Genomic DNA, 72089 nt, shown 5'->3' with positions numbered 1-72089 from the left:
TTGTCTATTTCTTCCTGAATCTACCTCAGCTTCTCCTGTAAGAATTTGGATGCTATATCACTTGGTGCACAGGATATAGTTTCCTTCCTTATCTTTTTTAATAAGATCTATTTTTGCTTTTGCTTTGTGATCAGAATCACCATCCCTGCTTTTTTTTTTTTTTACTTCAGCTGAAGCATAATATATTCTACTCTGGCTTTTTACCTTTATTCTCTGTGTATCTCTATGCTTCAAATGTATTTCTTGTACAGAACATATTGTAGGATTATGTTTTTGTTTTTAATCCACTCTGTTTTATAGGAGAGTTCATCCCATTCAAGTTCACAGCTATTGTTACTATCCCCCCCCATTTATACTTATCTCTGTTCTTTCACCCTTTTCCTCCTTACTAATGTTTTCTGCTCACCACCACCTCCTTCAATGTGATTTCCCTTCTATCAGCCCTGCTCCCTTTTTTTTTTCCTTTTCTACTCTACTTCGCTCTCCCTTCTATCCATTCCCTCTCTTTTCTTTCCTTTTCTTTTCCTACTTCCCTGTAGGGTAAGAAATTTCTATACCCAACTCAATGTATAAATTACTTCCTCTTTGAGACAAATCCAAAGAGAATCAGGTTCAAAAAATGCTCACTCCCCTCCCTTCTTTCCATCTACTGTAATAGGTCTTTTTGACCTCTTCATGTGATGTAACTTACCCTATTCTGCCTTCCCCTTTTGTCTTCTTTTTTCACCCCTTAATTTTTTTCTATTATTTTATATCATCACATTAAAGTCAACATGTACCCACACCCTCTGTCTATGTATACCTCTTCTAAATGTCATAATAAAGAAGCAGTTCTCAAGAGTTACAGGTATCATCTTCCATGTAGGGATGTAAACAGTTTAAATTTATTATTTTTTTCTTTCCTGTTTACTTTTTTATCCTTCTCTTGAGTCTTCTATTTGAAGATGAATTTCTGTTCAGTTTTGGTCTTTTTATCAGGAATGGTTGAAAGTCCCCTATTTCGTTGAATGTCCATCTTTTCCCCTGAAAGATTAAGCTCAATTTTTCTGGGTAATTGATTCTTGGTTGTAATTCAAGCTCCTTTGCCTTCCAGAATATCAGATTCCAAGTTCTCCAGTCCTTTGTGTAATCTTAACTGTCATTTCACAACATTTAAATTCTTTCTTTCTGGATGCTTATGATATTTCCTGCTTGACCTGATAGTTCTGGAATTTGGTTACAATATTCCTTGAAGTTTTCATTTTGGGATCTCTTTCAGAATGTGATTGGTGGATTCTTTCAATGACTACATTACTCTCTGATTCTGGGATACCAGATCAGTTTTCCTGGATAATTTCATGAAAGTTGCTATCTAGGCTAATTTTTTTTTCAATTGTGACTTTTAGGTTGTTCAATAATTCTTAAATTATCTCTCCTGGATCTGTTTTTCAGGTCAGTTGTTTTTCCAATGAGGTATTTTACATTTTCTTCTATTTTTCATTCTTTTGATCATGTTTGATTGATTTTTGATGTCTCATAGAGTTATTAGCTTCCACTTGCCCAATTCTATTTTTTTAAGTATTTTTTTTTCAGTTAGTTGTTGTACCTTCTTTTCCATTTAGTCAATTCTACTTTTTAAGGAATTGTTTCCTCAGTGGATTTTTTTTCCATTTGGCAAATTATATATATATATATGTATATAATTTAATATTTATAAATTTTTATTTTATTTAATATTTATAAAATATATTTTATTTAATATTTATAAAATTTTATTTAATTTTTATAAAATTTATTTAATGTATTTTGTTTATTACATTACATATAAAGTAATTACTTTCTTCAGTAAATTTTTGTCCTTCCTTTTCCAAGCTGTTTACTCTCTCTTGCAGGTTCTTCATTTATTTTCCCAATTTTCTTCTACCTCTCTTATTTGACTTTTAAAATCCTTTTTGTGTCATTCCAAGAAGGCTTTTTGGGCTTGAGACCAATTAAGATTCCCTTTTGAAATTTCAGATAAAGGTATATCGACAATGTTGTCCTCTTCTGATTTTGTGTTTTGATCTTCCCTTTCACTGTAGTAACTTCCTATGGTCAGAGTTCTTTTCCACTTATTGTCATTTTTTTACCTCTTTTATGGGATTTCAAGTTGAACTCTCCTCCTGGGGTGCAGGGAGCACTGTCTCAAACTTCTTGTGCTGGGGGGCCAAGGGCTTGGTTACTGGCTTTGTGCACCAGGGCCTCTGGTGCTGGTGGCTTGCTCACTTCACTGGTGTGGCCTGGCCTAGTCATCCCTGTTGCCAGGTTTCTGAGAATGGCAACTTGCCTTCTGGGCTGGGGCTGGGGGCCTCAGAGCTGGCCACTGTGCTGTGCCACTGATCTTCTAAGCCAAGACAGAGGGGCCTCAATTGCTGATCTGTGCTGTGGGTAAGAGTCTCCTGCTGGCTTGTTCATACACTGTTGGCACTGGGCTGTGCTCCCCTTTTACCCAACAGAGACATACCTTTCCTGAAGTCATTCTAAATTATCTTAAACTGGAAAATTGTCTCACTCCATCTTTATGTAGGTTCTGTCACTCCAGAATCCCCTTAGAGGTTTGATTTAACTTTGTTTCTGAGGGAAACTAGGGAGGCAACTTTCTGGCTTCTCTCTGCCATCTTGGCTCAGGCTCCAATCTTTGTTTCCTCATCTAAAAATGGGGATGATAGTAACACTTTCCTGAAAGATTGTTATTAGGCTTAAATGAGATAACAACTATAAAGCACTTTGTATATCTTAAAGTTCTATGTAAATGTCAGGCATTGGTAATAACAGCATTATTATTAATATTATTTTAAAATTATACTTTAAACACTTAAAGTTCTTTCTAATTTATCCCAATAATTATGTTCTAAGTTTATTATATTTCCCTTACCTCTATAGATCTATAATCAAAATACAATAATCATGATTCTGTATTTTTCGTATTTTTTTATTTTAAACTTAAATACAAAATGGGAAAAGAAAAAAACAAAACAAAACAAAACATTGCTTAGTGTACAGCAGACCATAAGAGAGGATTCAATATAAAACAATAAATTTTCACTTCAAGAAAACCTATATAACAAATACTACATGTTGTTTTCAAAGCTGCCCACCTTTTCTTTGCCTGATTGTTGGTTTTCATTTGTTCTCTGCTGTACGCTTTTTACTTCCTTTTTTTTCCTCTCCCTCCCCCCTCACATCCTAAAGAAGGGTACAATTAAGGGTGGTGAAAGATAGATACATAGATAGATAGATAGATAGATAGATAGATAGATAGATAGATAGATAGATAGATAGATAGATGATAGATAAACACACATATGTACACATATATGTAAGACTGTACTATGTTTATTTCTACCTGTCATCTATTTCTCTGAAAGTGGATAACATCTTCCTTCATAGGTCCAATTCTCTCCATCTTTTTTTCCCTCTAAATCAACCAACTTATTATTTCCCACACCACCACAGTATTTCAATAAATCATATCCTGAGTGATTATCTATGAAAGTTTTTTCCCCAATTGTCTGCATGCCTTCTATTCTCAGTTGCATAAGTTTTATTTACACAAGAAATTTTTACCTTAAAATAATTGAAATTATCTTTTTTACACTTCAATGATGTAGTTTAAAGTTTGATATTGCTGAAGCTACTTCCTTTACATCTTTTTTTTATTTTTCCTGGTTTTTTTGAAGTTCCTGACCTTTTTCTCTTCCAAATGAACTTTGTTATTATTTTCTGTAACTTAACAATACATGTATATATATGTGTGTGTGTGTGTGTGTGTGAGTGTGTGTGTGTGTGTGTGTGTATACATACATATATACATGGCAATCATTATTTAATTGCAATTGGATTACAGCTAAGGATCAACTACCCAGCGAAAATGAGCATAATCATTCAGGGGAGGAGATGGACATCCAATAAAATAGGGGACTTCCAAGACTTTTTGATAAAAAGAACAGGGCTCAACAGAAAATTTGATCTTCAAATACAAGACTCAAGAGAGACATAGAAAAGTAAACAGGACAGAAAAAACAGCAACAACATGTTATTATTAGTGATTGTTATATTTCAAAATAAATTAAAAAAAAAACAAAATTAAAGCAAACTGTTTACATCCCTACAAGGGAAGATGACACTTTAACTCTTGAGAACTGTTTTGTTATTACATCATTTAAAAAGGGTATACATAGACAGAAGGCATGGGTGTAAGTTGACTTACAAATAAAAAATGTAATTAAGTGGGTTAAATGCCCTGAAGTAATTGGATTAAGTGGATCTAATTAAGGGATTGTACTAGGAGAAAAGGAAAGGAGAAGGCAAACAAGGGTAAAATACATTACAGGAAAAGGCACAAAAATGTGTTGCACTAGAGGGAAAGAAGAGAGGGAGATGAGCATTGGTTGTACCTCACTTTCATCACATTTGACTCGAGGAGGGAATAACATAATCAGTTAGGTATAGAAATCTAACTTGCCCTATAAGCAGCAGGAGGTAAAAGGGGAAATAAAAGGGAGGAGAGATAAAAGGCAGGAAAGAAGTAGTAAGGGTAAAGGGGAAGAAAAGGGAGGAGGCAATTAGAAGGGAGGGCAGACTGAGGGAGGCAGTGGTCAAAAGCAAAATACTAGTGAGGAAGGAAAGGGAAAAAGGAGAAAGAAAAGCATAAACTGGGAGAGGGATAGGATGAAGAGAAAGACATTGATAGTAATCATAACTGTGAATGTGTATGGGATGAACTCTCCCATAAAACAAAAGCAGATAACTGAATGGATTAAAAATCATAATCCTACAATATGTTTATTTACAGGAAACACATTTGGAACAGAGGGATACACACAGGGTAAAGATAAAAGGCTGGAGTAGAATATATTATGCTTCAGCTGAAGTTAAAAATAAAACAAGGGTAGCAAATCTGATCTCAGACAAAGCAAAAACAAAAATAGATCTTATCAAAAGAGATAAAGAAGGAAACTACATCCTTCTAAAAGTCTCCATAGACAATGAAGTAATATCATTACTAAACATATATGTACCAAATTGGATAGCATCCAGATTCTTAGAGGAGAAGTTCAGGGAGTTAAAGGAAGAAATAGCAAAACTATATTAGTGGGGAACCTCAACCTTCCCCTCTGAACTAGATAAATCTAACCACAAAATAAACAAGAAAGAAGTTAAGGAGGTGAATAGAATTTTAGAAAAATTAGATATGGTAGATGGCTGGAGAAAATTGAATGAGGATAGAAAGGAATATACTTTTTTTTTCTCAGTGGTACATGGTACAAAAATTGTCCATGTACTAGGGTATAAAATCCTCACAATCCAATGCATAAAGGCAGAAATATTAAATGCATCCTTTTCATATCATGATGCAATAAAATTATATGTAATAAAGGGCCATGGAAAATAGACTAAATATTAATTGGCAACTAAATAATCTAATACTAAAGAATGAGTGGTTCAAACAACAAATCATAGAAACAATCAATAACTTCATTCAAGAGAAAGACAATAATGAGACAACACACCAAAACTTATGGGATGTAGGGAAAGTAGTTCTTAGGAGAAGTTTTATATCTCTAAATGCTTACATGAATAGAAGAGAGATAGAGGAGGTCAATGAATTGGGCATGCAACTAAAGAAAAAAAAAACAAAAAAAAGCTAGAAAAAGTACAAATTAAAAATCCCCAATTAAATACCAAATGAGAAATACTGAAAATGAAAGGAGAGATTAATAAAATTGAAATTAAGAAAACTCCTGATTGAAATAAAACTAAGAGCTGGTTTTATGGAAAACATAGATAAAACTTTGGTTAATTTAATTTAAAAAAAGAAAAAAGAAAATCAAATTACCAATATCAAAAATGAAAAGGGTGAATTCATCACCAATGAAGAAGAAATTAAAACAACATTTGGGAACTATTCTGCCCAACTGTATGCTGAAAAAATTGACAATCTTAATGAAATCGATGAATGTTTACAAAAATATGAATTGCCCAGATTAACAGAAGAGGAAGTAAAATAGTTAAATAACCCCATCTGAGAAAAAGAAATTGAACAAACCATCAATGAACTCCTTAGGAAAAAATCTCCAGAGCCCGATGGATTTACAAGTGAATTTTATCAAACATTTAAAGAACAATTAATTCCAATACTGCATAGACTATTTGGGAAAACAGGCAAAGAAGGAATCTTACCAAATTATTTTTATGATACCAATATGGTGCTGATATTTAAACTGTGAAAAGTCAAAACAGAGAAAGAAAATTATAGATCAATTTTCCTAATGATATAGATGCAACAATTTTAAATAAAATATTAGCAAATAGTTTACAGCTGCTTATCATGAGAATAATACACTATGACCAGGTAGGATTGATACCAAGAATGCAAGGCTGGTTCAATATTAGGAAAACTATCAGCATAATAGATCATATCAATGACAAAACTAACAGAAACCATATGATTATCTTACTAGATGCAGAAAAAAAAAACTTTTGACAAAATATAACACCCATTCCTATTAAAACACTAGAGAGTTTAAGAATAAATAGAGTCTTCCTTAAAATGAGAAGTAACATCTACCTAAAACATTCAGTAAGCATCATATGTAATGAGGATAACTCATTACAAAAAACATCATATGTAAGCATAATATGTAATGAGAATTCTTGGGGGAGAAACAAGGATGTCATCACCACTATTGTTCAATGTGGTACTAGAATCATTATCTTTAGCAATAAGAGAAGAAAGAGGAATTGAAGGTTTTAGAATAGGCAAAGAAGAAACAAAACTATCATTCTTTGCAGATAATATGATTATATACTTACAGAACCCTGGAGAATCAAGTAAAAAAAAAACCTACTTAAAATAATAAACAACTTTAGCAAAATTGCAGGCTATAAAATAAACCCACATAAATCATTGACATTTCTATATATTACCAACAAAGCCCAACAGCAAGAGATAGAAAGAAAAATTCCATTTAAAGTTACTGTAGACATTATAAAATATTTAGGAGTCTACCTATAAAAGCAAACCCTGGAACTATATGAATACAATTACAAAACACTTTTCACACAAATAAAGTGAGATCTAAATAATTGGAAAAATATCAGTTGCTCATCGGTAGGCTGAGCTAATATAATAAAAATGACGATTCTACCTAAGTTAATTTATTTATTCAATGTCATACCAACCAAACTACAAAAAAAACTTTATAGAGCTAGAAAATAGGATAAAATTCATTTGGAAGAACAAAAGGGTTATGTCAAGGGAACTAAAGAAAAGAAATGTAGGGGAAGGTAGCCTAGCTGTTCCAGATCTTAAATTTTACTATAAAACAGCAATCATCAAAACTACTTGGTACTGGCTAAGAAATAGAGTAGTGGATCAGTGGAATAGGTTAGGTATGCAAGACACAGCAGTCAATGACTATAGTAATCTACTGTTTGATAAACTCAAAGACCTCAGCTTCTGGGACAGGAATTCATTATTTGACAATAATTGCTGGGAAAACTGGAAAACAGTATGGCAGAAACTAGGCATAGATCAAAATCTCACACCATATACCAAAATAAAGTCAAAATGGGTTCACAATTTATATATAAAGGCTGATACTATAAGCAAATTGGGACAGCAAGAAATAGTTTACCTGCCAGATTTATGGAGAACAGAAAAAAAGAATTATGACCAAACAAGAAATAGAGAATATTATGAAATGCAAAATGGATAATTTTGATTACATTAAATTGAAAAGTATTTGCACAAACAAAGCCAATGCAACCATGATCATGAGGGAAGCAGAAAACTGGGGAAGAATTTTTACAATCATGTCTCTGATTAAGGGTCTCATTTCTAAAATATATAGATAACTAAGTCAAATTTGTAAGAATACAAGCCATTCCCAATTGATAAATGGTCAAAAGATTTGAACAGGCAGTTTTCAGAGAAAGAAATTAAAGCTATCTATAGTCATATGAAAATATGCTCTAAATCACTATTGATTAGAGAAATGCAAATCAAAACAACTATGAGGTACCACATCACACCTATCAGACTGGCCAACATGACAAAACAGAAAAATGATGAACATTGGAGAAGATGTGGGGATATTGGAACATTAATGCATTGTTAATAGAGTTGTGAATTTATCAACTATTTTGGAGAGCAATTTAGGGCTATGCCCAAAGGGCTATAAAAATGTGCATGCTCTTTGACCCAACAATAGCAACTCTAGGACTATATCTCAAAGCGATCATAAAAATGGGGAAAGGACCCAAATGTGTAAAAATATTTATAGCAACTCTTTCTGTGGTGGCAAAGAATTAGAAATTAAGGGTATGTCCATCAATTAGGGAATGACTGAACAAGTTGTGGTATATGAATGTAATGAAATGCTATCGTGCTATAAGAAATAATGAGTAGATGGACTTCAGAAAAACCTGGAAAGATTTGTATGAACTGATGCTAAGCGAAGTAGGCAGAATCAGGAAAATGTTGGACACAGTAACAGCCATGTTGTGTGATGACTGGCTTTGATAGACTTAACTATTCTCAGCAATACAAAGATCTAAGACATCTCCAAAAGTTTCATGATGGAAAATGTTATCCAAATCCAGAGAAAGAACTATGGAGTTTGAATTCAGATTGAAGAATGCTATTTGCTCTTTTTTTTTCCCTTTAGTTTTGTTTTGTTTCCTCTTTCTTGTGGTTCCTCCTATTGGTTCTAATTCTTCTTTACAACATGATTAATGTGAAAATATGTTTAATAAGAATGTATATGTAGAGCCTATATCAGATTGCATGCTGTCACTTGGGGAGGGAGGATGGGAGGGAGGTGGAGAAATTTTAAAACACAAAAGCATAATTATGGAAGTGATTGTTGAAAACTAAAAATGAATTAATTACTTAATAAAATAAAATGGTGAGAAAAATGGCATTTTAAAACATTCCTCCTTTTTCTTTTCTTTTTGACTAGGCAATGGGTTTAAGCGACTTGGCTAGTAAGTGTCATGCGTCTGAGACTGATATTTGAACTCAGATCCTCCTGACTCCAAGGCCAGAGCTCTATCCACTGTGCCACCTATCTGCACCATCCTTTTTCCATCGATGTATCTTGATGAGGCCAGGTTTTCTTCAGATATTTCAACCAAAACAACATACAACATATAAAATGCTCAAATGAAGAAGCAGATAGGAGAATCCAATTGCCTTCCATTAAGGCAGATATCCAAGAGATTTCCAAAAACATATAAAACAATGCCATTCTTCTCATTTTCTTTTGTTTTGAAAAACATAGTTGTTTTTCTTAATTAAAATGTTATTTGTAATAAAAATGCATATTTAATAAAACCACACATCAATTTTTGCAAAGCACTGTACTTATCCATAATAGGGATAACTAGGGAATACTAGCACCTCTAACGTGATAATGATAATTATAATAACATAATTATTTGTGTTTATAGCATTATACATTTTGCATAATACTTTACTTACAGTAACAGATTTCTTTTTAAAATTTATTTTTAATTTATGGAACAAAACAAACATTTTATAACACAACCCAATAAAAAGATGGTTTGCAGAATAATTTTCTTCAAAATTTCTACAAAGATACTGTTAGCTTCGTGGCACAGTAGATACATTACTAGACTCAGAATCAGGAAAATATGAGTTCAAATATGGCCTCAGACACTTACTAGCTATTTAATCTTGGGCAAGTCAATTAATTTCTCTCTGCTTAAAGTTTTTTTTTCCTCTTCTGTAAAAACATAATGACACTTCCATGCTCTTGGCTGCTATTGTCTTGTCCTCTTATCTTTGTATGTAGCCTGAACATACTCATATAGTCACACATGGTCTCCCTTGTCAGATGGTGAGCCCTTTCATGGCATGACCAGATTTCACGTTTCTTTATATCCCCAGGGCTTCATTAAAAGAATGACCTCACAAAGTAATTACTTAATAAATGCTTATTGATTAATTGAATTTTTACTTAATGCAACCTGCACTCAAATCTAACTAGCTGTGTATAAAAGGGAAAGTGTTTTAAACTCTCTCTTTTTGTGAGGATCAAATAAAATATATGTGAAGCTCTTTAGAAACCTTAAACAACAGTATAAATGCTTACTACATAGTCAGAGGAGTCAGAGCTATCACGGAGTCCTAGTAACTAAGTAGTATATGTTAGATTTGCAGTCAGTAAGACTTGTGTTTAAGTTTTGAATTGGGAGACTTCTGAGTTGGGAGACCATAGACGATTTGCTCAATTTCTTCAGAGAAATCAAGATTTAGACTAGATGACCATAATGGTACCTTCCAAATAAAACCTATAATCCTATTATTAGTTTTTGTTTTCCTTTTACTTTGGGCATTTCTTCAGTTTCTTTTCTGCCTACCTCTTCCCTTGAATTTAATCCCAGGAATTCCACCAATAACATGGGAAACACCAAAAAGAGACACTACGAGCAATGACTGGGGAAGTTCTTTGGTGAATTGCTCACCATATGTGCAGTTATTTTAAAGCAATTATCTTGTGATGTCAGTGCTCAAACTGAGGAGCCTGGGAGTGTGCAAGATAACTTGCTAAGCCAGCTATGCAACCACAGATACTTTTTTTTTTGTTTTTGTTTTTGTTTTTTTTTTTTTACTTTTCAATAGCCACAACCTTGCCAGATTTTTTGTTTTATACTCTTACTTTTTAATTGTAATTCTTTTACTTCCTTTGGCCATTCATTGCTGTTTTTAATATGGTGATAGCCTTCCATTCTGCCATTTAGGAAATTCCACACCCCCAAAATCAGTCTCCTTAAAGAGAAAATAGCATCAAAATGACTTGAATTATTTAGCTATCTTATTATTGTTCTTTAACCTTTTTCCTTGTCCTATCCACCATTTGTGACACTCCTATCCCTATTATGGTCTTCTGATCACCCTCAATAAAGCAAATAAATAAATAAATAGATAAATAAATAAATAAGCCTGCCAGTGTTCTTCAGCTATTTCATTTTCCAGAGTTGGTATTTCTTGACATTTGCATTGAATAACCTTCGTGCTGAGCCAGACTTTGGAGGGGGTAAAGTTTAATTCAGGTTGGGAAATTATTTTGAAGTTTAAAATGATTATTTTGAACAGAACAATTTTCATAAATATGAAAACTAATATTTACTGGCTTGGGTTAAATCTCTCCTAAGACACTGCCAATTTAAAACACTAATTCTGGCAAGCAATGAGTTCACAACATTGCTTAATTATCATTTGGCATTTCTGAGCAACTGAAATATGGAAGTTTTTTCTTTCCCTTCATTTTTCTTTCCTGATGGAGAACAAGAAATGCCTGCAGCAGATACAGAGTAACTAAGACTGGAAAATGTTTCAGATGGATTCAAATTAATGAGGAGGTACATGGAACATGTATGGTAGCCTAGATGCCTTTTCCCCCCAATTCCTAACTGTCTGATTTCTACCTATTCTTTGAGTCCGAGGTCAAATATTGTGCCTTATAGGAACCTATTCTGAATACACTTCCCAAAGTCACCACAAACTCTTGGCTTTCCCCCAGGACTTTCCATACCCATTATATCCTATCTCCACATTCTTCTTTGCTTCATAATGATCCATATGTTGCTTATCTTTGTCTTTAGACAAAATCACAGAACCTTATAATAGAAAAAGAACATGAAAGCTATTATAATTTGCCCTGTGTGCCATCAGGAATCCTTTCTAAATCATTCTCACCAAATAGTCATCATCAATCTTATACTTGAAGATGTCTAGTGAGGGAGAATCCCTCATTCTGACCCTGACCACTCATAATTTGTTTAAGTCTAATTGAGAGGAAGGGTTTTCATTCACTTATTCTTTCATTTTTTTTCCTGACATCAAACTTAAATCTGTCTCTTTCATGTTGACACATTACTCCTAGGTGAGGCCTTTTGGGTCCCGCTAAGCAAATCTATTTCCTTTTTCTTCCCCCTCCTGCCCCCAGCAAACCTAACCATGATCACTTCAGGATCTTTCCCCAGTAGTTCTATCCATAACCTTCCAACCCAGTTCTACCAAGGTTTCCCTTTCCCAAGACTGTAGGCCTCCTGTTACTTGCCATGGGGCTGATGTTATTATAGATAAAGGAACACCAGTCCATTCCCTCTGGTTCATAGCTAAACCTTTCTAATGCGTGTTGCCCCTAATTAAAATGTAAGCTCCTTGAGAAAAGGTACTGCCTTAGTATTCTTTTGGATTTACAACACTTAGCAAACTTCTTGGCATACAGTAAGCCCTTAAAAATGCTTTTCCATTCCATTCTACCCACATTACTGTACTTAAAAGTAGTTGAACAAATAGGTGTCCCTCTAAGTCTTTTTTCCCTCAATATTAAGTCTCACCAGTTCCAATACCTAATTCCACCTTTGGCCTCTCATGCTATTTCTTTCCCTCTATTGAAAATCCACAAGCTTCAGGCTCTCTAAATCTTTTTTTTGTCTTTTTTGTTTTGTTTTGTTTTGTTGCTTTTGTTGTTGTTGTTGTTGTTTTGTTTTCTTTTTATCCTTACTCTTTCCAAGGTCACAGGACTCCCTCTCTGCCTTAAGAGGAATTGAATATCTATCACCAAGGGTCTGCAAAGGGGCTCAAAACAAGAACCCTTTTGGTAGTTGTAAAGCAGCATCCTCTTCAGAAAGAATGGAATCAGGCAAAAGAGATAGCAAATGACATCTCAATACAAATTCTGGTCCTATGACTATCTGCTTATATAACCTTTTTTGGGTTTCATCTATAAAGTGAGGGAAAAGGAAAAATGTTGACTTGGTAAGATTTATTATTCAATTTAGTCAATAAACATTTTTAAACATCTACTATGTGTCAGGAAGACATTGTGCTAAGCACTAGGGATAAAGAAAAGGGAGTCCTTGCTCTCAAGGAACTCACAGTATATAATGAAGGTTACAACATGCAAAGAAGCAGATAGATAAATAGACAGATGGATGGATGGATGGATGGATAAATGGAGGGAGAGAGGAAGGAAAGGAAATTTCCATCATTTATCTATGATAAATTTGAGGTAATCAACAGAGAAGTGGCACTAGAATGGAGGGCTTGAATAAGGCATCCTATAAAAAGTGGGGTTTTATCTGGGATATGAAAGAAGCTAGGGAAGCCAGGAAGTAGAAATGAAGAGGGAGAATATTCTTCTACTATTGCAAATTTGTAGTACATTGGTAATTTAGAGGATCAGAGAGCTTCCTAAGATACTGAGAGTTTGACTTAAAGTCACAGAGACAAATTTCTTCAGACTTGAAGCTTGAACCCATTTTTTTTCTGAATCCATAGTCGTCTCTAGTAAAAGGAGGTTGACACATAGCTGATCCTTCAACAGTGATTATTGAGTTGAATTTTATTAAATCAAAATAATCCTACAATGTGGCACTCTGGGGGGAGGGAGCAAAAAATCTGACTCTGCAGTCAGTCAGAAGACCTGGGTTAAAATTCTTCCTCAGATGATCACTACCCATATGATCTTGAGAAAGTCATTTCACTTATCTAGGTAAAATGTTCCTCATGTAGAAAAATATGGATCTGGACCTGATGACCTCTTAGACCCCTTTAAGATTAGTGGTCCTAATAGCTCTCTACCATGAGGGACAGGCTTTAGAGATGGCATACGCATCACACAAAGCACATTGTTTTGTTTTGTTGTTTGTTTTGTTTTGTTTTGTTTTTGTGACAGAGTTCTCATTTTTAAATAATTGTTCTGCTATCTAGTATTTGCACAACTTTGGGCAATCTCCATCATTGCCTTCAGAGCACAGTTATCTCCCTGTTATATTTGGCATGCAGTGGCCTTGGTGACCTGTAAATTCCTGTCTAGGTCTAGATGCTATGAACTGATTTAAAATCAACTCTCCCTCTCCCCCAACATGCACATTGACATAAAAACTTTCCATCTGTCTAACTGGTCAGAGGAAGATTAAAGTGATAATAGTTCACATTCAAACAATCCTTAATATTTGCATTGGGCTTTGCATGCATTATCTAATGTAAATTTCAAAATAGCTCAGTGAAATAGGAGCTGTACTCTTTACAGATGGACATCTTTACAGATGTCCCACCTTATCGATATGGAAAATCAGACTCCAAAACATTTAGGGACACTTCAAGCATGTCACACCTAGTAAATGTTAGGGGCTGACCTAGAACTAAGGTCCTTCTGACTCTAGATTCTATTTTCTCTCTATTATGCTAGACTCCCCATTTGGAATAACCTTTGAAAAAGAAAATGTTTTATCATTCCTTATAGTTCTAGAGCACTTGCAGAATAGGCAGTTGTTAAAAAAACAAAAAAAAACTGCAACAACACACTGCCTCCAGGGCCCCATTACTGCCTTGGAAATATTTGCAAAGTTGTCTTGCAAGATCTCGTCTCTGTTCCCCAACAATGTACCAGGTGTGGTAGCAAGCATATGGGGCTCTTTCTTCTGAATTCTCACTCTCTAAATTGCTGAAAGAACAATGCAAGGTAATTACTCTGTCTTTTTCTTTCATTCTAATTGTCTTTTTTCTCTGCAAATGTGTATTTCTCAGCTGCAATTTGGTACCCTTATTGTGTAAAAAGAGGCAGCTTTCCTTCCTTGCCCATAAAAATTTGGTTGTTTCAGAGGGAAGATTTACCAAGACTGTACATCAAACATCAGACTCCCCAAATGTTGTTTTTAAGGAATTAGAATAGGGGATATTTATAGCCTTCATATGCAAAAAGGGTGGAGGGAGATTGCATGATATGGTAGGGCAGCGAGTGCTGCCTTCCTGCAGTAAAGACTTAGGTACAATCAGTTGGCCAGAATTACACTGATTTCTTTGTATTTCAACCAAATGACTTCTTTTCCTTTCTTTTTCTTTCCTTTTCTTTTCCTTTTTAATTGGTCAGTGCTGGAAGCATCGCAAATAATTTACCAACCCAAATTCTTTGAAGTTTATGGTTTCTTAGGATATAGGAGATGATAATCTATTCCTTATGCCTAGTATGCCCTCTCTCCTCATATCCATTTCTTAGTTTTGCTAAATTCCTTCCAGGAAGGCATAGCTCAAGGATACCTCCCATACCAAGACTTTCCTGATCCCCCCATTTTCTAGTGCTTTCTCTAATCCTACATATAAATAATTGATATTTAGCATCAACAATCTACAATGAAAGAAAACTTCAAAGTTCTCTAGTCTAGCCACATGATTTTACAGATGAAGAAATTTATTCCAACTGAGTTTATATGATTTACCCAAGATTACATAGGTCATTAGTCATGACTCTGGGCCAGAATCTGAATGCCTTATGACAGAAGCAACTTGCCCTTTCACCCTTGGTTTGTGGCTTTTTCTTTCTGTCATGAATTATTTGGGAGCCAGTCCATTTACTCTATCCTACCCTTATTTCGATGCAGCCTCTGAATCTGAGATGCAAGAAAGAATGGACTGTTTCTCTGCTGCTTGTGCTAATTTTGGCCTAACAATTAACACCGAGGAAACACAGGTGCTCCACCAGCCAGTACACCATCCATATGTGGAACGATCAGTTACAGCAAATGGAGACATATTGAATGCTGTGGATAAGTTTGCTTACCTTGGCAGTCTACTTTCCAGGGATGTACACACATACACACAGATGATGAAGTTGAGGCAAACATTGCTAGAGCTAACTCAGTGTTTCAGAAACTATGAAGGAAAGTGTAAGGAGAGAAGAGGTATTAGACCATCTACCAAACTGAAGGTCTATAGAGTTGTTGTGCTGACCTCATAGCTGTATGCCTGTGAAACCTGGACAGTATACCAGCACCATGCCAGGAAACTGAATCACTTTCATTAGAATTGTCTTAGGAAGATTTTGAAGATTGCCTGGTAAGATAAAGTACCAGATACTGAGGTCCTTTCTGGAGTTGAACTGCCAAGAATTCAAACTCTACTGCATAGAACCCAATTCTGATAGACTGGACATGTTGTTTGAATGTCAAAGCTGTGATTGCCTAAAAGACTATTTTATGGAGAACTCAGACAAGGCAAGTGCTTACATGGAGGTCAGAAGAAAGGATACAAGGACAGTCTCAATGTCTTTGTGAAGAACTTTAGAATCATGAGAGACATTATCACAGTACTGCCCAGCATGGCATGCCTGCATCAGAGAGCCCATCATATTCTATGAGCAAAGCAGAATTACAGTAACTCAAAAGAAACATGAAATAAGCAAATGTAGAGACATCTCAACTCCAAATACTCATATAGAAAATTTATGACCAATCTGTAGTAGAGCCTTATGAGTTTGTATTTGTCTAACTACCCATAGCCAAACAAACAGTACCTTGACCTCAACATAGTGACATCATTTTGGTCCTCTTCAAAAATAAAGAACAACAAACTAACCAACCCTTATTCCCTTACTTCACAAACAGCAGCCAAGAGGCTTATGAAAAGCATCTCCATTTCCATTTTTTCTTATTTCAAATCACATATTATTTCAATCAATGCTCATAACACTATAAGGTAGGTGCTATTATTATCCCTATCTCACAAGTTAGGAAACTGAGGAGCTGTCATATTAAGTGAATTTCACAGGGTCACACATCCAGTAAAATTTTGAAGCAACATGTTACTTTATTTTCCAGACTCCAAAGCTGAACACTGTATTCAGTATGCTACCTTCACTGTATATGTTGTAGAATATTAGCTCCATGAGGTCAGTGACTTTCATTTCAATCATCAGATTAATGTATACTAGCAAAACTGAAGATGGGATCTAGAGCTCCATTTTTATCATTGACGACATTCTCACCATGCTTAAATACCATCATTTGAAAGAATAAAATAAATCAACAGGAGGAAACCTTGAATAGGGTCAGAAATAAGAAAATCACTAACACTTTTAATCTCAAAGTTGAAAGACACGAGAAATCTCATTTAGTCCAAAATATCCTGAAAAGATAGTCCTGCTGTAATATCCTTCAAAAAATCATCATCCAACAACTTTATGGAGAAGCAAGGAAAAAAAAATCTGTCAAGAATTTCATTTCATGTTTGTCTGATTATAGAAAAGTTTTCTTTCTGTCCACCTAAAATCTACCTTTGAAAACTCTCATTCACTCAATCTTGTTATATCATCTGAGTTTAATTAAAATGTTTTTGATCTGACTTATAGATGTCCACTTTTCAAAAGTTTGTAGACAATTATATTTTTTCCAAAATCTTTCCTTCTTTATTAAAAATAGGGAAATAAATGTTTTGTTTTAACATATTGCAATTTTGTACATTCTTTTAGGCTATAAAAGTTTAAAGGGACAGATTAATCACCCCATGCTACCTTCAATGTTATAAAAGTTATCTTAGTTTAACTTACTTAAATAGAATAATAATTTCATATATTCTCTAACAAAACAAATCTAACCAAACCTACCTGTATATGTAAACTAAGTTACATATTGAAAAAAAATGATGTTGAGTATAGATAAAGGCAATGCAACCAAGATGAGGAGGGAAGAAGAAAATTGGGAAATAGTTTTTTACAACCACTGTTTCTGATAAAGGTCTAATATCTAAAATATATAGAAAAGTGAATCAAATCTATAAGACTATAAGTCATTCCCCAATTGATAAATGGTCAAAGGATATGAATGGGCGGTTTTCAGATGAAGAAATTAAAGATATCTATAATCATATGAAAAAATGCTCTAAATCACTTAGAGAAATGCAAATCAAAACAACTTTTAGGTATCACATCACGTCTATCAGATTGGCTAACATGACAAAACAGGAAAATTATAAATGCTGGAGAATATGTGGGAAAATTGGAAGACTAATGCATTGTTGGTGGAGTTGTGAACTGATCCAACCATACTGGAGAGCAATTTGAAACTATACCCAAAGGACTATAAAACTGTGCATACCTTTTGACCCAGCAATATCACTTCTAGGGCTGTATCCTGAAGAGATCATAAAAATGGGAAAAAGACCAACATATATAAAAGTATTTCTAGCACCTCTTTTTGTGGTGGCCATGAATTGGTAATTGAGGGGATGCCCATTAATTGGGGAATGGTTGAACAAATTGTGATATATGAATGTAATGGAATGCCATTGTGCTATAAGAAATGATGAGCAGGCTGACTTCAGAAAAACCTGGAAAGGCTTATATGAACTAATACTGAGTGAAGTGAGCAGAACCAGGAGAACATTGTACACAGTAACAGCCACATTGTATGATGACTGACTGATAGACGTAACTCTTCTCAGCAAGTCAAGGATCTAAGACAACTCCAAAACACTCATGATGGAAAATGCAATACACATCCAAAGAAAGAACTATGGAGTCTGAATGCAGATCAAAGCATACACACTATTTGCTCTCTCTTTCTCTTTCTCTCTCTCTCTCTCTCTCTCTCTCTCTCTCTGTCTCTCTCTGTCTCTCTCTCTCTCTCTCTCTCTCTCTCTCTCTCATTTCTTCTTTCTTGTGGTTCCTCCCATTCATGCTAATTCTTCTTTACTACATGACTAATGTGAAAATAAGTTCAATAGGAATGTATATGTAGAGCCTATGTCAGATTGCACACTTCCTCAGTGGGGAGGGGAGGAAGGTGGAGGAAATTTAAAACTCAAAAGCTCATAGAAGTGAATGTTGAAAACTAAAAATAAATAAATTAATTTAAAATTATATATATATATATAAATCATTAAAAATGACCTTGAGAAAGTGTACATTTACAAAATTAAAAGCCTACATTTTAAAGAAATCAGAATTGGCTCATTGAGAAGAAGAAATTTATAGATTATGTAGACTCTGTGTTTAGGAAATTCACTAAAAATAAATACTTTTGAGAGGTTTTAAAGATGCCTTCCCTTCTTCCTCCTATTTGATTCATTATCTGAAGAATTTTAAAAGCCTTTAACACTATTATTCTATAAAACAGATTTTAGCAAACAGGTTAATATTAACAGAAGAAAGACTTTCAGCTAACTGAAAGTTGCAGTAGGAATGACCCGGAGCCCCAAATAAGAAAAACAAAGTAAGAAAAATAAATCAAAGATAAATATATATATATATATATATATATCACATATTCATGTTTCAAAGTTCCCATGTTGCTCTTGTTCTTTCATCAGAAATATTTAAAAATATTCTTTTCTATTAAGGGTCTTTTTCTCTTCTTTGGGATTATTGTCTTTGCCAGATGACATTCTTGAAGAAAAGTTCATGCTTTTTGGAAGACACTATTTTAATATCTCTCTCTCTGTCTTTCTCTGTCTCTGTCTCTCTCTGTCTCTCTCTGTCTCTCTGTCTCTGTCTCTCTGTATCTCTGTTTGTCTCTCTCTCTTTGTCTCTCTCTCTCTTTTTCTTCAGAAACTACCAGGGCATGTGTGTTACTGACTGTGGTCCCTTAGTACTCGAACTAATTATTTATTGAATGGATTTCATTTTTCTTCAATTTTTATGTGTTAAACTTTATTATTCATTTGTTTATTAAATTATTAAATTATTCTTTTAATTGACTTGGGAGCTCTGGATTTTGGTTGTGACCTTCCATTAACCCTTTATATTCTTTCTGCCTTCACTTTACTTACTAGTTCTACTAGATCTGAGAAGTTTGAATATATTACTTCTTGCAATATAGTGTTTATGCTCTTTTAAAAAAATGAAATAATGGTTTTCAGGAAGTCCATTGATTCTTGAATTCTTTCTCATTACCTTTTTTTTAATATATTGGTAGTTAAGATATCAACTAACATAAATTTTCTTCTACGCTTTCAATCTTTTGGTTTTATACTAATATCCCTTGTTGTCTAATGGAGTAATTGATATCTGGTTGAGCTATTCTAGTTTTCATGATGCTGATTACATAAGTCACTTTCCATTTAAAAGTATTAATTCTTTTTCCATTTCTTTATCAATCTTTTTCCCCCTCCTTCCTTCCTTCTTTTTTTCTTTCTTGCTCTTTTTCTTTCTTTCTTTCTCCCTTTCCTCTCCTTTCCTTTTTTCCCCTTTATGCCTTAGAATTATTTAATACCTATGGAAAATTATTTTCCCTTTAATTCTCTACATACTATTTTTTGGTGGTATTGTCTCCTACATTGGATTTGGGGGCATTTCTGAATCTCTAATAATTCTTTAAGTGGGGGGAGCTTGTTTTCTACAGTTTACTTAGCTTTATAGCCTTAATTTCTAAACTGGGACTTTGTTCTATGGTCATGTTCTGCCTCCTCTTGGTTGGAATGGTTAGATAAAGATCTTGGCCTTGGTCACTTGGCTTCTTGCAGTTATTTCCACCTTCCTCAGTTAGCTTCTCCCTTTTCTTCCCTCATGTTCACACAGAATTTTTATGGCTCAGAATATTGGATCTTCAGAACCCTCCGACATCAGAAAATAGTATGTTTGGCATCCCAAACCCCAAAGGCCTAGTGTGACATTACCTTCCCCAGTTATTGTCAAAGTGTCCACAATGCATTTCCAACCACACTATGGCTTCCACAGGGATTCTTCCCTTCTTGAGGCCTAAGGACACAAAGCCCTTCAGGCTATGTATGTTTCTATCCCATCTCTGGATAAACTTGGAGACTGCTGGCTTATTTTCTGTATTTAAAGTGTCCTTGATCATTATTTCCTACAGTGCAATTTTTAATGTTTTGTTGGAGTAGGTGTAAGTGAGTATGTCTGACTGACTCCATTCAGGCTTGTCCAGAAGTCTAGGACCTTACAATATTCTATTGGGAGATTTCACAAATATGTAAAAACAAGATATATACAATATAAATACATAATGTTTCGGTAAAATGAAACCAAAAAAAGAACAAAAAAAAAATCAAGAAAGATCTCTAGAATTGAATTGGGTTTTGAAGGGTGAGAGCATCAGTAGTGAGAATGAGTAGTGTTATAGACATAGAAGACAATCTGTGTTGAATTACACAGTGGGGAGAAGAAATGTCACAAGTTCACTTTTTTCACTCTGCTGTTTCATATCAAACTGCCCATTTTACAGCATGTGCAAATAACTTTAAATGTGTACAGGTGACCTTTTGACTTATTTTACCCAGAACAAATATGCCCTGTCCCTTTGTAGGCATTTCTTAAGCATGACCAACAAACATGTGGTTCCCTCTCCTATTCTAGCTTCACTTAATGGTCTGTTTGTCGTCATTCCAATTTGACCCCTTTGACACCAGTCTATTTTCTGTTTACCACTGCACCTTCCATAGAATAAATGCTTAATAATGTTTTATTATTAATTCATATACACACATAATTCACATAAACAAACTTGAATGAATGTTTCTCATGCTGATCGATGGTTGTGAGACGTGAAATGCCATACTGTCTGAGGAAATACAGCTATGGTTCACTAAAAGGAGAGTTATATCATGTTGTGTATGAATAGTCTGTGACCCATGATAGAGCAAGAATTGTACGAAAGGATTAATGGGAAGGCCTTGATTAGAGAAAGCTAGAACAAGTAAAAGATTTGAGCTATTCATTCATCAAGAATGTCAACTGATAAAAAGTTCAAGGTCACAATTGGTATCTATGCAATGATAAAATAGCCTGAGTGAGGTCCTCATCATGTTGGAAGGAACTCCTAGAGAATTTTAAGGAGGGCATGACAAAGTGTGAGTAGCCAAGCACAATGTATGTAGCTAAGTAAACTATGGGTAGCCAAGCATGTCTTGTCATCTGCATTGTGAAGGGAATACCCAATGTGAAGAAATCCATTGCAGATTTCCTGAGTATTGAAATTATTTTTGGCCTATCTGAAACTTTAAGACAAATCACAAACTGAAAATCCTCTCCAAACCAAATATTTAAAAGAAGATTGTTGTGTCTCCTTAGAAACTAATTAAGAAGAAATATTTATTCTGAAGTAGAAGGCCATCAGGGCAGATGGAACAGCATATTTGAATGGAAGCAATGATGCGATCTTAATTATAGTGATGAGATTAAACTACTGTGTTGTATGATTGCTATAAACATAACTTATTTGATTACCACTCCAATTCATTCAAAAAACTATTTCTTTCATATGTAGCATCTACAGTATTTAACAAAATGGCTTACAATTGAGATAATTTGGAAAACAACAGTGTTTTTATTCAACAAGGCATAAAGGAATTGTTTTCCAGAGAGAGACTGATATCATCTCTCTTTTTCTTCTTTTCTTTAAGAAAGAGCTTGAGAGTCATTTTCTTTAAAATCAAAAGCTTCAGAAGAACAATGTCCATTGCAATGATATTAACCCAGAATCTTTACTTTGTTTTCAGAAATGAGATAGTAGGCAAGCCTGAGCAACAAAAAGAAAAAAATAGTAGCAGGCCTATTTGATGAATTGATTCTGACTTCAGACACGTAGCGATTGGCATCAGGAAACTTGGCATACTTAAAGTCCAGAGTTTTTCATTCCCTTCAGTCAATTTTTGGGTCAATTTGTGTCTATATCAAAGTCACTTGATAGAATGTCAAATTGAGCTTAGAATATCCAAAGATCTGTTCTCCTCCTCCTCCTCCTCCTCCTCTTCTTCTTCTCTCTCTCCTCCCTCCCTCCCACTATAAAGAATGTTTGCTGCCACCAGGGGAAAAACTGTTTAGAAGCTAAATCTGTTTTAATGTCTCTGATGGAACATTGGCCAGGGATAATGTCTAAGGATTATGGCTGCCTCAAATCTCTAGGGATTTAACTATGAGCTTCCAATACTCCTTAGATCTTAGAGGCAGTGTGGCTTAGTGGAAAGAGTGACGGACTTGAAATCAAAGGAAACTTGGGGTCAAATTCTCCAACCATCATTTTTTGGATAACCATGAGCAAGTCAGTTTCCTTCTATATTACTCATGTTCTTCATTTGAAAATTGGGAAAATAAAACCTCATTTGGATCATGCAGAGGGTTAAAATGACAATTATAAAAAGAGTAACGAATTCTATTTTTCTATATCTTGGAATTACCTAGATATTTCTTTGGATAGAGTTGCATGCAGGGTCTAGTTGGTTAGCCAACACATTCTTAATGGCAAAACTATTAGTACATGAGTATTAGGGGGTGTTCAGAGAGCACTGGCACCTCTGGTGCTGAGTCATTTTCAAGGCTGTTCATCTACCTTTGGTGTCAGCCTAATTCACTCAAATCTCACCTGTGGCTCCAAGAAGCTGTAGGATGTGCAGCAGCCACAACCCAATAAAATTATCTTAGCTAAACCAAGTTGAGGGTAACTGACAGACCTCAAACCTGTCAGTGAATTAGGGGGGTATCTACCCAAAGCATGTGATGGCTTCTCCCGCTGGAATGATCAGAAGAGAACAATTTGTTCCAAGAGCCATGAAGGCAGCTCAGGCAGGTGTTGTGAAATGCTTAGAGCTTGGTCAGATATCAAAAACGTCAAGGCCATCCACCGAATCCTGGGCCATTGTCAATCTTGACTTTTGTCTTGCCACTGGACTTCAATCACTCTGGAAGATCAAGTGAGGCTGATGGCTTTGTGTAACTCTGGCTCACTTAAACCCAGTTCACATGGAAGTCAAGCCATCACCCCATGATGTTACTGGTTCCCTTTGAAATGAAGGACAGACAACAAGTATGCCATTTCTCCAAGAATCTGTGTCCACAAGCCTTTTCTCTGGGTAAGGTAACCCTAGGCCTGCAGTAGTCTTCAGTCTTTCTAAATCTAGACAGGGAATCAATCTCCTTGAGTTTCTCATTAATGAGGAGCTTATCCTTTCTTACTCCTGTCACTTACACCAAGGACCTTAGGGGATAACCCTGCCAGTGAGTCCCAGAATAAAAGAAATGCCACCTTGAAAAAGACCACATATTAGTGCCAATGATCAAGTTGTTTCCTGGGTGGAGGGGTTTTTTCTCCAAATTATTCAGCTTCTCTTTTATGTTGAAGCAAAAGCTCCTTTTGACTCTAGCTTATCCCTTAAATACATGATTCTGTGACTTCTTGGCTCCCAGCTAACTACAAGACCTTACATATCTGACTTTTTTTTAATCAATGGATGTTCATTCCTGTTCTAAAAGCTTTAATCAATCCTTTGCTTGTCTCAGATTCTCCAATCTGTGTATCCTTTCTTTCTCCTGGAGACAGAGGATAAAGAGAAAATGCCTTTATAGACCTTAGTTCTGACTTTCATGATACAGTGGAAAGAGCATTGACTCTGGGGTCTGAGTATCTTGCCTCAAATCTGACTTCCACTGCTTGTTACTTGTGAGTTCTTGGCTAATCCTTTTAATATTCTGTACCTTCAATTCTGTCATCTATACAATGAGAGAGTTGGCATATATATGATCTGAGGTATGTTTCATGTAATAATCTATGATTCTATGATCCTAAAGCAATGCTAAAGATGGGCTTTCTTGTAGAAGGAGGTGAGCTGGTTCATATAATAATGTCATTAGTACAGTTAAAATGAGGGTTGGATTTAAAGTCAGAGGAGCTTAGGTCAATTTCTGGAACTACTACTTTCTTTGTGATATTGGACATGGTACTTAAAATCTCTGGGGATGTATTCCTTAATTTGGAAAATAAAGGCTCTGGAAAGATGACCTCTGAAGTCACTTTCATCTCTATATGTGTGATTTACTGGCTATGTCAGATGGGCACGCCACATGCTGCATAAATACCCAGGTAATCTCAAGAGACCAGTAGAAGACTTTCAGTATTCTATGACAATTTATGAGAAGACTTGGCAAAGAGTCATGCAGGATAATAAGATGTGAATAGATTATAGTTTCACCATGGAAGGGAATACCTATGTGGATGAGAATATATACACCAAAATATTGTATTTATTATCGTTGCCTCCAATAATTATTTTTCACTGTTATAATCAAATATCAATAATTCATTCCTTGAACTAATTTTATTGTTTTGTTATCTGAGAGAGGGAGGGAGGGAAAGAGAGAGAGATAACCACAAAAGAATCACTAAATATTGACTTTAGTAGTATGCTGACTTGAGAAAACATGAAATTAAAGGTCAGAAAGAAAATGCATTTGGGGAGTTCATTTGGAATCAAATTTCAAATCACTTTAGATGACAAGCTAAGGAGTTCATATTTTATCCTAGAGACAAGAATGTGTATATTTTTAGTGCTGTTGTTATAGGATGGATATGGTCAGTTCTATACTTTAAAATTATTATTTTGACACTTGCATGGAAGATGGATTGGAAAGAAAAAAAACTAGAAATAAAAAAACATAATTAGGAGACCATTGCAATACATTAGGAAAGTAGTGATGAATCCCTTAACTAAAGAGAACTCTATTTGAGTGTGAGAAGAGATAAGAAATGTCAATGCATAATTAAGACAATTTAGTGACTAATTGAATATGAATAGTTAAGAGAGAGTGAAAAAAATGATGGCCTATTTGCTAATGAAAGAGTTTGAAAGGATCATGGTACTTTCAATAGAAATAAGAAAGTTTGGAAGATTACTGGGTCAATGAACATGAGGAGACCAGCAATTTTGTTTTTCTGCTAACACAGGAAATAAATGAAGGTCCCACTCTCATCCAGCACTTCACCCACTCATGCTTGATGTGGAATTTACAGCACTGGGATATCCCCTACAGCTCTGAACTAAAAGGCTGGATAAGACCTCTCCAACTATGGGAAAGAAGTTGGACAATAGCTGAAAACCATCAGGTGGTATCAGATAATATTACAGATATTAGATAACAGCCAATAATTACCCAGAGTACAGCCCAGAAACTCTACATGGAAAGCTGAAGCTTTATGACATTAGCTAACCAATAGTTAATATCAATGTCCTTGCAGAGAAGCAGCAAATATCAAAGGCAAAAATAAAGAGGTTATAGAGAGTGGATTCTGTCCTAGGAGTTATAGCCCTGGTCAGATATTCTCAGTGCTTTTGTCTTTGACCTTTGAATGTTTCTGGCCACGTATGATCTGTTTCCCAATAAAGGTGCAGGTATTTGTGGGAGATTGGATCCTCAGATGTATGGGGACTTATGAAATGTTTTGCTTTCCTCTTTAATTACATGTATCTTTTAATGAATAGTTATCTTGTGATTTTAAGATTTTATTTTTTAATTGAATACCTGTAAGTTGTTGTTCAAATAGAAGTTGACTCAAAGCACACCACTACCCTAGGCTAAGTTCTGAGAGCTACATATGTTTAGAATGAAATGTATAGAAGTAAAGTAATGATTTCAGATTTAGACATGGATTAATTTTAAAAAAATGGGGAATCAAGGAACCAGGATCAAATCCTGGCTATATAACTTATTAACTGCTATGATATACAGACACACATATAATTACATATATATGTATATATAGGTGTGTGTATATATATATGTATGTATAGATGAGTTATTAACTGTGTGATCTTGGGCAAGTCACTGAAACTCTCTTGGATTCATTAGTAAAATGAGCATATCAATTATTGCACTGCCTACCCCACAGTGTTATATAGAAAACAATTTACAAAAACATAAATAACCATATAAATATAAGCTGCTATTATAAAGCAAAGTCCTCTTCTGCTGCCTTAATGTTGTGAGGGATTGCTTTTGGGGGTTAGGTTATAGTCATGGACTCCCAACTGTAACTGATATTAATCAACTCAAAAAGGCTTTCAATGCAGGACAAATAATGGTCTTCCTGCTTTCCCCCTCCTCCTCCTCTTCTTCCTCTTCAGCAGAAGGAGTAGAATTCAAATTTACCCACTCTGGCAAAGAAAATACCCATATTGATGAAACCCCAAGGACATTGAGATATTGCATTGTAGATTATTATTATCCTTTATATATAGTACTGACCCTGAGTTAAATAAAGTCATGTTGTTCTATCCATACAGCATGTTCCTAGATAATTTGTATAAGAAATCTATTTTCAACCAAATAATTATGTCTTATTCAGAGGAAATCAGAAACTATCTTCACCTCCATCCTCCATCACCCCCTACCTATAAATTTCTCCTCCATTCTTTAAGGTGAGCTGTAATTACACTTTCATATCAACTTCTCTCACATCAGAAAGTTGTGATTAAAACAAACCAATTAAAATGGTGTTGCATCTCTACTCAATTTTGTTTTTCTATGATATATGAATTTGCAGTACAGGGAGTCTTGGCCAGAAATAATGTTCATCCTCAGTTTCCTTCTTCATCCTCACCAAAGAGAACTGAGGAGGGTTTCTGTTTTTATAGCATCTAATAATGAAAATGGCAGCAACAAGTATTCATCAGATAGGGATTGGACCTGTGATTTTATATGAATAGGTATCTTCCATGTAAGGAAACTTCCTTCACAAATACTGCTTATCAATTTCTCTACAATTTATCATCACAGACAGTTACATAGATCACTGACAGACTGTTTGACTTGTCCAGGATCATACAACTAGTATGTGTCAGAGATAGTACTTGAACCCAGATTTTCCTGGTGTAAAGATCATCTCTCTAGCCATCTCTTCTTTGGCATATGTGTTACTCTTTTTTTCTATCCCTTTCAAAGAATCACAAAAACACCACGGTGGAAAGAACTTCAGAGTCCACGTGGTCCAAATCATATCTGAAAATGTGTTCCTTCTATATATACCTGGGTGGTAAAGGAGTTTCCACATTAGGATCTCCAGTGAGGGCAAATGTAGTATCTTATCAACCCACTCATTTCACTTTGGGTTAACTTTCTTGGTGATAAGTTGCTTTATTTTGGGTGGTTTTGTTATTTTTCCTCTTGAGATCGACCTTAGATATGGTTCTTTAATCCTAGCCCTTTGCTTCCACTTCTGCCGCCTTAGGCCAAGCAAAGCAGGCCTAATACGTCTTCCACATGACATCCCTTCAGCTACTTGAAGATGTCACTTGTTTCCTCCCACAAGCAAGTCTTCTCTTTTCCAGCCTCAACACCCTTCCTTTGTCTTCATCCAGATTTAGCATGATATAGTTGTCCTCTATCCCAGCTACTGTTCTATGGAAGCACTCTAGTTTATCAAAGTTCCTTTCAAAATGCGATGTGCATAGTTTAACATAGAACTCTAGAGAGGTTCTTACTGTGGTAGAGTCAAGGAAAGTGATCATCTCTCTCTCCCTGTTTTGACTCAGCTTAAATATTATATCCTTTTTAATAGTGTTTTATTTTTCCCCACTTACATATCCAGACAATTTTTAGTACTCATTTTTACAAAGTTTTCAGTTTTAAAGATTTCTCCTTCTGTCCCTCCCCTCTTTTCTTCCTAAAATGGTAGGCAATTTGATATAGCTTATATATGTGCTATCATGTAAAATGTATTTCCATATTACTCACAGTTGTGAAAGAAAAAAACAAATCAAAAGAAAAAATACTAAAAAAGAGTAAAGTAAGTGATAAAAGTATGCTTCAATCTACATTTAAGGTCCCCCAGTTCCTTATGTGGATGTGGATAGCATTTTAATTCATGAATCCTTTATACTTATCTTGGATTATTGTGTTGCTGAGAGGAGCTGAGTCACTCATAGTTGATCATCATACAAATGTCGCTGATAATATGTACAATATTTTCCTGGTTCTGCTCATTTCACTTTGCATCAGTTCATATGAGTTTTTCCAGGTTTTATTTTCTTTCTAAATTCTGCCTATTCATCATTTCTTATTGCACAATAGTATTCCATTACTTTCATATACCACCCCTTGTTCAGACATTCCCCAATTGATAGGCATTCCTTCAATTTCCAATATTGTGCCACCACCAAAATGGCTGTTATAAATATTTTTGTATATGTAAGTCCTTTGCCCTTTTTTATGATCTCTTTGGATACAAACCTAATAGTGGTACTGTAGGATCAAAGGATATGCACAATTTTACAGCTCTTTGGGCAGAGTTCCAAATTGCTTTCCAGAATGGTTGACCCAGAATGGTGGAGTTGACAACTCCACCATTAGTTCATTGGGGTATTAATTTTCTCACATCCCCTCAAACATTTATCATATTTGCCACATTTGTCATGTTTGCCAATCTGGTAGGTGTGAGGTATCACCTCAAAGTTATTTTAATTTTCATTTCTTTAATCAAAAATTATTTAGAACACTTCCTCTTATGTCTATAAATAGTTTTGATTTCTTCATCTGAATACTACCTGTTCATATCCTTCAACCATTTATCAATTGAGGAATGACTTGAATTCTTACAAATTTTACTCAGTTCTCTATATATTTGAAAAATGAAGCCTTTATCAGAGATACTTGCTGTAAAGATTGTTTCCCAGCTTTCTGCTTTCCTTCTAACCTTGTTTGTATTGATTTTGTTTGTGCAAAAACTTTTTCATTTAATATAATCAAAATTATCTATTTTACTTTTCATAATGCTCTCTATCTCTTGTTTGGTCATGAATTCTTTCCTCCTCCAAAGATCTGACAGGTGGACAATTATAGCAATGATATTGATTCATTGTCTATGGTACCTTTTAGCAAGATGTAGTTTCCTTTCTAATCTCTTTTAATTAGGTCTATTTTTGTTTTTGCTTTGTCTGAGATCAGGATTACTACCCTGTTTTTTTTTTTAAACTTTACCTGAAACATAATAGATTCTGCTCTGGTCCCTTACCTTTACTTTCTGTGTGTGTCTGTCTGCTTCAAGCATGCTTCTTGTAAACAACATATGGTAGGATTCTGGTTTTTGATCCACTCTGCTATCTGCTTCCATTTTCTGGGAGAGTTCATCCCATTCACATTTGAAGTTATGATTACAAACTGTGTATTTCCCTCCATCCTATTTTTCTTCCTGTTTGCTCTCTCTCTCCTTTCATCCCTTCTCTCCTTGACAGTGTTTTGCTTCTGTCTACCACTTCCCCTGGTCTGCCCTCTCTTCTGTCAGCCCTCCCTTCCTTTACTTAATTTCTTTTTCTCCTACTTTCTTTTTGGGTAAGATAGGTTTGTATGTTCAGCAGACTGCATATATTATTCCCTCTTTGAGCCAATACTGATAAGAGTAATGTTCATGAAATCTCCAAGGCCTACCCTCTCATCTTCCCCTCCACAGTAAGAGGTTTTTTTGTGCCATTTCATATGAAATAATTTACCCTTCTACCTCTCTCTTCCTTCAGCACTCAGTGTACTTCTACGTCTCACTCATTCGTTATTTTTTATGTCATTCCCTCAAATTCACCTTATGACCTTTCCCTCTGTCCGATTATATGTATGCATATTCCTTCCAGCTATACTATTAGTGGTACAATTTTCAAGAATCACAAGTATCGTCTTCCCATATAGTGTTGTAAACACTTTAGCTCCATTGAATCCTTCATGCGTTCTTTTCCCCTTTTTTCCCTTTTCAGGCTTCTCTTAGGTCTTGATATCAAAGATCAAATTTTTTTGTTTACTTGTGGTCTTCTCCTTATGAGAGCTTGAAATCCTTCTATTTTCACTGAATGGCAATTTTTTCCCTTGAAGCATTATGCTTAATTTTACCATGTAGGTGATTCTTGATTGTAGTCCTAGCTCCTTTGCCTTCTGGAATATCACATCCCATGAGTTCTAATTCTTTAACGTTGCATGTACTAAGTCCTGTGTAGTTCTGATTGTGGCTCCCCAATATTTGAATTGTTTCTTTCTGGCCACTTGTCATATTTTTTTTCCTTGCCCTGATAGTTCTGAAATTTGTTCCTTAGAGTTTTTATTTTAGGATCTCTTTTCTAAGGTGATTTGTGGATTCTTTCAATGTTTTGCCCTCTGGTTCCAGGATATCAGAGAAGTTTTCTTTGATGATTTCTTGAAAGATGCTGTCCAGGCCCCCCTTTTGATTATGGCTTTTAGGTTGCCCAATGATTCTGACATTTTCTGTCCTGAATCTCTTTTCCAGGTCTTTTTTTTTCCAATGAGATATTTTACATTCTCTTCTATTTTTCATTCTTTTGAATGTGTTTGATTGATTTTTGATGTCTTACATGTCATTAGCTTCCACTTGCCTAATTCTAACTTTTAAGGAGTTATTTTCCTCAGTTAGCTTTTGTACTTCCTTTTTGATTTGACAATTGTACTTTTCAAGGAGTTGTTTTCTTCTGTGGATTTTTCTATCTCCCTTTCAATTTATCCAATTCTACTTTTCAAGCAGTTGTTTACTTTTTCTATCCTGTTGACTCTATTTTTCATAATTCTCTTGCATCACTTGAATCACTATCATTTCTTTTCCCAATTTTTCTTCTACCTCTCTTACATGATTTTTAAGCTCCTTTTTGTACTCTTCTATGAGCTTTTTTCCCCTGTGCTTGAAAGCACTTCCCGTTTTTCTCTAGGGTTTTGCACATAGGTGTTTTGACATTGTTATCCTCTTCTGAATTTGTGTCTTGATTTTCCCTATTACCATAATAATTTTCTATGGTCTATAACATTCTTCTTTTTGTTGTTGTTCATCTTTTTTGGCCTCTTTCCTTAGTTTTATATTTGAGCTCTGCACCTGGGATGGAAGGGACACTTTCTAAGGCTTCTTGTGCAGGCCCTGGCTGTTTACCTGGTGCTTCACTTGATGGTCCCCTGAGGTCCATGGGGGACCCTTGTGTCTAGTGCAGTGCTGAGGGGGTGGGGTGGGAGTGGCTGTCAATCTGGCTGCTAGAGCCTGCCTGTTTGCCCGGGGCTATACTGAAGCAGGTAGCAGTTCTTGGATCTGAAACCCGCCCCTTCCCTGACTTTGCTGAGGCATGTTGGTGGTCCAGGTGTTGACATTTGCCTGCTCCACCAGACTGGGGCTCAGGATCTCCTGCTGTTCTGTTGAGATGGGGCTTACTGTTGGCTTGCCTGGACCCTTCCTGTCCTGGACTGTCATGTGCTTTTTTTAAGCTACTCATCATTTAAAACTAGGCATATTTTCAACACCACTTCTTAAATAGTAAGAGTAGTACTGGATCACTATCAATATAATTGTCCTTTGTTTCTTGTGTTTTGCAATTCTTATAGAACTATATAAATATGATTTATTAATATTATAACCATTAGTCATAATAGCAGTAATAGTATAGTGAATTCCAAATAGAAGATATGAATTATTTATTTAAATTTTATTTTGAAATATGTATTTGTTTAATTTGTTCTTTCATTAAAGTAATATTCCCTATGCATCATGAATAAAATGGTATACCCAACACATTATTTCATTTAATCAAAAGGCTAGAGATATCAATAATTAAATCAAGAAGCATTAATTAAGCATCTACTATGTTCTCGGCTAGAGACTGTGTGATCTAGGGGGTAGAAGTCCAACCTCAGAAAAAGAAAACTCGAGGTTCAAGACCTGTCTCTGATATCTACGGGATTTGTGACCCTGGACAAGTTGCTTAAACATTAGTGCTTTAGGCAACTCCCTGAGACTTCCATTTGCTGAAAATGTGCTGACCTGCATTTGTAGAGTGTATTCCTCACCAGGAACTCTCCAAATTAATGAAATCACAGGTCTGAAACACAGAGCAGAAACTGTTCTAGGTCTCATTCACAAGCCTGCTCTGTCTCTGATTTTCTACTTGTTTCATGTAACAATATAATGATAACAGTTTGGGAGAGGGTTCCACATAGAACATGATATCTGTGAAGCATTTCAGCCAGCACTCAATTATCCTCATTCCAGCCATTTACTATGACTAATCACTGACTTTTAAATAGCACTTTATGGTATAGAAATATGATTCCCCATAAGGAGTGTCTGAGGTAGGTTTTATCGTTATCCACATTTTACAGAGACATAACCTGAAACTGAGGCTTAGAGAATTTGAATTACTTTCCGAAGCTCGTATGGCTTGCAGGTGGCAGAGCCAGGACATTTCAGCGGTAGCAGCAGCAGCAATAACAAACAAAAACAACAAAAATAAGCAATAACAAAAACAAATGTTCTTAATATAAGTTAATATTGCTTCAAATTACATTTATATTTGAAGGAACTTTATATATGTCTTGGCCAACTCTCTCAAACTGTAGATGGGAATAGTGAGGTTTGGAAAGGTTTAGTGACTTGTCGTGGGACAAATGGCAGAACTGGGACGTGAAAGCATGACATTTTATTACATGATGCTGGTGATCTCCAAACCCTTCATGTTTGACCATAGAGTGGGATAAATACCCACTCCTCAGGTCTTTATATAAAGTATCTCACTTCATTCTGACAACAAAATCAACCCTTTCCCTATCATAGAGATGTTATTCTGTACAGATATTATTAACCATACAAAAGGAGTTATCCTATTATATCCCTATTGTACAGAGGAAAGTGAAATTTAGAGAGTGTCAGTATTTTTCCAAGAGAAATGCATTGAGAAAGTGTCAGAGATGGGATATCAATAAAGGTCTCTCTAATTCCAAGTCTATTACTCTGATCAATATACCATATGGTCTATAGGGAGTCATACTGCCATATTATGATAAAAGAAGAATGGAGACTCATTCTCCTTTCTCAAAAGCCTTTCTTCACCCATTACAACAAATTAAAAAAAAAAACGCATCTCAGACTCTCACAGAATAACATATCCAGGCAATTATCAAGTCAAGCAAATTCTAACTCCACGACATTTATCACACTCATCTCTGCTGTGTGCTAGGACCACCACCCTAGTTGAGGGTCTCGTCACCTGTCACCTACACTTTTGCACTAGCTTCTTTAGCTAGGTGGCAAGGTGATAGAGCATTGGCCTTGGAATAAGGAAGACTCATCTTCATGAGTTCAAATACAGCCTCAGATACTTTCCAGCTGTGTGATGCTGGGCAAGTCCCTTAACCCTGTTTGACTCAGTTCCTCATCTGTAAAGTGAGCTGGAAAAGGAAATGGCAAAGCACTCCAGTATCTTTGCCATGAAAATTCCAAAACGAGATCACAAGGAGTTGGAGACCATTAAACAACTACATAACAACAGTAACAATTTGTTCTCCCTGTCTCTAATTTCTTCCCTTTCACACAATTGGAAAGTTGGTTTAAGAGTCCATTGAATCCAACCTCACACGAAAGCAATTCCCACTATAACATAACTGACTACTTTTACGGTGGGTAGAAAATGGGATTTGAAGAGCTTAGAGAGTTTAATTCCAATTCCTTAGACAATTACTAGATGTTTATAACCCTGCACAATTCACTTAACTTCTCTTAATTTCAGTTTTCTCATCATAAATTAGGGCAAATATGTTATCTTTATCACAGGACTATTGGAAGGATCAAATGATGTGACTGCTGTGATAAGAATTAAAGGTCTATGTAAATATTTGCTACTATTACTTAATCTCAACATCCTCTAAATAACTCTCTAAGACTACCCATCACTTGCAGAGAAGTTTCTGACTTTCCCTTGTAGGAGGAAATTCCTCATGTTGGAGAGTTCTATGCCAGGAAAATTACAAGTCTGATCCCTTTCTCTATCCTTTAACATAAATTCTAAGATTAAGGAACCATTTCCACTGGGGTTCCATTTTTTTTACCCCAGCAATGAGTTTTTTTTCTTTTTCCTGTTAATAAGAACCAAGCCCTGAATACATTCCCCTTTCACTATTTCTTCTTTTTGAAGGATGAAATTATCATTAACATAAGTCAGGAAGCTATTAACTGCTGTGCCTTTGTCATTAAGAGCTTCAGCTAATATCTGATTAATTGAAATCTTCAATGACCTAATGTCTCAAATGATATTATGTCTTTCTTCCAGGGTTGCACTCAGTTTCCAAAACCCATTTCCTCTTTCCTCTTTCAGAGAACTTGGTCTGTAATATAAACTAGAGCCAATATGACATGTTTATTTATTCTTTGACTTTGACCCAAATATTCTCTTCTATTATTTCCCACTGGATGTTATATATCCTGACATGGGTATTCCTTCTTATTATTCGTTGCTCCCTCCAAGCATTTGACCTAATCTTTTTCTTTTGTTTAAGGTCTATACACCTATAATCTAGTCATGAGTTTCATCCCAGGAAGTCATAGAATTGCCTCTGATGTTGAATTTGCTTCTCTAGTTCCTATAACTGTTGCCTAAATATTAGATATGTGTGTATAGACATTTAAGGCAGTACATTTTACGACTGTTGCTTTCTTGCATTTTGACTCCTATCAATTTCTGGATGTCTCTCTCTCTTTTGCCTTTTTTAGATTTAATTTTTACAGTATCTAAATGGACCACATGCATAGGCAGTCTTTTCTCTATTCTGTCCTCTTTAGTTTAAAGGCCTTTGGATTATCAGGTTTACAAGAAAACTGGTAAATATGTCTTAATATTTGTTAGGGGACTCCGCATCTGGGTAGTTGCATGTCACTCCTATGTTTTAAGCCATGTTGTCAAACTTCAAATTTCAATACTTTCCTATCTCATCAATCAAAAGAAAATTCCTGTAGCTACATTGTGACCATGTCATTCCCTTGCTCATGAAGTTCAAGTGTTTCCCTATTGTTTCCAGGATAATATACCTCTACCTTCATTTATCTTGTAAAGTTCTCCTCAGTCTTAGTGTATCATTAATGCACTCCTGTGTGTCCTCCTCATTTCAGCTAAACTCTCTTACTTACTTTTTGTATACATAGTATTCCATCTCTATGTCTCTGCACAGTCCATCTCACAATGATTTAAATGAATGCTGTCTTCACCTCTTCCTCCCTTGATCCCCAGTTTCCTTCAAAGCTCAGTTTAAGTACCAAATACTTCATGGCCATTTTCTTGATACCCATAACATACCTCAACCCCAAAACTAAACAAATTAAAAAACAAACAAAATTCTAGCTTCTATTTATTTTATACATCACAATAATGCAAGAATCTTTGTGACAAAAGCTCTTCATTTTTATCTCTTTCCCACTAACACCAACCATAGGGATTGGAACATGGTAGACGTCCAATAAATGTGTATGAGCCACATAATCGAGATATATAATACAGGAGAAAAGGTATCTAAGATGCCATTGTGGATATAGCTTTGGTCAAAGAGGCAGAAAACCTGAGATTGAGTCCTAGGATGATTTTTTTTCTCTTCTGTGATCCTTTTTCCCCATCTGTAAAGAATATTAGTATCCAAACTTCCAGCCACAAAGAATTTTGTGAGAAAAGAAACTTTAAAAAAAACACCTTAAAATATGATAGGCCACCATTTCAAGGACATTTTTTTTTTCTATCTACCTATTGTCCTATGGGTAGAGCAGGTTTATGGAACTGGCTTGGCCTTCTGCTTTCTCAGGGGCATTCCATATAAAGTGTCTTTTGGAGTAAATCATTCTGGTCAGCTTGTTTTCTTTTGACCTGCCTCTCTCCCAACAGTGCAAAGAAGTAAAAACAATTTTGCCAGATTAATTGAGGGTTCTGGTTATTGAGTTCAGTTAATTGAAGTTTCACTTTATTGAACAAATACATAAGGCTAATTATTATGTGTAGGGCAGAGAAGGAGGGGAAAGGAAAGTTCATCTTGGTGATGATGAGTTAGCAGGCAGAAGGAGAACTTAGAGACCTGGTGCTTTTCCTCCATGACATTGAAATTCACAGGACTCCCTTTATTCATTAAAGATGTTGGTTTATTCATTAAATGACACTGCTATCAGAACTTCCTGAATTTTATAAACATTACCAACAAGGAGGCATTACATCTCTGCATAGAGGCAGTGTGATATGCTAGGGAAACTTCTAGGCTTGATGATAGAAGATATGTGTGTGTGTGTGTATATATATATATATATATATATATATGTATATATATACACATATATATATTTGTGTGTGTGTATATATATATACATACATATATACATATACATACATACACACATACATACACACATATATATATATATATATATATATATATATATATACAAAATTTGGCTCTGGTACTAATGACTTGAACGCCCTTACTCTCCTTCTGGTATATCACTAAGATCACTCAGTCTCCAAATTGGAAGGGATCTTGGGGATCTAACGCAAACCATATATGTTGAAGAAAAAGCTCTACAACTTGCATGGTAATTAGTCATCCAGTCTTTGAAAACATCTTGTAGGTGGGAACTTTCTACCATTCATGCAGGCTGAATATGTCATTCATTCATCTATTTATTTGTATGTATATTCATCTATTTACCTATTTTTACACACTCTTTCTATCTCTGTCTCCTTTCTTCTTCATCTTCTTCTTTTTCATCTTCTTCTTCATCTTCTTCTTCTTCCTCTTCTTCCTCTTCTTCTTCTTCTTCTTCTTCTTCTTCTTCTACTACTACTACTACTTCTTCTTCTTCTTCTTCTCCCTCTCCCTCTCCCTCCCCCTCTTCCTCTCCCTCTCCCTCTCCTTCTCCTTCTCCTTCTCCTTCTCCTTCTCTCTCTCTCTCTCTCTCTCTCTCTCTTCCCTGGCATATAGAAAGCAATAAATAAATGTTTGCTTGATGATTAATTGATTCCTGATTCACAGTTGACTTGCATGATTTCTGCATTGATATACTAATTAGAAGGGAGAAGAGGAAATGTTTTACTTGAGAGTTTAAATGATTTCTTTTTTTATTAAAAACATATATAAAATAAGAAAGTCAAATCTATGACTCACTTAACTGTATCCATGGGGAATCTTCCTGCTCAGATCATAAAGCAATATTTTTTGCATGCTGACAGATTAACTCATTCAAAACATAGGCTATAGGAGGCCAGTAAATGAATTCTGGACCTGGTCTGGGAAGAAGGGGGTGGAACTTACAAAGTGAAAACAAACTTCATAGATCACTTTGCAGTGATGTTTGAACAGAATTAGTTAGTGTAGATGACTAGGTACAGGAAGGACGTCTTGATGCCTCCAGAATGATTGACAGCTCCAGTAGTTCAGAACCCTTGCCTACCTAACCAGTCTTTCTTAAACTGTGGGTTGTGACCCGATATGGGGTCATGAACAATTTGGCAACAGTAAAAGGTTTCTGAACATACCATGACCCCAAATTAATTCAAAATCAAATGTGTGAATCCAAGATGTTTCTAACATTGTTTGCCCCTGTTGCATCACACAACTTTGCTGCAGCCTTGTTCTGAACACACAACATGTGCACTTTGCACTGCACATGACATCACACCAATGCAATGCCAACTAATGCTGCTGAAGCTAGGAAAGGGATCTTGAGTGGAAAAAGTTGAAGAAAACCTGCTCAAGCTATCTCTTTACCAGAGCAGATTCAATGAAATAAAACTCAGTATGTGTAGGCAGGCACACTTGTGCTGAGTCAGCTCCCAGTACTTCTTCAGGGCCCATTGTTCAGTGTGAGCTTTTAAACTTCAGAAATCAACAATACCTTCAAATCAGGCTTTGATTTACTATTTTGTTGATTGCCTAAATGTAAGAAAGGGAGAGATAAAAGGTTAATAATAAAGATTAAACTTAAAAGTATAGATATGTATATTTGTCCTTTAAAGAATATGTTGTTAAACATTTGCCAGTACACCTCTGCCAAATGTATCAGGTGAACATAGACCTTTGGACCCAATAGAAACTTACCATATATTTATTTAAGTGAATTAAATTTTATTTGTTCAATTTAACTGATAATGGTGGAACATTTTATATGCTTCCTCTCATCCCTTTCTTAAAATATTAACATCTTAGGAATATGTTGATTCTGAAAGCATCACTGGTATATGGTAAACTGTATGACCAAGTCACTCCCATGTTTAAGAAGCTATAATGGCTTCCTATTATGTTTAGAAACAAGTGAAAACTCTTCTTGTTTGAATTTCAAGCACTTCATAATCTATCACATTAATCTTTTTTTTTAACATATTCTCTATGCCCTCCAACATACTATTTTCCATCCAGACTGGCCTACTTTTTATGCTCCTAGATAACATCTTAAGGGGCAGCTGGAAGGTGCATTGGATAGGCTTAGAATCAGGAAGACTCATCTTCATGAGTTTGAATCTAGCCTCAGACACTTATTAGTTGTGTAGACCTGGGTAAATCATTTAATGCCGTTTGCCTCAGTTTTCCCATCTGTAAAAAAAAAATGAGCTGGAGAAGGAAATGGAAAATCACTTTCTATCCAACTACAGATAGGATTACAAAGAGTTGGACACAACTTAAATGAATGAACAACAATACCTTTGGCCACATAATGGAAGACAGGATTCATTAGAAAAGATCCCAATGTTGGGAATATTGAAGGCAAAAGGAAAAGGGTATGACAGAGGATGAGATAAAGAGATGATATCATGGAAACAATAAACATTAATTTAGACATACTTTGAGAGATAGTAGAAGATAGAAGGGCCTGGTGTGCTATGGTCTATGGAGTAATGAAAAGTTAGACATGACTGACCAATAAGAACATAACATAACGTAATGTAACATAACATAATATAACATAAATATATATGCATATATATACATATATATTTATATTCCCCCAATTACATGTTAAAATCATTTTAATATTTTTTTAATATTTTGAGTCCCAAATTCTATCTCTTCCTCCCTCCCTCCCTTTCTTCCCCCTCCCTGAGATAGTAAGCAATCAGATATAGGCTATACATATGCAATCATGTAAAATAGTTTCATATTAGTCATTTTGTACAAGAAGATTTGAATAAAAGAAAAATAATAAAAGGAAGAAAGTGAAAAATGGCATACTTCAGTTTGTATTAAAAAAAATCAATTCTTTCTCTGGAGGTAGGTAGTATGCTTCATCATTAGCTCTTTTTACGGTGGCTAAGAATTGGAAATCAAAGGTATGACCATCAATTGGAGAATGGATAAACAAGCTGTGATATATGATTGTGATGGAATATTATTGTGCTGTAATAAGTAATAAGCAGCATTATTTCATAAAAACCTGGAAAGACTTACATGAACTGATGCAAAGTGAACAGAACCAAGAGAATGTTGTGCATAGTAACAGAGATATTGCTTAATGAAGAACTATAGATGACTTAGTTATTTCACCATGACTTCTTAATGACTCTCCTTCAAACCTGAAATGCTCTCTTTTCTCCCTTACAATTCTTAGAATCCCTAGCTCTCTTCAAGATTCAGCTAAAATTTCTTCCTGTACATCAGACATGTCCTAATCTCCCCAAATTTTTATTCTTTCCATGACTTAAAATGTCACTTTGTATTTTTTTCCATTTTTTGTTTATTTGTCTATGTACATGTTATTTCCTTGCAGAATAATGTAAGCTCCCTAAGGGTAGGAATTCTTTAATTTTCTCAGTATTCTTAGTGCCTAACATAGTAAGCATTCATAGGTACTTTTTAATTGAATTGAATGATTAATGCAGAGTTTTCGTCATTTCTAAATCCCAACCTATTTAGTGAAACTATGTGATATACATGAGGGGGTTGAACTCAATGGCCTCAAAGAGCCCTTTGAGCATTATATCTAAGATCTTAAGATCCTATGACAGACTAAAGCAAAGAACATGTGTGAGACCATTTGGCAAGGCAAGACAAAGTCAAAGTAAAAAACTCAGGAAGTAGATAGACCTGGAAGGAAGAGGCAAATTTGTAGAGTCACACAAATGAAGGGAGGAATCACTGAAACTTATCCAGGCAGAAAATCAACTGAAGGAATATAAGATAAAAATCTTCTGATTGAAGAATGCTGCCTGGAGAAGAATGAAGACATGACTGGCCTGAGCATCTTCACTGAAACGAATGTTTTGGGAGAAATTAGTCATTATAAGAAAGACATTCAGTGGTATATAGTAGTTCCTATTTGAGAAGTCTAATGGTAGAGTCAACTTCCAAGGTAAACAGGTTTCTGTGGCACTCATGGTAGAGAAATTCCCAATAATCAAAAGTACATCCTGGAGTGCTGGAGAAAATTAGGTTGGATCATTTAAAATAGCATCAAGGCATAGTGAGACACCACTGATCTGATCAATTCCTCCTACCTCTATTTCTCCATTTCTCAGTGTCCTCTGATAGGCATTTTGTAGAGTTGTTATCTTTTCCTGATTCCAGGATACTAAAGTAAGACCTTAGATACCAAAGATCTCCCAACCTATAATCAATAGTGATGATTTCCTCCTCAGCTACACATTAATGTGACGGGTTGTTTTTTTTTTCTTTGTTTATTTGTTTCTGCTGTTTTTCATGCTGACACTGGTTGAATATCTCATATCTGTGAGCTATTTTAAGTTTGTAAACACATTGGTTGAGTGCTCTAACTAGTTTGTCTCCTTTTGTGAGTGAATGAAAAGATTTATGGGATAGGCTTGAATTGGTAAATTTATGAAATGACCGTGGTCCTTTTACTGATAAGACCAGGATTAAGAGTAAGCTAATTAGACCTTCAAATATGTGGCTACAAATCTCCCTATCACTCCATCATCAAGGGAAAAAAAAACAAATAAAAAAGCAATAACAATGAAAGGAAACAGGTGCGTTCCATTCTCTGTACCTTTAATTCACATAGAAGTAGCAAACTTTTTTTTTCTATTTTGATTCACTCTATTTATTGACCCCGTAACCAATTACTTATTTTTTGACCTGAATATGAAGAAATGCAATATCCATGTTGAAATGAAGATAAAAGGAGAAAACAGTTCTTTCTCTAAAATGGAAAGTTAGTCAGTCAATAAACATTTAGTAAGTGCCTACTATTTATTAAGTGCCTACTATTAGCAGGATAATGTGCCGAGATCTAGGATTAGCATTAGAGGACTGGGGTTCAAAACCAGACTCTACCTCTTATTACCTATGTGATTTTAGAAGAGCCACATTACCTCCACCTGTTTCGTCATTGGTAAAATGAGATATTTGAACTAGAAGATCTCTAAGAGATCAATTAATTCTAAATCTAAGATCATAATCTTGACTTCATACTGTTTCTCCAAAGGAAACTTAAAGATATTTTTCCCCTGAAGAATCAGACTAGTTAGGTGCAGTGGAAATGAAGAATCTCATTTATTCCATCTATTTTAGGAGGTTCACAGGGCTAAATTAGGGGTATCCAAGGGCACACTAAGGGGGAGCCAGGACCACAAGAGAAGGGGCGAAAGAAATCATTCACTCTCATCTCTCCCAAAATAGGGAAATTATGATACCTCAAAAACTAGGGTAGCCTTTCAACCCATCACAATAGTACAGAGCCTGACACCTTCAAATTAGGGAAGCCTAACATCTTTACCATACTGGGGTTATAGCTGGGATTGACACTTTCAACCAAAATGTCAAAGGGGAGAGAAAGACTAGAAGCAGGGATGTCAGGAGGAAGCCTAAGAAACAATGACTTCCATGCAATGACAGGATAAAGTTCGTGCTCTCTAATCCTTTGAGAAGCTGCTCCTAGAAGTTGGATAACATGATCTGACCTCATGTTTTACCAAACTTTGGCAAATGTTTATTAGTGCATATCTCCCTCATGTAGCTAGGCAGTCCAGGTTTAGGGTAGTTTAGATATTCTAGGAAGAAATAAAGGTCCCACTCAGGGGCATCAGATTGTTTTTCCACTTCTGAGATCATAGTCGGTAAGTTAGCAATTGTCTAGCAAATTGGAAGCTTCTAGCCTAAAAGGTCCAGAATATATAATTAATTAATTTTAAAAGATCTGTTTAAAAGATCTGCTTGTTTTGCATTTAGCTTTGTGTAGGTGTTACAAAGGGAAAAAAGTAGATAGTCCTTATTCTTTAGGTGCCTATGTTCTGAGAGACAACATATCTGGGAGGGTTCAGCTATTGGGGAGATGAAAAAGCCTGATGATCCTTAGGGTGAAATACAAGTACTGATGGCAAAGCCCAGGGACCCTTAGTGCCCAGTGGCAGATTTGTTTAATAATACATCTATTTGGGGACAGACACTATACTAAGTGATTTAAGCATATTATCTCATTTTATCCTCAGAACAATCCTGGGAGGTATGTGCCACTATTATGCCCAGTTTACAGAGTGAGAAACTGAGGCAGGCAGAGGTTAAGTGATTTGTCCAAGGTTACTCAATTAGTAAGTTCTGAGGCTGGATTTTAACTCATATCTTGCTCACTCCTAGTCCAGCCTCTTATCCTCTATGCCGCCTAACTGCCTCAGTTATCAGATGGGGAAAGAATGTTAAGAAAAGGGGCAGGGCAGGAGGTATTCAATATATGGAAAAGACAAAAGCAGTTTGTTGAGCTACGGACTTCTAGAATGTTTTGTTCGGCTTTGTGAGCTACAAGAAGGAGGGGGGCAGAATTATAGCAGTGTGGGGGGAGGGAGGCAATCATCTGCTTCTCAGAATGGGGGGAGTAGTGCAAATTTTCCCAGCTGAGCAGGGCCAGCTCAGATCCTGACTGCTTAAAGTAACAGTGAGGAAGGGTCATTTACTTAAGCTTACAAGATTTTGAGATGCACGTTGAATTCTAGAGCACAAAAGAGCTAGTTGCCAAAATATTCTCCTGTCATATCTTGTGTTTGCTCTCCCACCTATGAAGTCTTAATGGCTGTGCTTTTTGCTAGGCTGACATTGGCCTGCGACCCTTTCTGTTTACGAATCAGCAGGATCCATTTAATGTTGGCTGAACCTGCATCCCTTGTCTTCAAGTACATCCTGGCCCCCGAATTGTCTGGGTCATCATTTAAATGATTAGAGAAGTGAAAGTCAAAATAACAATTAAAATGAGTGAGAAAAAGATTCCAAAACTGTTATCTTGTCTTTAGTAACTCTGTTTCAACAACTCAGAGATCTTTGATACTGCCATCATCTTCTGTTCTTAGAAGGATTTTTCACAATGCATTACCGGCCTTTAGCAATATGGTTGCCTATTCTACAAAATCATAGATCATAAGTTCATGCCCACTAGTGACATCACAGTATGATGGAAATGGAATTGGTTTATGGGTCGCAAGCTCTGGTTCTTAATCGTGTAGGGATTTTTTAGGTACAAAGAGAGTCTTACTAATCACCTTAATTTAGACCCTCCTCATCCTATAACTAGAAAACAGCAATAAATTGTTTTTTACTGCCTCATTTCACCCTCCATTCCAGGCCTTCCTCCATTCAGCTTCCAAAATGATTTTCCACAAGTGGAGATCTGACTATATCGCTCCCGACTCAATACACTCCAGTGGCTTCTCCAGCCTCCAGAATCAAACGCAAACTTTTTTTTAACTTTGTGAATTGAGATTTGGTCATTTATTTTATTTATATGCCCATAGGCCTAGGACATTAAGCATAGTGGATGCTTAATAAATGCTTTTTAATTGATTGGTTGATTTTGACTCAGAATGTTAGTTCTTTGAGGAAAGGTTCCATATCATTTCTGACTTGATATGCCAGATCTCTAACACAATGGTCTGCAAATATAAGGCACTTAATCAATGTCTGTTAACTTATTGATTCAGAGGATCTGGGTGGTAATTTTGCCTCTACTCTTTAATAGCAAGCCCAAGTTTCCTCTATAAAATAAAAGGAGTGGATTTAATGTAGGCCTATAATAATGACTTTTTTTCTTTTCACCTAGGGAATTCACAAATAAGAAGACTAGGAATAGAGAGAATAGGGAAGTTTAATGGAAGAATTCAACTCTGCTCAATCACCCTGGTTTCTTTTTTTTCTCCCACTAACTAATTGCTATTGCTAACTAGATATCAAATTCTGTTTCTATTTGCTGAAAGATTTTTTAAGCACCTTCTAAATTGGGTATTTTGAAACAAAGCCCCGATAGCCAGTCTTAGGAATAACTCTAATTAGGTGATCATTAAAGTTCCTTCTTCTTCTGAGTCCTATGATCCATGAGTGGTCATGAGTGTATTGTCACTAGGATCCCACTCATTTTTCCTGGGTGTTCAGGTTAGTTCAGCCTTACTATCAATTGCCTTGACTGAAATATCTGTCATATCGCGCCTTTAAAAAAAAAACTCTCCAAGTTGAAGGTCTGAAAATGTATAAATTAAAGGAATTATTATATAAGTAAAACATATTTTCACTACAAATAAAACTAACAAACAGATTCATTTCCTTTCAATAAATACTTAGAAAATTAGTTCCTTGAGAGTAAGGGACATTGCATGCCTTTTTAAATGTTGTTTTTGTTGCTGTTCAGTCATTTCAGTTATGCCCATCTTTCCATGACCTCATTTAGGGTTTTCTTGGCAAAGATACCAGAGTGGTTTGCCATTTCTTTCTCCAACTTCTTCTACAGGTGAGGAAACTGAGGCAAACAGAGTTAAGTATTTTTGTTCAGGGTCACATTGCCAATAAGTATCTGAAGCTGGATTTGACCTCAAGTCTTCTTGACGTAAGACCAGGCATTCTATCTACTGCACTGCTTTATACCACCAGTAACTAACAGAATGCCTAGCTCATAGAAAGTAATTAATAAATGCTGTTGGAAGGTCCATTGTACTAATTTCTGAGGGACACACAAAAATATCATTTACATGGCTTCTGCCTGAAGGGGTTAACACTCCAGTAGGGAAATTATGTGTGAATACAGGGTGTTTAATAAATCTTTGTTGATTGAATGATGGTTCTCATCATGGAAATTATAACATTTTTATACTTATGAGAGAGAAAATTCAAGGTCCTATGTACATTATAAGTAGAAATAGACATGTTTTAGTTGGGAAAAGAAATGAGAGAATGCTTGTTGGAGGTGGCAAAACTGATTTTTATCTAACAAATGATAGTTCAGTACCCATATCTTAAACATAACTATAATTGTGATTATACCATGTCTTGAATGTGCATGCCTGAAGAAGTAAAGGAAAGACTTTAGATTGTTAAAAAGAACTGAGCATTTTTTCCAATGGCAACCTTAGTTGTTTTCCTTTTTCTGTTAAATTGTTGGTCATATTACTGATTTGTCATATCTGTCTAAGACATAGGTACTGATGACCCCAGCACTAAACACGGTGCCTGAAACATAGTAGGTGTGCAATGTTTAATATGATAATCATTTTCAAGTCTAGGCCACAGTTTAGACACTAGGAATCCTTCATTCACTTAACTTAGCACCACTCCATCACTGAGGCAAACAACTATCCCAGGCACATTTGAGTTATTCAGATCCAAAGGGATCTGTGAGCTCATCAATTTTAATATTCTTTCTAATTGCATGTATCACTGCCCATCCATGCCTGCTTTTCTTCTGCCATTCATGCGCATATCCTCTCATGAGTTCACAACAGAGAATCCACCCAATGTGCAGTGAGCTCTCTTCACTTTCTTTCCATATTGAGAGAATATGGGTGGAAAAAAATGAAACGAACCATCTATCATCATTTTCCATTAACATGTAATTAGCCTATGTGCTTTCTATCATGAGTTTTTTGTATAATATCATGTATTCCTATTCTTCTTTGAAGTTTATCATTTGCTATATATTGTAGTATGTTCACACTAGCTCTGCATGATGCCTAAGTGTGATATTCCTTTACAATTCCTTAGAGAGTGTTGTGTTGCATGTCTCAAAGCCATACAATGCTGGTACTATATTTATTTTAAGAAGATAGACTTTTGCTTATGGGAGTACTTGGAGGTCACTCAAAGAGCTCTGATTTCCTAAAGGCAATCTAATCTGTTATACTGTTTTACTCTGGGCCTAAGTTATAGCTGTTTTGCACTATTTGTCCCAGACATGGATCCTAATGGATACAATCTATGAGTTGTCCATCCAAATACATGTCACAGTTCTGGACAGTAGACATTCCTCATCATGTTGTTGTTGTTTTTGTTGTTGTTATTGTTTAAATGTGTACCATCAAGACAAACTTTTTGGGTGTCTAATGATCAATCTCCAGAGGTTCTGCAATGTTTTGGAGCACAATATTAGCAGCATAATATTATTTCCAAATGGAATCACCTGGAAGCCCACACCGTCCTAAGGAAATCTATCTTCCAATTGGCCTCTTGACTTGATTTTCTCTATCGCAGAGGTAAGCACTTTGGGAAATGTATATCACCTAGTTTCATGCCTAATCAGTATTTGATTATCAGAGGACCGTTATAAACATTTCAAGTATCCTTGAATGCTTTTAAGTAATGGATAGGAGACATTTTGTTGGAAAACAACCTTTATATTAGTAATTGTTGTAGGGGACAATTTAAAAAAAAGCAACAGTAGGCACATTGGGATCTGGTATTTACAACACCATACAGTCAATCACCTTATGGTAAACAAAAACACATGCTACATTGTAGGATGTTGCTTGTGAAAGTCTGCTGTTTCCTGTTAATAATTCTCCATACTGTCATTATGTGGGAAGATGATTTTCCTAAAATTTTTATTTATTTAAAGGTAGGTTTCCTCCCCAATTCAAATAAATATAGTCATAAAAGTTCCAAAGACCTTGAATGAAGTGATCAATCAATAAAAAGTATAAGTTAATGTCAATAAGTCTGTAATAAATTAAAAAGGATTATAAGTTTGGGGTAATTGGATAAAAGGTTGATGGTGCCATTGAGGAAACATCATGTGATAAGTTGAAAAGTTCAAGTAACAACTCTTTAGATACTTCTCTATCTCTCTTTCACTTTGTTTCCCTCCCTTTGGGCGTCTCTGTGTCTTTCTTTGTGTCTTTATCTACCACTATTTTCATCTCTCTCTCTCTTTGTCTCCCTGTCTGTTTCACTCTCTCTCTTTCTCCCTCTCTCTCTTCCCTTTCACCTCACATTGAATTATCATCAGAAATTCTCAACCAGTAACAAAAAGTACATTCAGTCAGTATCAGAAAAAAATGCAATAGGTAGAAAACAATATATCTATCTAGGAGTTATGGTTACTTAAGGAAAGAGATTCAGAGAATGTGACTCTTCATGTCACAGGGAAGAGTCAGCCATGGAAGCTTTAAAAGCAATGACTCTCAGAGTCCAAAAAAGATTTCAAAGCCAGAGGATTCTACAAAAGAAAGTATCACCAGAGCTACATATTGATTCAATATTAGGCAGCATAAGCAAGTGTTTGTTAACATCTCTCCTCCTTCTTTCTTCCTAAATTCCTCCCTCCTTTCTTTCTTTCTTTCCTTCCCTTCCTTCTTCCCCTTCCTTCTCTTTTTCTTTCCTTTTATCATTTCGTTCTCTCTCTCCCTCCCCCCTCTCCTTTTTTTTTTCTTCCTTTCCAAGTTTGTTTAATTATTCACTCATTTTATTCGTTTGGTTATCTACTTATTTGCTTCTAAATAAAGAAATACATTGTTTTTAAAGTTCACATCTTTGGCATTTTCCCCTTCTTTAAACACACTATAATCCATCCATCAAATTATCCTAAAAGTGTCACCTACATCAGAGATATCTTCTTTATTCACATTGTCCAAATCCACTATTTCCTAGCTCTTTTTGCTTCAGTATAATTTCTATCACCTGTCTAAGAAAATCTGAGATTGCAATGTAAGTGTGTAATAGTGGTGGCTCTGCTAACCTTGATGGAGAAAAGAGTTGGGTATAAAGATCATGGCAGAAAATGTTCCCACTTCTTTATTCCAGTGTTTGTTGTGCTCTTTCCACGTCTGTCCTTAAATGTCTTGTGATTATTTTAGTTAGTTGGATTTCTCAACAAACTTTCTTGAATATAATTTTATCATCCACTGCTCCTCTCTATATTATAACATGATATTGCTTATATTTTTCTATCATCCTCCTCTGTGATATTTGACAAATACATTTACATAATTAAAGGTGGTGGGTTTCAACTGTGATCTTTCTCTGTTTGACAAGTGAATCAAGAATTCGCTCATGTTTCTTTGGTCTGCTTATTACAGAAATTGATTTATATTAGTTTTACTTCTATTTGGGAGTATTCTAATCAATGTGATCATCATATCTACCATTAATTGTCCATTTTCTAGTATTTATAAGGCAAGATCAAATTATGATCTTTGAATGATACATATTCTTTTGTCCCCTTTAGTCTTTTTTTTCTAACCTAGTTATATGATAATTTTGATCTTTGCTTTTAAAAAGTCAATAGAGGCATAGATGTGGAGTCAAGAAGACTTGTGTTTGTATCTTGCGTTAGACATTTGGTATTTATTTTAAACTCTGGATGAGTTCCTTAGCTTCCTTCAACCTTAGCATCCTCAAATGTAAAGCACTTATAAGAATAAAACCTACCTCAGATGGTGATTGAGAAGAAAAGATGATATATTATATTTAAGTACTTTTATTTTTTCATTAAGTTTGATTTTTAAATTTTAATTAATTTATATAGTTAATAAATATATAAGTATGTTAGGATATAATGTATAATGTGTATTTATACACATATACACTCAGGGTACAGTATGAAATGTGTGTATATAAAAGCACGTACATACTTCATTCTAGACTCTGAGTCACACACACACACACACACACACACACACACACACACACACTTCATTCTATAAACTGAGTCCTCTATCTCTATCTCAAGATTTACATAGCATACTTCATCATCGGTCTTCTGTAGTCATTACTGGTCATTGCATTGATCAGGTTTCTTTTTTCAGTAGTGTTCATATTTTACAAATTGTTATTCTATGCTTTTCAAAATGTAAAATGTTATATGTTACTTACTATGATGCTGGTTTTGTGCCTCAACTGAAATTAATAACTAGAATATCATTGATATATTATATATATATACATATATATATATAATATATATATACTTGTAACAAATCTTGCATTATTTTGATATTTACATGGGAGACATGTTGCTGACTACTTTAATTCAACATTTTGCCTTTCCGAGTATATATTCTTTTTCTTTTCCTTTTTAATATTCAACAAACAGCAAGACTGGTTGGATTATGTTTTCTCTGCATAATTAAATACATTATAATGTGAGAAGAAATATGTGTGAACACTCTTCCTGAAAAGGCTTTCAGCCATTTGTTCATTTGAGGGGTCAAGAAAGGCCCAACTTTTCTTTGCTTTTGTGTTTAGCCGCATCTACAAGTATCAAAGTTAAAGAAACAGACCCTCTTCTTGCATCCTCTCCGTCCCGACTGCTGCAGACTGGAGGGTTTTCCAGAAGTACTTGGATTTCACCCACCATGAATACAAGATGCTCAAGGTTATACTTAGAGCTGCGCAAGATTTTTTTTATCAAGTACCCCTGAACTGTTCTCCAAGCTTAGTCGGCTTTTTCCTAAGGACACTTCAGCCTCCTTTTCATTATTAAGCCTACTTCATGCCTGCAAGTTAACCCTATTTTTATTTATGTGTTTGAAGAGGCAAAGAATTCAAACTACTTTTAAGCCTTTTTTCAGCTGCTAAAACAGTGTAATAAAACACACAGAAACATCTGACATGTATTATTGATATAAATGTTTCCATTACCACAGGTCCTGGTTTTTTTTCTTATTTATTTAATATTAAGCCTGAGGGGAGAGGTGCATAATGTATGAGAGGGAGAGGAATCCTAGGAGTCAAGAAGAGTCACATTAAAATCTCATCTCTGACGTACTTTCAATGTTACCTTGTATAAGTCACTTAACCTCTCACTGCCTATAGAAAAGACTCAAAGACCATAAATTACAGAACAGTTATTGGTAAACATTCGTAGAAGTTGCTTCTCACTGGAAATCCATTGCCCTGAAGGAACCGCAGACTAGGTTCAATCATTATCATATTACCATTATTATCATCCTGGGAGGTGTGGGGACTATTAATCTCCTAATATAAAAGGTCTGGACTCTGCAAGTGGGCACCATTATGCTTTGGCTTTTCTCATCTATCTTGGCTCCCATTTTCTGAAGAAATTCCTCATCTAAAGTCGCAAGGCAATTCTTGCCAGAGTTAAGTGGAATGTAGATGATGATATCAATTTATCCACATAGCTATGACACTTGATGACTTGTTAAAGCACTTTACATATAATATCCCACTTGACCCTTATCACAGCACTGTGAGGTAGGTCAGTTCACTTTGGTAAGGTCCAGTTTTCTCATTTACAAAGGCAGAACCTATAGAGGCAACATGGCAAAATAGGTAGATTACTAGATGTGAAATCAGAAAGATGATGGATTCATTTCCCACCTTGGTTAATTATAAGCAGAAGAATCCTTAGAAAATCACTTAATCTCCCTAAACCTTAGTTTAATCAGATATTAAATGGGGAAAATAATAGCCAATGAATCATCAGGTTCCTTTAACTATACAATGAATAAAAATCTTTTGCATACCTTAAAGCCTAATATAAATGTAAACTATTATTATGAACTTTTAAACTAAGATAATAACAGTGGTAATATTTACCTCACAGTGTTGTTGAGAGGTTCAAATGAGAGGACATATATTAAACTTTACAAATATTATTGAAATTAAAAATCCTATTTGGAAATGGGAAAATACACACATATGTGTCATGATATCAACAAAGGCTATTTGACAATCTAAACAAGAGTTGGGATCATGTTCCATCATTGTTGGTCATCTCATAGAAATGAATCCTATCCTATCTCAAACTCCCAAGTATACCTTTGGCTTTTCACCATTCTGTAGCATTAGCAATTTTGATGTCAACTACTATTATTCCCACTTTACAGATACCCTTGGAGAATTTGGGAGACATAGTAAGTAGTTAATAAATACTTCTTCATTGTCTGATTTTGCCCAAGGATATATCAGTAACAAATGTCTCTATTGTCATTTAAACCTAAGTCTCTCCCCAAATTAAACCTTGAACCCCCTTCTATTTCACCCTGCTTTAAATTAAGTCAACTAATTATTTTTTATATTATCCAGTTACATAGATAGGTACCTCATCTGTAATTTCAAGTCTTAGAGATAGACTAGAAGAACTGGGAAAATAAGTGACTTTTTCGTTGTCACACAGCTAGTATGCATCAGAGCACACACTTGAAATGAAGTTTTCTTGATTTTAAAGCCAGATATCTACCCACCTTGACATACTGCCAATCAGTATGGTCAGAACACTTTATTGAAGAAAGCTATCTGGGTTAGATAAGGAGGATAAAGACCATTCAAAGTATATCTCTATCTACTTAAGGTTGATGTCATACACTCCTCCCAATTGTTCCCATGTATCTCTGTCAGAAAATGTTGGTAATGGCTTTACCATAAGATTGATTGATTCAGCCTAAGGTGGGGGGAAGAAATGACCAGATTTGGGCTACACTGGGCCACCTAGTCAGGCAAGAGGGTCAAAATCTCATGAAAAACAGTTGCTACAGCTAAAAGTTCTGAGGACAGTAGTGGCTCCTTGGCAACAGGATACACTCTACTCATTCCTGATTTTGATGATGAGGGAGGGTCCTCTGAGCTTGACAGAATAAGTGTTTCTCATAAAATTGTTATTTGGGGGCACTTGTGCCACAAGTGATTTAGTGTTTGTAACACCCAGTTTCCCAGGGATCCTGTCCATGTATTTTTCTGTGATGTATGACAATATTTGCAAAATCACAAAATTATCCAACTTCAAAGTTGGAAGGGAGCTCAGAAGACATCTAAGCCAACAAGTCCCTAAAAAGTATCCTATCTAACATACCATTGTTTGTCCTTCATGTAGAGTAGGACCAACGACCTCATGGGGTGATGTCTTGACTTGCATATACATTTGATTTAGGTGAGAAAGAGTTTCACAAAGTCATCAGCCTCACTCTCTCTTACAGAGTCATCAAAGTCCAGTAACAAGATTAAAGTTAATATGACTGGCAATGACCTGGGAGGCAGTGGATGACATTGTTGTTTCTGATGTCTGACCAAGCTCTGAGTGCTCCACAGTATATGCTTCAGTCATGTTCATGGTCATTGGAACAAACTGTTCTCATCTATCCATGCTGCTGAGGAAATCTTCATGTGCTTGAGATAGACATTCTCCTCATTCACTGACAGGTTTGAGGCCTGTCAGTTACCCACAACCTGGTTTATCCCATCTCCACTGCTCAGATAGTCTTACTAGGGTGTAGCTGCTGTACATACTATAGCTTCATGGAGCCACATGTAAGAGTTGGTTGATAGGTGGCCTTCAATAGTAGATGAGCATCCCTAAAAGAGGCTCAGCAAACTCTCACACCAGAGGTGCTAGTCCTCCCTGAACACCCCGTACACCCCATCTAACATATATCCTACAAGTAGACACCCAGCCTTTACTTAAAGATCTCCAGTGGGACAGGGTAAGTTTCCTTTACTTTCTATTATAGTATAGCTCTTATTATAAAGAAATTGTTCCTTCCCCCACCCCATTACAAGAAGACTAAATGTTCCATTATGTTCATGGATTTAGAAATTTAAGGAGTATCAGAGGTCATCTAGTGCAAATGCCATATTTTTCCATATGAGGCACCTAAGTCCACACAGGAAAATGACTTATACAAAGTTACAAAGGAAATGAGTTGCACAGCTGGGTTTGAATCCAGATCCTCTGACTTCAAATCCAATGATTTTTTTTCCACTTCCCCGCAAAGATGATCTAGGAAAGATGTACAAGTTATCAACCATGACAGAATCATCCTTTTCATCTCTATCTTGGCCAAATGCCTCTCCTCCCCCTCTAAGGTGCTGTCTAGCTTGTTGAACTGTGAAGGTATCCCAGGACCATAGTCATGTAGACACAGACATCAGTGTGACTCTGGCTTAGGAAGACAGTAGTGTATAGCCTAGTAAAATTACAGGCACCATTCTGGGGCTCCATTTGCCCAACACCCAGTGATATAGAACACAGTGGCAGGGAGATTGAGATGGGGAGAAGGTGATACTGAACATCATAAGAACATTAGGCTAGAGCTGTTATAGTAACAAAACAATGAATGGTTTATCAATTTTCAAGTAATAATCACATAACAATAATAACATTTATATAGTGTTTACTATGTGCCAGACACTGTGCTAAGAATGTTATAATCACTATCTCTGAATATGAATTTATATTTTCCTGACTCCAGGCCCCATAATTTATCTATCTGTTGCATTCCTAGAAATAGTAATAATAGCTTACCTTTTTTTTAATAACAGTTAGAGTTTATGTAGGACATTTCTCTAAACAACCCAAGGAAATGTGTAGCTGACTATTCATAGAATCACTTTCCAGAAGAAGAGGGCCACATAAGAGAAATGATATATTCATTTCCACACAGCAAGTAAATATTAGCAGCCAGAATTATATCTCAGAACATTTATACTCCAAGTACATGCACAATTCATTGTATAATAATGAAAATATAATTATTACATCTTTTTTGATTTTGAGCTGCATGCAAGTTTGCATTTGTTTTGTTTTCACCAAATGGCTATCTATAGCTAATAAGTTGTAGTAACTTGGAATTTAGATAAACTAAACAGAGTTAGATCCATAGCATTTAAGACTTCCTTTCGAATGTGATGATGGACTTGGAATTTGAAATTCACTTTCCGTATTCTCTCCCTATTCATAGATTGCAATGCAGTATGGACCCTGGAGTTTCCCTTTTCTTAACTCCTACACAGTCTGGTTGAGTTGGATTGCAGGCAATCATATGGACTCAATGCCCTTGCTATTTTCACAGGTGTCTTAGAAGTTTGATTCTTCTCTCTTGTTGTATGCTCCACTTGAAAGTCCATATTTCAAATGTATTCTAACGACCTCCCTACTTTTCCCTATATAATCAGAGACACTAATTATCTAGCCTATTTTCAGATAAAGTTGTATTTAATGCCAATTTGTCAGGATGGGAAATGAATCTGATTTCCTTTCTATTGAGAGTGCCCAAAGGCAGGTGGTTTAAGGCTTGGATGTTTAGTATAATGAGACTCTGGGGGATAAACAGTGATGTTTTAAGCACCCTCATTAGGAATCAGCAAATACAGTGGCTTGCCTACTGCAAAAAGTCAATTTGCATTTACATAACATGCTGTTATGTCTGGTCTGCTCCAGGCATCTCGACATTGGTGTTCCCTAAAGAGATACTGGGCATCCAGCCTCCAGTGTTCAATTCCATAAAAAGACTGGCTGCCTCCATTATTCTCTTTACAGTTAGACACAGAGGATAGATGGAGCCTCAGAATACACTCTCAGATTGGAGACAATGGGCAGAGTTCAGTTAAGTCTTCCTTAGCATCTGCCAATCGCTAGTAAACTGACCAGTTCCCAACCTTCCTCCAGATTAATTTTGCCTCAGACAGTTAGGCAGAGAAAAAAGAACTGCAAAGATATTCTGTCCCATTCTCCTGAGGCCATAAAGAACTAACTCATCTCATTTGAATTCAATTAAAAAGAAAGTCAGCCATGATCAAGAACATTTTTACTAAAGTTGGCCATTCTGTATAAGCTTCCAAGGAAAGAATATTCAGTAGCTCTATATGGAGAGTACATTTATAACTAGAAGGAAATTGTCCAAGAATTTTACAGATGAGAAAAGTGAGACCCACAGAGGCAAAATAACTTGCCTAAGGTTAAAAAGATGGCATTTGGCATAGCCAGGGATTTGAAACCATGTTCTCTAACTCCAAATCAAGCTCCAAGTCACTAGCAGCCTCTTATAATAGATTTAGAGTCAATATAGAACCTGAGAGGAAATCTGTACCCACATCCAAAAAAAAAGTCTGCTCTCTACAGGTCATCTGATTGCCCGATGACTTCAAGTGACAAGAAACTGACTTTTTTCCAAAGCAGCCCATTTACACTTTTGATAATTTGAGTTATTGGGAAACTTGACTGTTTAGTTTTCTTTTTGCCTTATTTCAAGCCTGAATTTGCCTCTTTGTAATTTGCATTTAACTGTTCTAATTCAACCCTTTGAAGTCATTGACCAAACTGAATTCCTCTTTTATATGGAAATCTTCCAATACTAGAAAACAGCTGCCATGTTCCCTTCAAACATTTTTTTTTTTTTGTCCAGGCTAAACATTCCTGCTTCTTTCATTACTCTGTACATCATGCACATGAGTTCCTTCATGCATGTGGTCCTCTACCTCCAAAAATTCTCCAATGGAACAATGATTTCTTGACAGTCATTTGTCTTTTTTAACCTGTTTACACTTAATACTACACTATGTCAAAAGCAGTGATCTCAACATTTCAATTCATAGAGCATGTTCATTATTGCTTTTCTGTGTGTAGCCCCAGTGCATTATACAGAGTAAATGCTTAATAGATTTTCCCTCATTCATTCCTTCACTCATTCAATCACTTAGCAAACATTTATTGTGTACAAGTTGTTGTGTTAAGTTCTGGGGATACAGAGACTGAAATAGTCTCTGCCCTCCTAGAACTCATATTTTACTGGGGAGATATAACAGATGTGAGTTGTTCCTCCACCATTGATGCCACTACCTCAACTCAAATTCCTGAGTTGGCATGAACAAACAGAAATCATCACCTTAGGCTTAGGCCTCTAGCAAAGAGGCTGTCTGCAAAGATCAGACAAGACCACTCATAGTTGGTTTTCTACCATTATGATCTTCAAGAGTCCAGAGTCCTCTTTATGGGCATTTGAGGAGGCTTCAAGTGGAGGAATTGCTTAGACATAGTCATTCAGTTCATTGGCAACTACACGATTTTGTGTGGAAACATGCAGTGTGGGGACAGAACTCCCTCTGGCTTGAGTCTTAGAAGCAAAGGTGTCAACTACCAGGTCCCCAAATGCACCACTGGCCTGAACCAGATACAAAATGTAATTAAGAAACATTTGAAAAAATAAATAAAAATACAATAAAAGAGAGAATGTCCATATATAATTTTCTAAGCCAATAAGTGTCCTGCAGGGGATCTTTCTTTTTGGTTTAGTGGCCTTTATTTCTGTTTTACTTTGGTATCACTGTTTTAAAAAGCTTCTCCAACCTTTACAAAGCATCTTACATCCATTATATCACTTGATGCTCTAAATAATCCTATGAAGTAGGTACTAGGGAAATCATGATAGTGATATTCATTGAATCTGCAATTTTATTAAATACAAATTCCCTTTTGGGGATATTTGCTCTTTGTTACCAGTTGGCATACTTGTTGAAGCTCATAATTAATAGCCAACACAGTGCCCGGTGTATAATGTGCATTATACACCGGGCACTGTGCTAAGCAATTTATAAATATCTCATTTTATCTTCACAAAAATCCTGGGAGGTAGGTGTTAGTATTCTGCCCATTTTACAGATGAGGAATCTGAGGCAAACAGGGGTTCAGTGACTTTCCTAGAGTCACATAGCTTGTGAGTCTATGAAACTGCATTTGAACTCAAGTCTTCATGACTCTAGGACCAGCACTCTATCCACTGCCTCACATAGCGGCCTTCCACTTATGATCTTTGAAAGTTGCTTAAAACATTGCAAGTTTAAGCAGACCATAGATTAAAACATGAATTTTTAGAATTAGGAGAGACCTTGGATATCACAAACTCCCTTATGTTCCATATCATCACACTTCAGCACAAAGCATTTAATTATGTTGTCCAGGATTATACAGCCAGTGTCTACCATAGGTGGAAAATGAGTAACAATTTTCTCTTGCTCCAATGACAGCTTACTATTTACTACAAATCCCACTACCTCTTCACTGCTATTATCAGCCCAATTTTTCAGTTGAGGAAAGTGAGATTCAGAGAGCTTAAGTGAATTGTTCATGGTCATATGGCTATAAAATGATAGAAGTGACTCCAAATCAGCCTTCAGTCAATTAGGTTTCACTGCTATAGATCAGTTCCTCCAACACATCAGACTTTTTTGGCAAATAGAAGTGACTCTTTCCAATATTTCTCACCTAGGAAGACAGACTGTAATATTTCCAAGTCAACTATATTGTGTATTGGCAAAATCTAACTAGGAGATGACCAAACACTCGGCAGGATGCACTTTAGTGAAAAATTTGCAGTTGTATTTTTTTTTAATATTTTACTTTATTTTGAGGGCTGGTTCAAACTTTGTGAGGCTCAAACTTACCTGTTGAGAATATTGTAGAGGGAGGGGGAGATCTCCATGAGCTGGAGGAGCTGGATTAGTAAACTTTGCAGTTGTCATACAGATCTAAAATGCAATGATTCTAATAGCTGCATATGTTGTATATAGTCAGATAGTCTAATGGGAGATGTTTCCCTCCTCTCATAATGCTTTTCTAATATTTACTCATGACACTCAATCTTTTTTTTCCATTTCTGCACAGATGAATTACACAATGTTAAGGATTCTGCAAGAGTTCTACTTGCCTCCTCTGTCCAAATCTGCCCAGCATCTTTGGCAAAATTCAAGATAGCATTCAGTAGATAGAGGAAAGTAGAGGGGGGATAACATTACCAGGGACTGATTTGAGGGAGAAGCAATGTACTCACAATGTCAGGGCTAAATTATGGCAGGTACATGAACCATCTGATTCCAGCACCAACATAAAGAATCACTGGTTTAGAGTTGAAAGGGACCTTAGAGGCCATCCAGCTAACCTCTTGATTTTCCAGATGAGGAAACTGAGGTCCAGAGAGATAAAACAATTTGCCCAAGATCATCCAGGTTGTTTTACTTGGACGTAACTACCATGGCTGCCTTTACTCAGTCTCCTTTGGGCTAAACATCTCAAGTTCTTTCACATGATATTCATATGGCAATATTTTCATTCCCCAGGCTATTTGGCAGGCTTCATAGAGCTGTTTCTCATTTTATCTTATCTCAAGTTCTAAGTCCTATGACCTTTCCACCATACTACATAGCATTTAGCATGCTATGAAAATATGATTGATTTCACAGAATATAAGATATGGAAAGAAAAGTGAAGGAAATTTATTTCAATCCCTACCTAGAAAACAACAACAGCAAAAATAAAAATAATAACAATAAAATTATATGTATGCATCTTTAAGGTTCTTTGATTTCCTTTTCTAATAGCTCTGATACATTTTATGCTGAAATCCAGTGTGATGGAAGAGGCAGAAGACTGGCTTCCAAGGTCGCAAGGCCAACCATCCTAAATACACTAGTTTTGTTACCCAGTAAAAGATGAGTGAGCTCTCAGAGCTCTGTGGAAAATCTGTAAAACGTTAAGTTAGAGACAAGTTTTCAATAGATACTAATGGAAAGCATTTCCATTATGGCATTTCCTTATACCAGGGAGTTCTCACAACCAAAAATAAATAAATAAATAAGTTGTAAGCAATAAAGTTTTACAAGAAGATCTCCTGAAACAATATTAGTTCTCATATGTAAAGAAGATCAGAAAGTCAGAAGGAAACAAAAACTCAGCCTCTATTATATTCTAAGCCTTGCCATTCCTATTCTGTGGGAGTAATGACTGAACTCTCACTCTGTGAGCCCCTCCTCCTTCTCCATCTGTATCTCCCAACAATTTCCTGAAAAATAGAAGAGATAATATATTCAAGGACTTGGAATTCCTTAAGGGACAAGTCACCATCTGAATCAAAATTCTTACTATCAAAAGTATTTTCATTAGAGACTGAAGTGTTCAGCAGTTATTGGTCTATTTGCAGGGGCAGGGAAGGAGGTCAGTCATCTAAGACGTTATCAGGGATGGATTTATCTGTGTTTTGTTTTATAGGAGAGAATTGCCGTGGCTCGATTTACTGTTGATGGTTGAAAGGCTAAATGATAACAATGCAATGAGATGAAAGGAATTTCAGCTGACAATATCATAAACAAAGTGAGTTTCTCTTGGATCTAACATGAGATGGTTTGCTAATAGCATGGTGCTTCCATCTTCAGAAGGCATTTTGTTCACGCAACAGTGCTATAGCAAGCAGGAAAAGGCACACTATTAGCCAAGTGTCATGGTCTATTTGACTGGAAATGAAATGTCTCCATATCTGAGTTTTCAAAAGTGAATTCTACTGGGTTATGAAAATTGCACCAAACTGTGGTCCTTAATGATTATAATTATTTGTAAGATTGTACAAGAATTCATATCATTATAACTAGTGTATACAGGTGAGCAATGTGGCTTTGCCAAGTGAAAAGAATTTGATTAATAAGAATGATAAAGATGATGCTGGCTTGTTTCTATGTGAACCCCATGAAAAAGATGATGAGTCAATAATACTAATAATGAAAATAATTATGGTAGTTATAATATTGCTATCCTTAATGAACCAACAGCAGCAAATCCCCACACCACAGTGGCAAAACCTTCAAATATGCTTGAGAATTAAACATCATGTCTACTGAGCCCAGAGCATCGTCACGGGCAAAACTGTTACTCAGGGCCACACAAATACAAAATCTATTAATTAAAAACTTTATAAACAATAATTTTAATAAACTTCATTGTTCTTCATACACATAATCCCCAAACTATTTAGATACAGTTTAATATACAGAGACTTTGAGGAAGAAATCAAAATCGCATAGTTTTAGGATAAAGGAGAAACTTGCACGTGTCCTATCCATTATTTTAATTGTATTAAGGATGTATTTATGGAGCCTAGAATGGATGAGTTTATGTCTTAATACTCTCATTCAATTACAAAGAAAAAAGTCATTTTATCCATTGACGTCAAAATATTAAACATCAAAAGACAGCAACATTGTGAGCTGTCCCATAACTACTTCTCTGTTCACCTCATCAAAAAGAAAAGCAAAAGTGACATAATACCAATATGGCATATGTAAATAATATTAAAACATTTCCAAATTTATATATACTTTGTCTCATTTTAATTTCTACAATTCTGTGAGATCAAAGTTCTATTATCTCAACTTTGCTGATGATGGAATTGATATTGAGATACTAAGTAACTTCCCCAGGCTCAGATGGCTGATAATTCTCTCAGGTAGGATTAAAACTGAAGTTTTCCTGAAGACACAAAGTAGATTTGAGAAATAACAGTTTCCTGATTTTTGAAGTAAGTATTTCCATGTGCCTGACCTCAAATATCTATATACTACAAAAATCATTCTTGGAAAGTCTCTTGACTAAAAAAACAAATCACTGACATATTACATACACCAAATAGCTTTTAGCATAGTAGACTTGAAATTGAAGCTCGAATCTTCACTAGCTCTGCGACCATATCAAATTACTTCATTATTCTCATCTTCACTCACCTCATTAATCAGTTGGGGATAATAATCCATGATCTATCCTATAAACTTCTTAGTCCCAAATAAAATATTTTATATAAAGTTGTTTGTAAACTTTAAAGAACTATAGGAATATCATTGTTGTTTCCATTGTTATTACCTATGATAGAAGATACTGGGGTGGGGTATACAGGAAGAGGTGCCAGATTAGGGTCAGATGGCTTAAGTAGTGGCCCCGATTTCTCTTCCTGCTCTGTGTAATTGCAAGTAATTCAACCAAGCATCAATTGTCTTACTTAGAAAAATAGGTGGTTGGATTGACTCATGTATAACATACTCAGAACTGCCTCTCCTAAAATTGTTCCTCACAAAAGAGAACAAAATAAACCCACTACTTCTGTGGTACAGAAGGACTTAAAATTTTTAACTATTTGATATAAGAATTTCGAATTCTTTAAAAACACATCTCCTATGTATAAATCTCACCAGAATCTACTGTACCTACTATACTACTTCAGAAGATGTATTGGGGGGGGAGGTATTGATGGGGATGGAGTCCCTTTGAAATCACCAATAAAGCTATTGTGTGACTAGCCACTAATGTTCAAAGGAGTGACATCATATTTCCTTTTGCTAGTGGAGATAGAGGGTAAAATGAGAAACTTTCTGCTTTTTCTGAGTGGGGCAGTAAGGTAGTATAGTGGAAAGAGTACCAGGTCTGGAGTCAGGAAGACCCAAGTTCAAATCTGGACTCAGACACTTACTGTGTAACCCTGAGGAAGGCACTTAATGCTGTTTATCTCAGTTTCCCCATCTGCAAAATGAGTTGGAGAAAGAAATGACAAACCACTCCAGAATCTTTGCCGAGAAAACCCCAAATGGGGTCACGAAGTATTTGACACAACTAAATGACATTGAAATAATCATTTTCTGTTCCTACTATCCTTTTCCAAAGAAGTGATAATAAGAAGGAGGCAACTATCATTAAGATGTTAAAAGATAGTAATACTCAATAAATCAATCAATCACATAAACCATTTGTTCATTGTTTACCATTTGCCAACAATAAATTACTATTTACTAAATGATACTAAATAATAATACTATTTACTAAATAATAATTTACTATTTACTGATAATAAAAGCTACAAACCAAGACCAAAGTGGAGGGAGTGTTGGAGCATGATTTTCTGTTTACTTTTCTTGATTGTGCACTCAATGCAGCCTCTAAAGTTGAGATGCAACGAAGTATGAATCTATGCTCTGCTGGTCCTGGTAATTTTGGCATAAAAATTAACACAGAGAAAACACAGGTGCTCTGTCAGCCAGCACCACATCACCCACATGTGGAACTGTCAGTCACAGCAAATGGAGAAATTTTGAATGCTCATTAATTGAGGAATAGTCAAACAAATTGAGTTACCCAAGTGTAATGGAATAATAGCAGAAGAAAAAAAAGAGATGTATTTAGAGAAACCTAGGACAACTTGTGCAAAATGGTGTGGAGTGTTATTAGGTAATATTCTCTCCCTTCTACTCCTTCATCTTGCACTCATACTCTCCAGCTTAGCTTTCCAGAGGTGTGCTGCTACTTCTAGGTTCTAGGTATAATCTTTCAGAGTTGTGATCCTAACTATAGTTCACAAGCCCCTGCCAGTATGTTTTACATTAATAATCATCTGGTAGAAAAACTTAGCTCTTAGCAAAGGCATTAGCATTATACAAAGAGAAGACATAAAATACCATCCTCTCACTTCAGTTAATTGTAGGATGCAGTCTCCCACAGATATGTACAGCATCCATGGAAAGAGTGGGTTCCATTTTAATGTTCAGCGGTGGTGAAGCTTATGTGTAGAATGCACAGGTTGAAAAGTAAGTTAACAGCTTCCGATATGACAGGGCCTAAAAATCCTTTTGCTCTTCATAGTTATCATGTAGATATCCTGAGGTGGAGGATCTCTAGCAGGTGGGTTGCCCATCTGGGTTCCTTGGTTTAACCTCTCTTTTTGACTCTTTTCTCTGATACCAGGAGTTCCATTCCTGAAAGCCACTTCCTTCCTTTGATGACTATCTCCCTGTATTCATTTCTTAGTAGAGTATATGTCTCTGCCCCCTCAAGTATGCTACAAACATTTTGGAACCCACAATTTCTTAAATTACTAGGGTTTTTCATCCCCTTTTTTCCTCTGTAGAAGTCCCCCCCAAAAATGTTCCTGAGCCTATATTCCATTAGCATTTATTTCTGTTAAGTCTTAGCTATGTTATGAACTGATTGTCCAATGTGATGATTTTTTTTTAATTCTATCAGAAAAAAAATAAGTTTTCACCCATTTCAAAGGGATTGGTATGTAGATGAATTTTTGTCATTATTTTAACACCTCATTAACACCTTGAAATTACATTCTGGGTTTTCTGTGATTACATCAACTGAGGTGGAGGTCATACACTCTCATGTATTTATATTTAGACATGGTGTGTCCTCTGATGAAATGCAATGCACCTGAGGAGGATTTTTCCATATTTTTGTTTGTTTGCTCACTTCTGTATACTCATAATTTAGCCAAGTTCTTAGCACACAGAAAGTCCTTAATACATAATTCAATGGTTGGTTAGGGAGGTGTTTACAAAAAGTAAAAGTGTGGGCATAGGGTGAGGACTGATTGCTTTTCAGGAAATGGGCAATAGTCTGTGAACAAGCAGGACATGGGATGAGGTCAAGTGTGTCCACTTTTGCTAGAAAAGATAATAAATATAGGAAGTAATTTGAAATAAGGTTAAACAGGCTAATGGGAGCCAGATTGGAGAAAACATGGATTGTGAGATTTAAAAGTTTCTATTTTATCATCAAATAAATAAAATATACTTACAAATATCTTATGTCTTACCTATCACACATAATAATAGTAGTAGTAATAAAAGCAGTTAACATAGAGCACCACAACTAGTAAGGTTCTGTGGTCAGATTTGAACTCAAGTCTTCCTGATTCTAGGTCTTGTGCTCCATCCACTGTACTGCCTACTTGTTTCATGTGCATATATATAATATACATGCAAAACCAAAAAAAGGTGGGGGGAGGTTTCTCTTTGAATAAAAAATGCTCTATTTTCTAAGTATGTAAAGTCAAATATCCCTAGATTACTCTGGGGAGGTTTTAGTTTAAGGACAAATAGATCAACCTGTCAAATAATCTCTTCATTTGTTGTATTCATTTTCCTAAATCCCAACCACATAGTACAGTCATGCTAAGAAAGCCTTATCTAGGAAGATATCACCTTTCTAAGACTCTGTCTCATGGTTGGCTGCCACCTCATCTTGTAGCAATTGGTTTGAAGATAATAAATCAATCATCAAATATTTACTAAGCTACTACCATGTGCTAGTCATTGAGAAAAGAACAAAGAATGAAAAGTCTTACTCAAAGTAACTTACATTCTAATTAGAGAGACAAGTAAATAGAAAAATATATGCAACATAAGTGTTAAATATAAATGTGCACAAAGAAGTTAAATATGAAATTTCATATTTAAGGAGAAGGAATTAGCAGGAAAGTCTCCTTTCAGAAGACTATGATAAGGTTGTGCCTTAAAGGAAGAAAAGGACTCTGTGAGTCAGAGGCATTGATTAGTCACTGATTTGGGAGGCATTTACAAAAGTGAGGCCACCTGATGTGAGCCTCAAATGAAGAACAGAATTTGGAGCTTTGTGTGGCCATGGCTTCAGGATGGACTGTTATCTAAGGCATGGTGACCATCCGTCAGAAATCAAGACATGAGATGAGGTGAGATGAGGTGAGGACCAAAAGTCAGCTCCTTTTTAGCTAGAACAAAGACTAAATAAATGGAGTAATGTCAAATAAGGGTAGATAATGAATGGAAGAGAGATGGAATAAATCATTAAATGGTAGACTGAAAAGTTTCTGTTTTATGAGTAAGTCAAGGTGATAAAGTTACAATTATATTGTGTCTTCTCTCTTGTACACATAACAACATTATTAGTGGTAGTAGTAATGGTACTACTACTAATAATATTAAACAGGATCCCACAGCTAGCAGGGAGAGGGCATGCCTTCTAGATATATGGGATGAGATGAATGGTACAAAGTCACAGAAATGGGATGAATTGTCTTGTAGGAACAACAGAGAGAAGAACATTTGTATAGATCACAGAGTGTAATACAGTGAGATACTAAATGGGACTGGAAAGATAGTGTGCAGTCAGGTTATGTAGGACTTGAAAACTAAAATGAGTTATTTGTAAATTATCTCAGAGGCAATCAGAAGCATCTGAAGTTGATTGAGTAGGGTTATCCTATGGGCAAATACTCAAATAAAGAAATTACATCAGTAATAATGTGTTAAATGTATTGGTATGTGACAGATGAGGCAAAGAGGCTATTTCAGAGGTTGCTGGAACAATCTAGGCAAGCAGTAATGAATGAAGAGTGTAGCAGCTGCTTAAATGGAGAGAAGACATTTACAAGAGATGCTGAGAAAGTAGAAATGACAAGATGTGGGAACTACGTGGACAAGGAAAGAGTGGTGAGATTACAAAAGTGGGAAATTAAGAAGTTGGCAGTGTTTTTAATGGAAATGGAGACATGTATTGGGGGCAGAAGGGAAGGTGGGAAAAGTAATCAGTTCAGTTTTGATCTTTTTCAGTCTAAGATGTCTCTGGAACATCTGAGTGAAAGACCCAATAGGCAATTAGTGATACAGGAGTGGAACTCAAGTGGGAGGTTGGATCCAGATGTAAATGAGTTTACTGCATAAAGATGACAGTTAAACCCATGAGAGAGGATGAATTTGCCAAGGGTATAGAAGAAGAAGATAGAAGAGACTAAAATTGCACCATGGGGAAAATTCATAGATATCAAGTATGATATAGAGGGTAAGTAAGCACAGAAGACTGAGAAGAAGTAGACAGAGATATAGAAGGAGAAAGAGTTGAGAGTAATGTCACAAAAGCCCAGAAAGGAGAGAGACTAGGTCAATATAGATACAGAGTAACTTGGACCCTTGAGGACTTCCTTATTTGATGTGATTTGATTGATAGCTTAGGGTATGGGTCAGCAAAAGAGAGTCAGCAAACTGGTGCATATTTCAGGTCAAAGTCTTGATCCTAAATTATATCCAGAGTTATCAGTGGGATAGAGGAGGAATAGAGGAAGATAGGCATGAGGTTTGCCTCAATTCATACACTAACACAGGGTTGTCAACATGTTGGACGTTGACTATTCTCCCTCTTCTCTCCTCTCCTCCCCCACCCATTCTACTGGAAGAAGTCATCATATGCTTGAGGTAGACATCTTCCAGACTCATCAATAGGTTTAAGACCTGTTGGTTACCCTTTACCTAGTTTAGTCCATCTGTCAAGTCAGTTTTACCAGGGTGTGCTATCTGAGCATGCTACAGCTTCTTAGAACTACAGGTAAGAGTTGGGTGATAGGTGGGTACCAAAGGTGGATGAGCAGCCCTACTACTGCATTCAGAAGGCTGAGAAGCTCACAGATCTAGAAGTGGCAGTATTAGAGGTCAGCTAATTAATTCTGCTTACTTTCCAATGGGGACACCAAGGCCCACATAAGTCAAGTAAGTTGCCTAAAGTCATATGGGTAGTTAAGGAGCACAGCTGTGAATTGGATTAATATCTGAGAAATGTATCTTACAACCTACGCCACCAAGTCACTAAATGTCTCTGGATCTCAGTTTCCCCAGGTCTAAAATGATTTTTTTGGCTAGGCAGTGGGGTTAAGTGACTTGCCCAGAGTCACACAGCTAGTAAGTGTTATGTGTCTGAGGCCGGATTTGAACACAGGTCCTCCTGAATCCAGGTCTGGTGCTCTATCCATTGTGCCACCTAGCTGCCCCCTCTGCATGTCTAAAATGAACGGATTGGGCTAGATGACTTCTGACATCCCTTTGAGCTCTATGTCTAAGAGCCTCTGCTGAATATACCAGGGTAAAAGTGAATTACCAAATTATGAAAGGTTGTAGTTCTGTCCTCCCATACCAACTTTGTATGGATTGTCTAACCACGGGAAATAAGAGCCAGAGTCAAGTTATTCCCAATAACCTACATCAGAGATTATCTGAAGAATCACAGAGACAAATAGAGCCTTGGCCAAAGAGCCTCCTATTTATCTGTGAACTAAAAGCAGGGAATCAGTAGAGGGAGATTAGTGTCAATTGAAGGATGGATTGCCATCCCTTTCTGCACTTTTGCTCTCTATTGATCTAAATCTCACATTCTTCTGGGATCCTTTAGACAGAGTGGTCTGTCTATAATGGGCATTATTCAACATGTGCAATCAATAATCACCAGAAAGTAAGGCACGACCCACTAACACTGGTTTTGGGGAATTGAGACTAACATTTTCCCCCTGCCGCAAGGACTTTTTGTTTGTTTCTGTTTTTAATCTGCTTTGTTTTGGGCAAACAAAGTACAGAGGACAAAACCATGCAGGCCACTGGCTTTGGTGAATGCCTAGAATAATAAAAGCCCAACGACAGTGGCTGATTTCACTGCAGAGCCTGGTGGGCAGCATTGACTTTCCAAAAGAAATTGGTGAAATAGTCAGGAATGATTGGTCCAGCCCCTCACATATCTGTACCCTCCAAAAAATAAATAAATAAGGAAAAGGCTTTTTGCAAGTAACATCTCATCACACAAACATGATGAAAGAAGTCTCTCCATTAGAACACCAACACAGTGGCACCTGCTTAACCACCTATTATTCCCATGAAACATGCCCCCCCTCCATCTCTGTCTCTCTGTTTCTCTATCTCATCTGTCTTTCCCTCTGTATCTCTGTCTCTTTCTTTCTCCCCCCCATTTCTATCTGCGTCTCTGTTTCTATCTCTTTTTTCTCTGACTTTGTGTCTGTCTCTCTTATCTCATTTGCAAATATACAGTCACAGAAGCTATTCAACAAGAAGTGTTTAAGCCTGCAGGGTACTAGCTACTGGGGATACAGAGATAAAAAAGGAAAGAGTCCTGTCCCCTAAGAAGTTGATATAAATTAACACAGCCCTGCTATTTTATCATCTCTGCCCAACCCCACCTCCACACACAGGAGAAGCTTGGACTCACTCCACAGTATCCCCACTTCTAAGATTTGAATTTACCTTATTCCTCCAGGGTCCCAGTACTCCATACCACTTTCAGGCAATATCCTCACCTTCTCTCCCCTCACTTTCCATGCCTTTGCTTTCTCTTGTCTCCTCCCATTATAATATAAATTCCTTGACAGCTGTGACTGTCATGTTTCCTTATACTTGTATCCCCACATTTAGAACAGTATCTGACTCAAAGTAAGCATTTCATGAATGGTTTATCTTTCTGTACGTCTCTGTATCTGTCTCTGTCTCTTTCCAAATTTTAGCTGCTGCTTTATATATCATATTCCTCATATCCTCATCATCACCTGGGCCATAAAGTACAGGTAGAGTTGTCACAGGGTCAGAGAAGCAAGAAGAGTGTTATAGGTAAAAATAAACTGGAAATAAATATATTTTTTTCTTTTTACAGAAAAAAATGTCCTTGGTAGCTTGGCTGAGCACTTGAAAGATGATGTCTAGTTCAAGTGTGAGCCAGGCATAGACAATAGGTGGGAGCTCTGGCTTCAGGAACACAGGCTGAGAACTTTGTGCCTAGGTTGTCTGATGGACCATCCATCGTGATGAGTGCAACATCAGGACGTAGACAGTGATGCTGGCACCACTCGATGAGCCATATGCTGACTACATCTGGTCTGCAGCATTGTCAGCAGAGTGGATGATTCACTGTAGCCCCTGGAAAGCTGTGACAGCTTTCCCCTGGACAGAGAAGCATTGGGACCCATTGGGCTCAGGAGCAAGTTTGGGAAACTCTGGAGTTCTTACATCTAATCTCTTGTCTGTCTTTTCTCTTTGAATCTGATTGTGACCAAAAGATCTCTCATATCCCTTCCAACTCTGAAATTGATGAGTCTACTTGTAGCAGCAAGTGAGCTGCATGTGGTATGACTGCTGCTAAAAAGATAGCCCACCCTCCCATATGTGCCTCCTCTCTCCCCTCATGTCATAGTCAACAGCAGTCTTGGAGGGGGCAGAGAGCAGAAAGAAAATAGACATTTTGTCCTGTGATAAGCATTGCTATTCACAGTTTTTCACTCCATATAATTCTTCCCCTTTTTTCTCAGGCTGTACCTAATGCTTCTAACCAAATAAAGCAATTCTGCAATAATTCAGTTCCAAGATGTTCATGGCACCCCTTGCAACACCACGTTAGTCTTATGACTGCCAAAAATTGTTGGCTACTTCTCCAACATTCATTCATTCATTCATTCATTCATTCATTCATTCATTCATTCCTTGTTTCTATTCATTCTGTTCTATTTGTTCAGACATAGTTTCAGTCTTTTACCCTCCACTCTTCTGTCTCTGATTCTCTTTCTCTGAATATAAATATTAACTAGGGAGGTAAATGGAGGGAAGGAGTAGGATATTATGAAGCAGGAATTTAGGATAATCCAAGTGTATGGGGCAAAAAAAGTTGGTTGGTCACACTGTGAGTCCAAGAAGGGGCCATTAATGTATGACTTCCTCTTGATGTCATGCAGTACTGAGGAAGGTCCCTTAGCATGTCAGGCAGACAACACATATGGGCAATAGTTTTATTTTTTGGGGGGAGGGTAATAGACAAAAGGGGGACAGGGAAAGTTATAATCTGCATTGTTAGAGGTTTTCCCTACCTGAATCAGATCAACTATCCATAAAAGCATGTGTGTCATATTTGGAATTTAGCTCATCCTAGCTGTTTCTTTAGCAGGATTCAGGTTGTCCTGTACCCAAGACCAGCCTAGCAGAGTATGATTGTTTCAAGCATTCTATCAGCATGACAAGCTACTTAAATTCTGGGCACCGTGTTGCTTATATGATTGTCTTGTCATTTTACATTAAGTATGGTTCATAGAGGATGGTGATGAAATAGCTCAAAGAGGCAGACGTGACATGTATAGCAGCCCCAAGCATCATAACTATGAATACAACTGTATACTTTCATTAGTTTGGAGTCAGACAGTTTCCATGGCATTAATGGCCTGTGACATCTTTCAAAATCCTCTATGGTGAACTAGCATTCACTTGGATTGTTTCTACTTTAATTCAATTAACTTAATATTTATTAAATATCTAATAGATACAAGGCAGTGCAAGGTGATGTAGATGCAGAATGAGGGCAGACAGAACTATTTTGTTTTCATCTCTCTATCACTCAAACCTGGCATGTGGAAGAAGAGATATGGACTGGACCTGGGATTTCATGGTCATTGGGAATTCCCAGGTGAGGAAACACCCTTGACCAAAGCAGGTAGCAAATTCCCTGAAATTTAGAGAGTTTCCTAGAAAGAAGGAAACAAATATGTATTAAATGTCTAGCACTGCGACAAGTGCTTTAAAAATATTACATTTTGATTCTCATAATAACGCTGTGAGTGGGCACTATTGTTGTAGCCATTTTATAGTTGAGGAAATTGAGACAAGCAGAAATTAAGTGACTTTTCCAGGATCATTTACCTAGTGTGTCTGAGGCTGGATTTTAACTCTTGTCTTTTTGACCCCAAGCCTAGTAGTGCTCTATAGACTCTGTCACCTACAGCATGGAGAAATGCACTTTTTGTCCAGAGTCAAAGACCCAGTAGATGTCAGAAGTGGGATTTGAACACTTTTACTTGGTTTAAGGCTCCCTTCTACCTTTTATATGCATGAGGACAGTGTCTAAATATATGCATAGGCATGTATATGTGTGTATATAGACCAGGTGTTTGTCTTAATACATATGAATGCATACATGCAATGAATATGTATGTATACTTATATGTGTCATGATGGCAAATATATACATGCATGTGTCATATACATCGGTGTACACAAGCATGCATGTGAAATTATACATATATACCTGTTGTAGGTATGTTCATGTATATAAAAATAAATATATACATATACATGTATTCACATATATACATACATATATAGGCTTCATACATATATACACATGAATATGTATATATACATTTATACCTCTGTATGTGTGTGTGTGTGTGTGAATTTTGCTAGGCAGAACAATGGATAGTGGACTGGGCCTGAAGTCAAAGAGATCTGAGTGGAAATTTGGTCTCAGATACTTGTTAGTTGCATGCCCCTGGGCAAGTCAACTGACCTCTTTTGCCTCAGTTTCTTCTTCTGTAAAATGAGAATAATAATAGCACTTAATTCTCAGTGTTTTGTGAGGTTCAATTAAAAATATTTTAAAGCACTTAGAACAGTGTAAGAAATATAGTAGATAGGAAAGTAGGAAATATAAATGCTGGTTATTATTGTTGTTATCACCATCAGTATTCTACATGTGCATGTATGTATACATACATACATACATGTATATATGTAAATATATGTATATGTACATGTATAGGCATCTATGTCTCTGTATCCAGAGGACTTAGCACAGTTCCTGACACATAGTAGGTTCTCCATAAATTCTCATTGACTTGATTAAGTTTATGGAGAGTTCATATCCTTAAAATACATTGTAATATGGGCACCAATAAGTTAAAAAGAAACTTATAGTATATAAATGTGAAGTAAAGTCAGGGTCAAAGAGTAGTACCTGAGGAGGTAAGGGATCTAAAAAGGTTTCTGTCATGTAGGAGTTTCGTAGTACCTGAGTTGTTTTGAAGGAAGATAAGAGCCTAGCTGCATGGGTACCATGAGGCCCTAGAAGCATCTCAAACTTAGCTTCTCAGAAAGAAATAAGATTCTTTTCCCATAAAACTCACTCTTGAAATTTTATATTTCTTCAAAGATGAACACCTTCCTTCCAGTCATTCAATTTGGAACTTCAATGTCATCCTCAACGCCTCAGTCTTGCTTGCCTCATATGCTCAAGAAGTTGCCAAATACTATGATTTCTTTCACAATAAATCTCTGTCACCCACAGTCTTCTCCCCACTCAGCCAACCATCAACATCATTCTGCCCCTTCTCACCTCTCACTAGGCTATTGCAATAGACTCTTTCTGATTGATGGCTTTCCCCAATCTAATTCATTCTCAAATCAACTGTCAAAGTAAAATTATTTGCCAGGTATGATGTGAGGGGTTTTCTATTAAGGTATGGACAAGACAAAAAGTCTTCTGAGAACAAGTCTCTCTAGGATATTTGTAATTCTCTGTTTTGATGTCTTCTTTCAACACAAAACTAGCATGGTAAGAATTCAATTTCATTGTAGGAAGCCATTTCAGTTTTTTCATTATCTTGCACATTGGAGGTGTTTAATAAA

The sequence above is a fragment of the Vombatus ursinus genome, unplaced genomic scaffold, assembly GCF_900497805.2.
Source record: "Vombatus ursinus unplaced genomic scaffold, bare-nosed wombat genome assembly UNPS02014837.1, whole genome shotgun sequence".
Classification (NCBI taxonomy): domain Eukaryota; kingdom Metazoa; phylum Chordata; class Mammalia; order Diprotodontia; family Vombatidae; genus Vombatus; species Vombatus ursinus.
This window is presented reverse-complemented; position numbering follows the sequence as displayed.